This window comes from Aphelocoma coerulescens, unplaced genomic scaffold (genome assembly GCF_041296385.1).
Source record: "Aphelocoma coerulescens isolate FSJ_1873_10779 unplaced genomic scaffold, UR_Acoe_1.0 HiC_scaffold_452, whole genome shotgun sequence".
NCBI classification, from domain to species: Eukaryota; Metazoa; Chordata; class Aves; order Passeriformes; family Corvidae; genus Aphelocoma; species Aphelocoma coerulescens.
Genome location: NW_027183796.1, coordinates 1 through 62820, shown reverse-complemented (window position 1 = coordinate 62820; position 62820 = coordinate 1). Strand labels below are relative to the sequence as shown.

General features: G+C 62.7%; 2 protein-coding genes across 4 annotated transcripts; both read left to right on the top strand.

Annotated features, from left to right (window-relative positions):
- Window positions 1–27361: 27361 nt before the first annotated feature.
- Window positions 27362–49350, top strand: TDRKH (tudor and KH domain containing). Of its 3 annotated transcripts, XM_068999502.1 has the most exons (12): window positions 27362–27481; window positions 27738–27864; window positions 29168–29274; window positions 29366–29570; window positions 32721–32863; window positions 32948–33503; window positions 37782–37945; window positions 41489–41661; window positions 41749–41813; window positions 44497–44648; window positions 47148–47216; window positions 48823–49350. In XM_068999502.1, the coding sequence occupies exons 2-12, from the start codon at window positions 27744–27746 to the stop codon at window positions 48946–48948; spliced, it is 1881 nt and encodes a 626-aa protein (XP_068855603.1). In that variant the 5' UTR covers window positions 27362–27481; window positions 27738–27743; the 3' UTR covers window positions 48949–49350. The 3 variants fall into 3 exon arrangements, with proteins under 3 accessions (XP_068855603.1, XP_068855601.1, XP_068855600.1); XM_068999500.1 differs by having other exon boundaries at window positions 32951–33503; window positions 41489–41813; XM_068999499.1 differs by having other exon boundaries at window positions 41489–41813.
- A 139-nt stretch (window positions 49351–49489) lies between these two features.
- On the top strand, window positions 49490–58800 carry MRPL9 (mitochondrial ribosomal protein L9; the record flags this gene model as incomplete). The annotated part of the gene is made up of 3 exons (XM_068999503.1): window positions 49490–49619; window positions 51672–51831; window positions 58685–58800. Coding segments are annotated over exons 1-3 (339 nt in total), but the record flags the coding sequence as incomplete, so codon positions are not given.
- Between the last annotated feature and the right edge of the window lie 4020 nt (window positions 58801–62820).

The following is a 62820-nucleotide window of genomic DNA, read 5'->3' as shown; positions in this document are numbered from 1 at the left end:
CCCTTTTGGGGTCCCCTTTGCGTCCCTTTTGGGGTTCCCGTCCCTCTGGGGTCCCTTTTGGGGTCCCCTTTGGGGTCCCTGTCCCCTTTGGGACCCTTTTGGGGTCCCTTAGGATCCCTTTTGGGGTCCCCTTGGGTCCCTTTTGGGTCCCTCTGTCCCTTTTGGGGTCCCCTTGGGTCCCTTTTGGGGTTCCTGTCCCTCTTAGGATCCCTTTTGGGGTCCCTCTGTCCCTTTTGGGGTCCCTTTTGGGGTCCCTCTGTCCCCTTTGGGTCCCTTTTGGGGTCCTCCTGTCCCTTTTGGGGTCCCTTTGGGTCCCTTTTGGGGTCCCTCTGTCCCTTTTGGGGTCCCTTTTGGGGTCCGTTTTGGGGTCCTCCTGTCCCTTTTGGGTCCCTTTTGGGGTCCCTGTCCCTTTTGGGGTCCCCTTTGCGTCCCTTTTGGGGTTCCCGTCCCTCTGGGGTCCCTTTTGGGGTCCCCTTTGGGGTCCCTGTCCCCTTTGGGACCCTTTTGGGGTCCCCTTGGGTCCCTTTTGGGGTCCCTTAGGATCCCTTTTGGGGTCCCCTTGGGTCCCTTTTGGGGTCCTCCTGTCCCTTTTGGGTCCCTTTTGGGGTCCCTTTTGGGGTCCCTTTTGGGGTCCCCTTTGCGTCCCTTTTGGGGTTCCCGTCCCTCTGGGGTCCCTTTTGGGGTCCCTTTTGGGGTCCCTGTCCCCTTTGTCCCTTTTGGGGTCCCTGTCCCTTTTGGGGTCCCCTTGGGTCCCTTTTGGGGTCCCTCTGTCCCTTTTGGGGTCCCTTTGGGTCCCTTTTGGGGTCCCTTGTCCCTTTGGGGTCCCCTTTGGGGTCCCCTTTGGGGTCCCTCAGCCCCTTTTGGGGTCCCTCTGGGGGACCTTTGGGGTCCCCTTGGGGTCCGTCTTGGGGTCCTCCTGTCCCTTTTGGGGTCCCTTTTGGGGTCCCCTTTGAGTCCCTTTTGGGGTCCCTTTGGGTCCATAGGGCCCCATAGGTGTCCATAGGGTCCCATGGGGTCCCATAGGTATCTATAGGGTCCCATAGGTGTCTATAGGGGTCCATAGGGTCCCATAAGGATCTATAGGGTCCCATGGGGTCCCACAGGTGTCCATAGGTGTCTATAGGGTCCCATAGGGATCTATAGGGTCCCACAGGTGTCCATAGGTGTCTATAGGGCCCCATAGGGTCCCATGGGGCCCCATAGGTGTCCATAGGGTCCCATAGGTGTCTATAGGGTCCCATGGGGTCCCACAGGTGTCCATAGGGATCTATAGGGTCCCACAGGTGTCCATAAGGATCTATAGGGTCCCATGGGGTCCCACAGGTGTCCATAGGGATCTATAGGGTCCCATAGGGATCTATAGGGTCCCACAGGTGTCCATAAGGATCTATAGGGTCCCATGGGGTCCCACAGGTGTCCATAGGGATCTATAGGGTCCCACAGGTGTCCATAAGGATCTATAGGGTCCCATGGGGTCCCACAGGTGTCCATAGGGATCTATAGGGTCCCATAGGGTCCCACAGGTTTCCATGGGGTCCGCTGCGCTCCCTCGGGCCCCGCCCCCGGAAGCGGGGAGCTCCGGAAGCCCGGTGACGTCACGGCGGTGGGCGGGGCCTCGGCGCGCGCGGGTCCGGGCGGGGGTGTGTGACGTCATCGGGCACCCGGGGGCGCGATGTGACGTCACCAATGACGTCACCGGGCATCGTGTGATGTCATCGACCATGCGGGGCCCGCTCGGTGTCCCCCAAATGTCCCCCAATGTCCCCAAATGTCCCCTGGTGTCCCCCAAATGTCCCCAAATGTCCCCCGGTGTCCCCCAGTGTCCCCCTGGTCCCCCCAATGTCCCCCAATGTCCCCCCAATGTCCCCCCAATGTCCCCCCAATGTCCCCCAATGTCCCCAAATGTCCCCAAATGTCCCCCAGTGTCCCCCAGTGTCCCCCCAATGTCCCCCAGTGTCCCCAAATATCCCCCAATGTCCCCCAGAGTCCCCCAGAGTCCCCCAGAGTCCCCCAGTGCCCCCCAATGTCCCCAGTGTCCCCAAATGTCCCCTGGTGTCCCCCAGTGTCCCCCAGTGTCCCCAAATATCCCCCAATGTCCCCCAGAGTCCCCCAGAGTCCCCCAGTGTCCCCCAGTGTCCCCCAATGTCCCCCAATGTCCCCAAATGTCCCCCAAATGTCCCCCAAATGTCCCCCAGTGTCCCCAATGTCCCCAAATATCCCCCAATGTCCCCCAGTGTCCCCCAGTGTCCCCGGTGTCCCTCTGATGTCCCCTCATGTCCCCGATGTCCCCCCCCCAAGGTCAGGGGGTGTCCCCAGGGTGGGCAGGGTGACCCCAAGGGGGGCAGGGTGTCCCCAGGGGGTCAGCGGGTGACCCCAAGAGTGGAGGGTGACCCCAAGGAGGTCAGGGTGTCCCCAGGGGTCAGAGGGTGACCCCAGGGTGGGGAGGGTGTCCCCAAGGTCAGGGGGTGTCCCCAAGGTCAGAGGGTGACCCCAAGGTCAGGGGGTGTCCCCAGGGTCAGGGGGGTGTCCCCAAGGGTCAGGGGGTGTCCCCAGGGGTCAGGGGGTGTCCCCAAGGTCAGGGGGTGTCCCCAAGGGGGGCAGGGTGTCCCAAGGGTGGGCAGGGTGACCCCAGGGGTCAGGGGGGTGTCCCCAGGGGTCAGGGGGTGACCCCAGGGTCAGAGGGTGACCCCAAGGTCAGGGGGGGTCCCCAGGGTCAGGGGGTGACCCCAGGGGTCAGGGGGTGACCCCAGGGTCAGAGGGTGACCCCAAGGTCAGGGGGTGTCCCCAGGGTCAGGGGGTGACCCCAAGGGTCAGGGTGACCCCAAGGTCAGGGGGTGTCCCCAGGGTCAGGGGGGTGACCCCAGGGGTCGGGGGGTGTCCCCAAGGTCAGGGGGTGTCCCCAAGGGGTCAGGGGGTGACCCCAAGGTCAGGGTGACCCCAAGGGGGGCAGGGTGTGGCCGGGCTGGGGGGGGGGGGACACAAGAGGGACGTGGGGGTGACCGGGGGGACCCTGGGGTGACTGAGGGGGGCACGAGGGGGGACCCTGGGGTGACCGAGGGGGGGGCACGAGGGGGGACCCTGGGGTGACCGAGGGGGGCACGAGGGGGGACCCTGGGGTGACCGAGGGGGGCACGGCGGGGCCATGGCAGGGACCGGGCACCGATGTCCCCGATGTCCCCGATGTCACCTGGGGACGGTGCTGCTGCTGGGGGTGCCAGGGGGGGCACGGGGGTGCCAGGGGGGTGGCAGGGGTGACACGGGGGTGCCATGGCAGTGACAGGGGGGGCATGGGGGTGACACGGGGGTGCCATGGTGGTGGCAGGGGTGACACGGGGGTGACACGGGGGGCTGTGGCAATGACATGGGGGGTGCCATGGTGGTGGCAGGGGTGACACGGGGGTGCATGGGGGTGCCAGGGGGGGGCACGGGGGTGCCATGGTGGTGGCAGGGGTGACACGGGGGTGACACGGAGGTGACACGGGGGGCTGTGGCAGTGACAGGGGTGCCATGGCGGTGGCAGGGGTGACACAGGGGTGCCATGGGGGGCATGGGGGTGCCAGGGGGTGCCCAGGGGTGCCATGGTGGTGGCAGGGGTGACACGGGGGTGACAGGGGGGCCATGGGGGTGACACAGGAGTGGCACAGGGGTGACACAGGGGTGACATGGGGGTGGCGGGGGTGCCATGGCAGTGACAGGGGGGGCATGGGGGTGACACGGGGGTGCCATGGTGGTGGCAGGGGGGGGTGACAGAGGTGCCATGGGGGTGCCATGGTGGTGGCAGGGGTGACACGGGGGTGCCATGGCGGTGACACAGGGGTGACACGGGGGTGGCAGGGGGGTGACGGGGGGGCAGTGGCAGTGACAGGGGTGCCAGGGGGGTGACACGGGGGTGCCATGGCGGTGACAGAGGTGACACGGAGGTGACACGGGGGGCTGTGGCAGTGACATGGGGGGTGCCATGGCGGTGCCAGGGGTGACACGGGGGTGCCATGGCGGTGACACAGGGGTGACACAGGGGTGCATGGGGGTGCCAGGGGGGGCACAGGGGTGAGAGGGGGGCCATGGGGGTGACACGGGGGTGACACGGGGGTGACGGGGGGGCAGTGGCAGTGACAGGGGTGCCAGGGGGGTGACACGGGGGTGACAGGGGGGCCATGGGGGTGACACAGGAGTGGCACAGGGGTGACACAGGGGTGACATGGGGGTGGCAGGGGGGTGCATGGTGGTACCAGGGGTGACACAGGGGGCAGTGGCAGTGACATGGGGGTGCCATGGCGGTGGCAGGGGTGACACGGGGATGCCATGGGGTGCATGGGGGTACCAGGGGGGCCATGGGGGTGACAGGGGTGACACGGGGGGCTGTGGCAGTGACAGGGGTGCCATGGCGGTGGCAGGGGTGACACGGGGGTGCCAGGGGGGGCATGGGGGTGCCAGGGGGTGCCCAGGGGTGCCATGGAGGTGACAGGGGTGACACGGGGGTGCCATGGGGTGCATGGGGGTGCCATGGGGGGCACGAGGGTGCCGGGGGGGCACAGGTGTGCCATGGTGGTGGCAGGGGTGACACGGGGGTGACACGGGGGTGGCACAGGGGTGCCATGGTGGTGCCAGGGGTGCCGTGGTGGTGACAGGGGTGACACGGGGGTGACACGAGGGTGACACGGGGGTGACACGGGGGTGACACGGGGGTGCCATGGTGGTGCCAGGGGTGACACGGGGGTGACACGGAGGTGGCACAGGGGTGACACGGGGGTGCCATGGCGGTGAGCCCGGAGGAGAATTTGGGGTCCTGCACCCCAAAACTGGGAATTTTGGGGGGTCCCTGCACCCCAAAAATGGAAACTTTGGAGGGTCTCTGTACCCTGTACCCCAAACTGGGAATTTTGGCGTCCCTGTAGCCAAAATTGGGAATTTTGGGGTCCCTGCACCCCAAAATTGAGCCCGGCAGGGTGCCAGGGGTCCCATGGGGGGCACCCCAAAAACGAGGCCCCTGCGGGGGGGTCCCCGCACCCCAAAACCGAGCCCGGGAGGGGCCAGGAGGTCCCCGCACCCCAAAACCGAGCCCGTTGCGGTGTTGAGAGGTCGCTGAACCCCCAAAATCGATGCCGGGAGGTGTCGGGGGGGGGGGGGTCTCTGAACCCCAAAATTGACCCCACGGGGTTTCAGGGGGTCCCCGCACCCCCAAACCGAGGCCGGGGAGGGTCTGGGGATTCTCCGCACCCCAAAATTGGCCCCATTTGGGTTCGGGGGGGTTCCCGCACCCCAAAATTGGCCCAATTTGGGTTCGGGGGGGGTCCCCGCACCCCAAAATTGGCCCCATTTGGGTTCGGGGGGGTCCCCGCACCCCAAAATTGGCCCAATTTGGGTTCGGGGGGGTCCCCGCACCCCAAAACTTCCCCAACCGGGGCTTCCCTTCCCCCACCCCCACCCTCCCCAAATTTCGGGACCCTTCAGCCCCTCCCCCATTTCCTCCCCTTTCGGGGGTCCCGGGGGGGGGGGGTTTCCCCCTCCCCCACCCCCTCCCCTTTTTTGGGGGGAGTCCGGGAGGATTTGGGGTCACCCCCTCCCCCCCCCCCCCCGTGCCTCAGTTTCCCTGCGGGGAAATTCGGAACTTTCCAGCGGTTTGGGGGGGGGGGGGAGGGGGGGCAGGATGCCGGGGGGGGGAGGGGCGAGGGGGGGGAGGGGCGGGGTGGGGGAGGGGCGAGGGGGGGGGCGGGGGGGGGGGCTCCCCGCGCCCTTAAAGGGCCCCGCCCGGGCTGGGGCTGGAGGGACCCGGAGCCATGAGAGGTGCGGGGGGGGGGCGGGGGGGGCACGCGCGTGTGCAAAGGGGGGGGTGGGGGTGTAAGGGGGGGGTGGGGGTGCAAAGGAGGGGTGGGGGTGTAAAGAGGGGGGTGGGGGTGTAAAGAGGGGGGGTCCCAGTGGGTGCTGGTGGATACTGGGGAGCACTGGTGGGTGCTGGTGGGGTGGGGCACGGGGACGGTGGGGGGTGGGTGTGTAAGAAGGAGGGGTGGGTGTGCAAGGGGGTGGTGAGGGTGAGTGTGCAAGGATGGGGGTGGGGTGGGTGTGCAAGGGGGTGCTGGGGGTGGGTGTGCAAGGGGATGGCGAGGATGAGTGTGCAAGGATGAGGTGGGGGTGTGCAAAAGGGTGCTGGGGTGGGTGTGCAAGGGGATGGCGAGGATGAGTGTGCAAGGATGGGGTCGGGGGTGTGCAAAGGGGTGCTGGGGTGGGTGTGCACGAGCGCGGGGTGGGTGAGTGTGCAAGGAGAGGGGTGGGGGTGCAAGGAGAGGGGTGGATGGGTGCGCAAGGGGATGGCGAGGATGAGTGTGCAAGGATGGGGTCGGGGGTGTGCAAAAGGGTGCTGGGGTGGGTGTGCAGGAGCGCGGGGTGGGTGAGCGTGCAAGGGGAGGGGTGGGTGGGTGTGCAAGGGGGTGCTGGGGGTGGGTGTGCAAGGGGATGGCGAGGATGGGCGTGCAAGGATGGGGGTGGGGGTGCAAGGAGAGAGGTGGGTGGGTGTGCAAAGGGATGGTGAAGGTGAGCGTGCAAGGATGGGGGTGGTTGGGTGTGCAGGAGCGCGGGGTGGGTGTGCAAGGGGGTGTTGGGGGTGGGTGTGCAGGGGGTGGCGAGGATGAGTGTGCAAGGATCGGGGTGGGGTGGGGGTACAAAGGGGTGCTGGGATGGGTGTGCAAGGATAAGGGTGGGTGGGTGCGCAAGGGGGTGCTGGGGTGGGTGTGCAAGGGGATGGCGAGGATGGGCGTGCAAGGATAGGGGTGGGGTGGGGGGTGTGCAAAGGGGTGCTGGGGTGGGTGTGCAGGAGCGCGGGGTGGGTGAGTGTGCAAGGAGAGGGGTGGGTGTGCAAGGAGAGGAGTGGGTGGGTGTGCAAGGAGAGGAGTGGGTGGGTGTGCAAGGGGATGCTGGGGGTGGGTGTGCAAGGGGGTGGTGAGGATGAGTGTGCAAGGAGGGGTTGGGTGGGTGTGCACGAGCGCGGGGTGGGTGTGTAAGGAGGGGATGGGGGTACAAAGGGGTGCTGGGGTGGGTGTGCAAGGGGGTGGTGAGGAGTGTGGTGAGGGGGTGGGTGAGTGTGCAAGGAGGGGGTGGCTGTACAAGGATGGGGGTGAGTGTGCAAGGTGCGGGTGGGTGTGCAGGGGGATGGTGAGGATGCGTGTGCAAGGAGAGGGGTGGGTGGGTGTGCGAGGCCAGGGCTGGGTGTGCAAGGCCAGGGCTGGGTGTGCAAGGAGGGGCTGGGTGAGTGTGCAAAGACAGGGCTGGGTGTGCAAGGAGGGGCTGAGTGTGCAAGGCCAGGGCTGGGTGAGTGTGCAAGGAGAGGGGTGGGTGAGTGTGCAAAGACAGGGCTGGGTGTGCAAGGCCAGGGCTGGGTGTGCAAGGAGGGGCTGGGTGTGCAAGGATGGGGGTGAGTGTGCAAGGCCAGGGCTGGGTGTGCAAGGAGGGGCTGGGTGTGCAAGGATGGGGGTGGGTGTGCAAGGCCAGGGCTGGGTGTGCAAGGAGGGGCTGGGTGTGCAAGGATGGGGGTGGGTGTGCAAGGCCAGGGCGGGGTGAGTGTGCAAGGAGGGGGTGGGTGAGTGTGCAAAGACAGGGCTGGGTGTGCGAGGCCAGGGCTGGGTGTGCAAGGAGGGGCTGGGTGTGCAAGGAGGGGCTGGGTGAGTGTGCAAGGCCAGGGCTGGGTGAGTGTGCAAGGCGCGGGCTCTGCGTGTGTTGCACGCGCGGGCCGGGGACGCCCCGGGCGTGTCCCGGGTCCCACCCGGCTCCCCTCCCCCTCCCCTCCCCTCCCCCTCCCCCCCCAGGTGTCACCCCCGCCCCTCCCCCCCCCGGAGCACCTGCGGCTCCCGCCTTTGATGTGGGGGGTGGGGGAGGGGAGGGGGTGACACCTGGGGGGGTGGGGGAGGGGAGGGGGGTGACACCCGCGCCACCCCCCCCTTCCCCCCCCCCCCCGAGTGAGGCGGGGGCACCCTTGGGTGCTGGGGACCCCCCCGGGTCCCCTCCGGGTCGGGGCGGGTTTTGCCGGGTACTGGTGGGTACTGGTGGTTACTGGTGGTACTGGTGGGATGGAAATGGAGGGTCCCAGTGCATTACTGGTGTGGGTCGGTGCGTCCCAGTGCGTTACTGGTGTGTCCTGGTGTGTCCCAGTGCGTTACTGGTGTGTCCTGGTGCGTCCCAGTGCGTTACTGGTGTGTACTGGTGTGTCCCAGTGCGTTACTGGTGTGTCCTGGTGCGTCCCAGTGCGTTACTGGTGTGTCCCAGTGCATTACTGGTGTGTCCCAGTGCCTTACTGGTGTGTCCTGGTGCGTCCCAGTGCGTTACTGGTGTGGGTCGGTGTGTCCCAGTGCGTTACTGGTGCGTCCCAGTGCGTTACTGGTGTGGGTCGGTGTGTCCCAGTGCGTTACTGGTGTGTCCCAGTGCGTTACTGGTGTGTCCCAGTCTGTTACTGGTGTGGGTCGCTGTGTCCCAGTCTGTTACTGGTGTGTCCCAGTGCGTTACTGGTGTGTCCCAGTGCATTACTGGTGTGGGTCGGTGTGTCCCAGTGCGTTACTGGTGTGTCCCAGTGCGTTACTGGTGTGTCCCAGTCTGTTACTGGTGTGGGTCGGTGTGTCCCAGTGCGTTACTGGTGTGGGTCGCTGTGCCCCAGTCTGTTACTGGTGTGTCCCAGTGCCTTACTGTTGTGGGTTGGTGTGTCCCAGTCTGTAACTGGTGTGTCCCAGTCTGTTACTGGTGTGGGTCGGTGTGTCCCAGTGCGTTACTGGTGTGTCCCAGTGCGTTACTGGTGTGTCCCAGTCTGTTACTGGTGTGGGTCGGTGTGTCCCAGTGCGTTACTGGTGTGTCCCAGTGCGTTACTGGTGTGTCCCAGTGCATTACTGGTGTGGGTCGGTGTGTCCCAGTTCGTTTCCAGCGCATTACTGGTGTGTCCCAGGGCGTCCCAGTGCGTTACTGGTGTTTCCTGGTGTGTCCCACTTCATTCCCAGTGCGTTACTGGTGTGTCCCAGCGTGTCCCAGCGTGTCCCAGTGTGTCCCAGTGCGCTACTGGTGTGGGTCGGTGTGTCCCAGTTTGTTCCCAGTGCCTTACTGGTGTGTCCCAGTTTGTTCCAGTGCCTTACTGGTGTATCCCGGCTCTGTCCCGGCTCTATCCCGGCTCTGTCCCGGCTCTATCCCGGCTCTGTCCCGGCTCTGTCCCGGCTCTATCCCGGCTCTATCCCGGCTCTGTCCCGGTTCTATCCCGGCTCTATCCCGGCTCTGTCCCGGCTCTATCCCGGCTCTATCCCGGTTCTATCCCGGCTCTATCCCGGCTCTATCCCGGCTCTATCCCGGCTCTATCCCGGCTCTATCCCAGTTCTATCCCGGTTCTATCCCGGTTCTATCCCGGCTCTGTCCCGGTTCTATCCCGGCTCTATCCCGGCTCTATCCCGGCTCTATCCCGGCTCTATCCCGGTTCTATCCCGGCTCTATCCCGGCTCTATCCCGGCTCTATCCCGGCTCTATCCCGGTTCTATCCCGGCTCTGTCCCGGCTCTATCCCGGCTCTGTCCCGGCTCTATCCCGGCTCTATCCCGGCTCTGTCCCGGCTCTATCCCGGCTCTGTCCCGGCTCTGTCCCGGCTCTATCCCGGTTCTATCCCGGCTCTGTCCCGGCTCTGTCCCGGTTCTATCCCGGTTCTATCCCGGCTCTATCCCGGTTCTATCCCGGCTCTATCCCGGTTCTATCCCGGCTCTCTCCCGGTTCTATCCCGGCTCTATCCCGGCTCTGTCCCGGCTCTATCCCGGCTCTATCCCGGCTCTATCCCGGCTCTGTCCCGGCTCTGTCCCGGTTCTGTCCCGGCTCTATCCCGGCTCTATCCCGGCTCTATCCCGGCTCTGTCCCGGCTCTATCCCGGCTCTGTCCCGGCTCTGTCCCGGCTCTATCCCGGCTCTATCCCGGCTCTGTCCCGGCTCTGTCCCGGTTCTGTCCCGGCTCTATCCCGGCTCTGTCCCGGCTCTGTCCCGGCTCTGTCCCGGCTCTGTCCCGGCTCTATCCCGGTTCTATCCCGGCTCTATCCCGGCTCTATCCCGGTTCTATCCCGGCTCTCTCCCGGTTCTATCCCGGCTCTGTCCCGGCTCTGTCCCGGCTCTGTCCCGGCTCTGTCCCGGCTCTATCCCGGCTCTATCCCGGCTCTGTCCCGGTTCTATCCCGGCTCTATCCCGGCTCTATCCCGGCTCTGTCCCGGCTCTGTCCCGGCTCTGTCCCGGCTCTATCCCGGTTCTATCCCGGCTCTATCCCGGCTCTATCCCGGTTCTATCCCGGCTCTCTCCCGGTTCTATCCCGGCTCTATCCCGGCTCTGTCCCGGCTCTGTCCCGGCTCTATCCCGGCTCTATCCCGGCTCTGTCCCGGCTCTGTCCCGGTTCTGTCCCGGCTCTATCCCGGCTCTATCCCGGCTCTATCCCGGCTCTGTCCCGGCTCTGTCCCGGTTCTGTCCCGGCTCTATCCCGGCTCTATCCCGGCTCTATCCCGGCTCTGTCCCGGCTCTGTCCCGGCTCTGTCCCGGCTCTATCCCGGCTCTGTCCCGGCTCTGTCCCGGCTCTGTCCCGGTTCTGTCCCGGCTCTATCCCGGCTCTGTCCCGGCTCTGTCCCGGCTCTGTCCCGGCTCTATCCCGGCTCTATCCCGGTTCTGTCCCGGCTCTGTCCCGGTTCTATCCCGGTTCTATCCCGGCTCTGTCCCGGCTCTGTCCCGGCTCTGTCCCGGCTCTATCCCGGTTCTATCCCGGCTCTATCCCGGCTCTGTCCCGGCTCTATCCCGGTTCTATCCCGGCTCTATCCCGGCTCTATCCCGGTTCTATCCCGGCTCTATCCCGGTTCTATCCCGGCTCTGTCCCGGCTCTGTCCCGGTTCTATCCCGGTTCTATCCCGGCTCTATCCCGGTTCTATCCCGGCTCTATCCCGGTTCTATCCCGGCTCTCTCCCGGTTCTATCCCGGCTCTATCCCGGCTCTGTCCCGGCTCTATCCCGGCTCTATCCCGGCTCTGTCCCGGCTCTGTCCCGGCTCTGTCCCGGCTCTATCCCGGTTCTATCCCGGCTCTATCCCGGCTCTGTCCCGGCTCTATCCCGGTTCTGTCCCGGCTCTGTCCCGGCTCTGTCCCGGTTCTATCCCGGTTCTATCCCGGCTCTATCCCGGTTCTATCCCGGTTCTATCCCGGCTCTATCCCGGCTCTATCCCGGCTCTGTCCCGGCTCTATCCCGGCTCTATCCCGGTTCTATCCCGGCTCTGTCCCGGTTCTGTCCCGGCTCTATCCCGGCTCTATCCCGGCTCTATCCCGGCTCTGTCCCGGCTCTATCCCGGCTCTGTCCCGGCTCTGTCCCGGCTCTATCCCGGCTCTATCCCGGCTCTGTCCCGGCTCTGTCCTGGTTCTGTCCCGGCTCTATCCCGGCTCTATCCCGGCTCTATCCCGGCTCTATCCCGGCTCTGTCCCGGCTCTATCCCGGCTCTATCCCGGTTCTGTCCCGGCTCTGTCCCGGTTCTATCCCGGTTCTATCCCGGCTCTGTCCCGGCTCTGTCCCGGCTCTGTCCCGGCTCTATCCCGGTTCTATCCCGGCTCTATCCCGGCTCTGTCCCGGCTCTATCCCGGTTCTGTCCCGGCTCTGTCCCGGCTCTGTCCCGGTTCTATCCCGGTTCTATCCCGGCTCTATCCCGGTTCTATCCCGGTTCTATCCCGGCTCTATCCCGGCTCTATCCCGGCTCTGTCCCGGTTCTATCCCGGCTCTATCCCGGTTCTATCCCGGTTCTATCCCGGCTCTGTCCCGGCTCTATCCCGGCTCTATCCCGGCTCTGTCCCGGTTCTATCCCGGCTCTGTCCCGGCTCTGTCCCGGTTCTATCCCGGCTCTATCCCGGCTCTATCCCGGCTCTATCCCGGCTCTATCCCGGTTCTATCCCGGCTCTGTCCCGGCTCTATCCCGGCTCTGTCCCGGTTCTATCCCGGCTCTGTCCCGGCTCTGTCCCGGTTCTATCCCGGCTCTATCCCGGCTCTGTCCCGGTTCTATCCCGGTTCTATCCCGGTTCTATCCCGGCTCTATCCCGGCTCTATCCCGGCTCTATCCCGGCTCTGTCCCGGCTCTATCCCGGCTCTGTCCCGGCTCTATCCCGGTTCTATCCCGGCTCTATCCCGGCTCTATCCCGGCTCTATCCCGGCTCTGTCCCGGCTCTGTCCCGGTTCTATCCCGGTTCTATCCCGGCTCTATCCCGGCTCTGTCCCGGCTCTATCCCGGCTCTGTCCCGGTTCTATCCCGGTTCTATCCCGGCTCTGTCCCGGCTCTGTCCCGGCTCTATCCCGGCTCTATCCCGGCTCTATCCCGGCTCTGTCCCGGCTCTATCCCGGCTCTATCCCGGTTCTATCCCGGCTCTATCCCGGGATATCCCGGTTCTATCCCGGCACTCACTGGCACCGCTGGGTGATGCCCCCGTTCCCGGCAGCCCCCGGTGCCCCCCGTGCTGTGGCTGTGCCCAGTATCCCCAGTGCTCCCAGTGCTCCCAGTCCCCGCGGGTGCCCCCGGTACCCCCAGTGCCCCCGCTGCCCCCGGTGCCCGCAGTTCTCCCAGTCCCCCCAGTCCCCCCAGTACCCCCAGTTCTCCCAGTACCCCCAGTGCCCCCAGTACTCCCACTACCCCCAGTGCCCCCAGTCCCCCCGGTGCCCTCGGTGCCCGCAATTCCCCAAGTTCCCCCAGTCCTTGCAGGTGCCCCCAGTCCCCCCAGTTCTCCCAGTCCCTCCAGTCCCCCCGCTGCCCCCGGTGCCCGCAATTCCCCAAGTTCCCCCAGTCCCCCCGGTGCCCGCAGTACCCCCATTCCCCCAGTGCCCCCATTCCCCCAGTCCCCCCGGTGCCCCCAGTGCCCCCGTTCCCCCAGTCCCCCCACTTCTCCCGGTACCCCCGGTGCCCCCAGTCCCCCCCATTCCCCCGGTCCCCCCACTTCTCCCAGTGCCCCCGGTTCCCCCAGTGCCCCCAGTTCCCCCGGTCCCCGCGGGTGCCCCCAGTTCCCCCAGTGCTCCCAGTGCCCCCGGTGCCCCCATTCCCCCAGTTCCCCCAGTCCCCGCGGGTGTCCCCCCGGTGCCCCCAGTGCCCCCGCTGCCCCCAGTCCCCCCCATTCCCTCGGTCCCCCCACTTCTCCCGTTCCCCCAGTTCCCCCAGTGCCCCCGGTGCCCCCAGTGCCCCCAGTGCTCCCGGTGCCCCCGGTGCCCCCCGCCCGCCGCTTCCCGGCAGCAGCGGCCCCGCGCGGCTTTTCCCGGCACGGGCTGAGTAATTCGGGGCTCGGGGCTGACTCAGCCCCCCCCGGGGGTCCCGGTGCCCCCACCCCAACCCCCACCCCGGGCCGGATGCGCGGGCGGCGGCGGCGGCCCCAAAAAACTGGGGCGGGAGGAAAAGGGGGGCGGGGGGGGCTGGAACACGTGGGGGGGGGTCACACGTGTGGGGGGGGTCACACGTGTGGGGGTGTCACACGTGTCCGGGGGGGTCACACGTGTCCGGGGGTGTCACACGTGTCCGGGGGGGTCACACGCGTGTCTGTGTCACACCCCAGGCGAAGGAGCCGCTGTGGGGGTGTCACGGGTGGGTGAGAGCAGAGCCGGGGGGTGTTGGGGGGGGCACAGGAGCGTGCAAGGGCGGGCACGAGCATCCCTGAGTGTGCAAGGGCGGGCATGAGCACTGGTGAGTGTGCAAGGGCGCGTGGGAGCATCCCTGAGTGTGCAAGGGCACGCAGGAGCATCCCTGAGTGTGCAAGGGTGTGTGGGAACATCCCTGAGTGTGCAAGGGTGCATGGGGAGCATCCCTGAGTGTGCAAGGGTGTGCTGGAGCATCCCTGAGTGTGCAAGGGTGCGTGGGAGCATCCCTGAGTGTGCAAGGGCGTGCTGGAGCATCCCTGAGTGTGCAAGGGCGCGTGGGAGCATCTCTGAGTGTGCAAGGGTGTGTGGGAACATCCCTGAGTGTGCAAGGGCACACAGGAGCATCCCTGAGTGTGCAAGGGCACGCAGGAGCATCCCTGAGTGTGCAAGGGTGTGTGGGAGCATCCCTGAGTGTGCAAGGATGTGTGGGAACATCCCTGAGTGTGCAAGGGCGCGTGGGAGCATCCCTGAGTGTGCAAGGATGTGTGGGAACATCCCTGAGTGTGCAAGGGCGTGCTGGAGCATCCCTGAGTGTGCAAGGGCACACAGGAGCATCCCTGAGTGTGCAAGGATGTGCTGGAACATCCCTGAGTGTGCAAGGATGTGCTGGAACATCCCTGAGTGTGCAAGGGCACATGGGAACATCCCTGAGTGTGCAAGGCCATGCACGACCACGAATGGGTGTGCAAGGGCCTTGCCCACCGTGCCAGGGCCGTACCAGCACCACACCAGTCCTGGACTGGGATCTCACCAGTGCCGTACTGGGGCTGTACTGGGGCTGTACTGGGAGCTCCCGGTGCCATACTGGGGCTGTACTGGGGCCATACTGGGAGCTGCCGGTGCTGCACTGTATGGGGCTGTACTGGGGCCGTACTGGGACCGTACTGGGGCTGTACTGGGGCCATACTGGGAGCTGCTGGTGCTGCACTGTATGGGGCTGTACTGGGGCCGTACTGGGACCATACTGGGGCTGTACTGGGGCCATACTGGGAGCTCCTGGTGCTGCACTGTATGGGGCCATACTGGGGCCATACTGGGAGCTCCCAGTGCCGCACTGGGGCCGTACTGGGGCCGGGCCCCGCGCGTTTCCTGCCGCGGGGCCGTGTCCCAGTTGTGGCTTTGTGGCTCCGGCAGCCGCCGGCACAGGGCGATGGGGGGCACCGGGGGCACCGGGGGCACTGCGGGGGCTCAGGGGGCACCGGGGGCACCGGGGACTTTGGGGACACTGCAGGAGCTCAGGGGGCACCGGAGACACTGCGGGGGCACCGGGGGCACCGGGGGCTCAGGGGACACTGCGGGGGCTCAAGGGGCACAAGGGACACCGGGGGCACCGGGGGCACTGCGGGGGCTCAGGGGGCACAGGGGACACTGCAGGGACACCGGTGGCACCGGGGACTTTGGGGACACTGCGGAAGCTCAGGGGGCACCGGAGACACTGCGGGGGCACCAGGGACACCAGGGGCACCGGGGACTTTGGGGACACTGCGGGGGCTCAAGGGGCACCGGGGGCACTGCGGGGGCACCGGGGACTTTGGGGACACCACGGGGGCTCAGGGGGCACCAGGGACACCGGGGGCACCAGGGGCACTGCGGGGGCTCAGGGGGCACCGGGGGCACCGGGGACTTTGGGGACACTGCGGGGGCTCAAGGGGCACAAGGGATACCGGGGGCACCGGGGGCACCACGGGGGCTCAGGGGGCACAGGGGACAGCGGGGGCTCTGCGGGGGCTCAGGGGGCACAGGGGACACCGGGGGCTCAGGGGGCACAGGGGACACCGGGGACACCGGGGGCACTGCGGGGGCTCAAGGGGCACGGGAGACATCGGGGGCACCGGGGGCACTGCCGGGGCACAGGAGGCACCGGGGGCACTGCGGGGACACCGGTGGCACAGGGGACTTTGGGGACACTGCGGGAGCTCAGGGGGGACCGGGGGCACCGGGGGCACTGCGGGGGCTCAGGGGACACCAGGGGCACCGGGGACACCACGGGGGCTCAGGGGACACCAGGGGCACCGGGGACACCATGGGGGCTCAGGGGGCACAGGGGACTTTGGGGACACCACGGGGGCTCAGGGGACACTGCGGGGGGACACCCCAGCCCAAGGGTGGCACCAGAGCCCCCTGGGGACACCGGGAGCGGAGGGGACACGGTGGGTGGCACGCAGGTGGCACCGGTGCCACGGGGGGATGTGCGCACCCATGGTGACGTCAACGCGGAGGGGACACGGGGGTGGCACAGCGGCCACGTGGGACCGTGGGGTGACACGGGAGGGCACGGGGGGCACCCGGTCCCACGGGGGACACACGAACCCACGGGTGACACAGAAAGGCACGGGTGGCACCCGGTCCCACGGGTGGCACCTGGTCCCACGGGGGACACCCGGCCCCACAAGGGACGCACGAGCCCGTGGGTGCCATCTGAAGCAGGACAGAGCACGGGAGGACACGGGTGGTGGCACCGCGGGTCCCACGGGTGCCCGGGGACAGGGACCCCGTGCCAGGTGTCCCGTGGGTCCCACGGGTGCCCGGGGACAGGGACCCCGTGCCAGCGTCCCCGTGTCCCCCCAGCCCACATCGAGGTGATTCCCTGCAAGATCTGCGGGGACAAATCCTCCGGGATCCACTACGGGGTCATCACCTGCGAGGGCTGCAAGGTGACGGGGGGGACATTGGGGGGACATTGGGGGGACAGGGGGACATGGGGGGACAGGGGGACATTGGGGGACATGGGGGACATGGGGGGACAGGGAGACATTGGGGGGACATTGGGGGGACATTGGGGGACATTGGGGACATTTGGGGGACACAAGGACACGGGGACATGGGGACATTGGGGGAACATTGGGGGGACATTGGGGGGACATTGGGGACACGGGGACATTGGGGGACGGGGACATTGGGGGACAGGGGACATTGGGGACATTGGGGGACATTGGGGACATTGGGGGACATTGGGGGGACATTGGGGACATTGGGGGACATTGGGGACATTTGGGGACATGGGGGACACGGGGGACATTGGGGGGACATCGGGGGACAGGGGGACATCGGGGGACATTGGGGACATGGAGGACATTGAGGGACAGGGGGAACATTGGGGGACATTGGGGACACGGGGGACATTGGGGGGACATTGGGGGGACATTGGGGGGACATTGGGGACAGGGGGACATCGGGGGACAGGGGGACATTGGGGACATTGGGACATTGGGGGGACACAGGGACACGAGGGACATGGGGGACATTGGGGAACGGGGGACATGGGGGGACAGGGGGACACTGGGGACATTGGGGGGACATGGGGGGACATGGGGGGACGGGGGGACACTGGGGACATTGGGGACATGGGAGGACACTGGGGACATTGGGGGCATTGGGGACATTGGGGGGACATGGGGGGACATTGGGGACACGGGGACAAGGGCAGTAACGGGGGACAGGGGGATCTGGGCACACGGTGTGACCTCGGGGGTACCGTGAGGTGCCACGGGGGTGCCGGGAGGTGCCACGGGTGCCAGAGCGGTGCCAGAGCGGTGGCAGAGCGGTGGCACACGGGTGACACGGTGCCACACGGGTGCCAGGTGCCACACGGGTGCCAGGACGGTGGCACACGGGTGACACGGTGCCACACGGGTGCCAGAGCGGTGGCACACGGGTGACACGGTGCCACACGGGTGACACGGTGCCACACGGGTGCCAGGACGGTGGCACACGAGTGCCAGGTGCCACACGGGTGCCAGGACGGTGGCACACGGGTGACACGGTGGCACCCGCAGGGCTTTTTCCGGCGCAGCGAGCGGCGCGGGCCGAGCCTGGCGTGCAGCCGCGGGCAGCGCTGCGACATCGACCGCGCCACCCGCACCCGCTGCCAGCACTGCCGCCTGCAGAAGTGCCTGCGCCTCGGCATGTCCCGCGACGGTGCGTGCGACAGCGGGCACCGAGCCGGGGACAGCGGGCAGCGAGCCGGGGACAGCGGGCACCGAGCCGGGGATAGCGGGCATCGAGCCTGGGGACACCGGGGCTGAGCCTGGGGACAGCGGGCACCGAGCCGGGGACAGCGGGCACCGAGCGTGGGGACAACGGGGCTGAGCCTGGGGACACTGGGGCTGAGCCTGGGACAGCGGGCACCGAGCCTGGGGACAGCGGGCAGCGAGCCTGGGGACAGCTGTGCCCACGGGGACAGCGGGGGCTGAGGCTGGGGACAGCGGGCACCGAGCCTGGGGACACCGGGCCGTGCCCCTGGGGACAGCTGTACCCGTGGGGACAGCAGGCACCGAGCCTGGAGACAGCTGTACCCGTGGGGACACCACCCTGTGCCCCTGGGGACACCGGGCACCGAGCCTGGGGACACCGGGCTGTGCCCCTGGGGACACCGGGCCGTGCCCCTGGGGACACCGGGCCGTGCCCCTGGGGACAGCTGTACCCGTGGGGACACCACCCTGTGCCCCTGGGGATATCTGTCCCCGCGTCTGGCGACACCTGTGCCGTGCCCGGCGACACCTGTGGCCACCCTGGGGACACCTGTGGCCACCCTGGGGACAGCCCGAGGTGGCCGTGAGGAAGGGCCGGGCGCTGCCGGGCAGTGTCGCGGCTCGGTGACAGCGCCGTGTCCCCCGCTGGCCCCTCTGTCTCCGCAGCCGTCAAGTTCGGCCGCATGTCCAAGAAGCAGCGGGACCGGCTCCAGGCCGAGGTGCTGGAACAGCTGGGAAGGAAAAATGGGGAAAATGGGGAAAATCGGGAAAATCGGGAAGAGCCGGAGCGGCGGGAACAGCCGGAACCACGGGGAAACCGGGAAAAACGGGAAAAATGGGAAAACCGCGAGCAGCGCGAACGGGAACGGGCGGCTCAGGGGCCACCGGAGCTCCCCCCGGCCGGGCGCTGTCCCCCGGTGTCCCCCGGTGTCCCCGCGGCGTGTCCCAGCGGGGCGTGGCCCGCGGAGGAGGCGACAAAGCGGGGACAGGACGGGGACAGGGAGGCGACGGCGCCGTCCCCTCATCCCGGTACCGGCGGCGTCCCGGAGTCACCGGCGGGCCTGGAGATCGGTGAGTGCGCGGTGGCCGCGGGCGACTGGCACCCGAGGGGCCGGCGGTGTCACCCGAGGGGCTGGCGGTGTCACCTGCGGGGACGGGGCGCGGAGGGACAGGGCGCTGGCAGCTGTGGGTGGTGGCACCTCCGGATGTCACCTGTGGGTGCTCCGTGGTGGTGGCACCTGGCTCTGTCACCCATGGGTGCTCCGTGGTGGTGGCACCTGGCTCTGTCACCTGTGGGTGGTGACACCCGCCTCTCCCACCCACGGATGCTCCTCCACGCTGGTGGCCCCAGAGCCCTCGTGTCCCACTGTGCCACCTCTGTGTGTGCCCAGAGTGTCCTCGTGTCCCACCGTGCCACCTCTGTGTGTCCCCAGAGTGTCCTCTCCTGTCCCACAGTGCCACCTCTGTGTCCCCAGAGCTCCTGTCCCACTGTGCCACCTCTCTGTGTCCCCAGAGCTCCTGACCCAGAGTGTCCTCCTGACCCACCGTGTCACCTCTGTGTGCCCAGAGCTCCTCACCCACTGTCCCCTCCTGTCCCACCGTGCCACCTCTGTGCCCCCCCAGAGCTCCTGTCCCACCGTGCCACCTCTGTGCCCCCCCAGAGCTCTTGACCCACTGTCCCCTCCTGTCCCACCGTGCCACCCCTGTGTGCCCCCAGAGCTCCTGACCCACTGTCCCCTCCTGTCCCACCGTGCCACCTCTGTGTGTGCCCTCCTGACCCACCGTGCCACCTCTGTGTCCCCAGAGTCCTCCTGTCCCACCGTGCCACCTCTGTGCCCCCCCAGAGCTCCTGACCCAGAGTGTCCTCCTGTCCCACCGTGCCACCTCTGTGCCCCCCCAGAGCTCCAGACCCAGAGTGTCCTCCTGTCCCACCGTGCCACCTCTGTGTGTGCCCAGAGTGTCCTCCTGTCCCACTGTGCCACCTCTGTGTGTGCCCAGAGCTCCTGACCCAGAGTGTCCTCCTGTCCCACCGTGCCACCTCTGTGTGTGCCCAGAGCTCCTGTCCCACCGTGCCACCTCTGTGTGTGCCCAGTGTCCTCCTGTCCCACCGTGCCACCTCTGTGCCCCCCCAGAGCTCCTGACCCAGAGTGTCCTCCTGTCCCACCGTGCCACGTGCCACCCCCGTGCCGAGGAGCTGCAGGGCCGCCGCTGGGACAGCTTCACCCGCGAGGAGATCTGCGCCTACCAGAGCCAGGTGAGGGCCGGGCAGGGGACACGGCTGTCCCCAAGGGTGGCAGGGGGTGACGGCCGCTCCCGTAGCCCACGGCGGAGATGTGGCAGCGCTGTGCCCGCCGTGTCACCGAGGCCATCGAGAGCGTGGTGGAGTTCGCCAAGCGCCTGCGCGGCTTCCTGGAGCTCAGCCAGCACGACCAGATCGTCCTGCTCAAGGCGGGTACGCGGCCACCGCGTCCCCGTGTCATTGTCACCACCCCGGCGACACCCCGGCCCTTTGTCACCACCCTGGGGACGGCTCGGTGCCTTCTCCCCAGACCTGTGGCCACCTCATCCTCTTGTCCCCAGACCGATGGACACCCTGTCCCCTTGTCCCCAGCTCTAGGGCACCCTGTCCCCTTGTCCCGGGTCCCAGGGACACTCTGTCCCCTTGTCACCACCCCAGGGACACCCTGTCCCCTTGTCCCCAGACCGATGGACACCCTGTCCCCTTCTCACCACCCCAGGGACACCCTGTCCCCTTGTCACCACCCCAGGGACACCTCGTCCCCTTGTCCCCAGCTCTAGGACACCCTGTCCCCTTGTCCCCAGACCGATGGACACCCTGTCCCCTTGTTCCCGGTCCCAGGGACACCCTGTCCCCTTGTCCCCAGCCCTAGGGCACCCTGTCCCCTTGTCCCGGGTCCCAGGGACACTCTGTCCCCTTGTCACCACCCTGGGGACAGCTCGTTGCCTTCTCCCCAGACCTGTGGCCACCTCATCCTCTTGTCCCCAGACCGATGGACACCCTGTCCCCTTGTCCCCAGCTCTAGGGCACCCTGTCCCCTTGTTCCCGGTCCCAGGGACACCCTGTCCCCTTGTCACCACCCCAGGGACACCCTGTCCCCTTGTCCCCAGCCCCAGGGCCACCTCGTCCCCTTGTCCCCAGCTCTAGGGCACCCTGTCCCCTTGTCCCGGGTCCCAGGGACACTCTGTCCCCTTGTCACCACCCTGGGGACAGCTCGGTGCCTTCTCCCCAGACCTGTGGCCACCTCATCCTCTTGTCCCCAGACCGATGGACACCCTGTCCCCTTGTCCCCAGCTCTAGGGCACCCTGTCCCCTTGTTCCCGGTCCCAGGGACACCCTGTCCCCTTGTCACCACCCCAGGGACACCCTGTCCCCTTGTCCCCAGCCCCAGGGCCACCTCGTCCCCTTGTCCCCAGCTCTAGGGCACCCTGTCCCCTTGTCCCGGGTCCCAGGGACACTCTGTCCCCTTGTCACCACCCTGGGGACGGCTCGGTGCCTTCTCCCCAGACCTGTGGCCACCTCATCCTCTTGTCCCCAGACCGATGGACACCCTGTCCCCTTGTCCCCAGCTCTAGGGCACCCTGTCCCCTTGTCACCACCCCAGGGACACCCTGTCCCCTTGTCCCCAGCCCCAGGGCTACCCCATCTCCTTGCCGCCAGCTCTGGGGCCACCCTGTTCCCCTTGTGACAATCCCATGAGCCCCACGACGAGGTGACAACCCCCAAAGTCCCCTCCATCCTCCCTGAGGAGGTGACAATCCCACGGTCCTAGGGGGAGGTGACAACCCCCAAAGTCCCCTCCATCCTCCTTGGCGAGGTGACAATCCCAGGGGTCCCACGGCGAGGTGACAACCCCCAAAGTCCCCTCCATCCTCCCTGGCGAGATGACAATCCCACAAGCCCCACGGCGAGGTGACAACCCCCAAAGTCCCCTCCATCCTCCTTGGCGAGGTGACAATCCCACGAGCCCCCCGGGGAGGTGACAACCCCCAAAGTCCCCTCCATCCTCCCTGGCGAGGTGACAATCCCACGAACCCCATGGCGAGGTGACAACCCCCAAAGTCCCCTCCCTCCTCCCTGGCGAGGTGACAATCCCACGAACCCCACGGCGAGGTGACAACCCCCAAAGTCCCCTCCATCCTCCCTGAGGAGGTGACAATCCCACGGTCCTAGGGGGAGGTGACAACCCCCAAAGTCCCCTCCCTCCTCCCTGGCGAGGTGACAATCCCACGGTCCTAGGGGGAGGTGACAACCCCCAAAGTCCCCTCCCTCCTCCCTGGCGAGGTGACAATCCCACGAACCCCACGGCGAGGTGACAGTCCCCCCAAAGCCCCCTCCCTCCTCCCTGGCGAGGTGACACCACCCCGGGCCACCACGGCGGGGTTCCGGGCCCATCCCCTCGGGCCGGTGGCGGTGTCCCCGGTGCCAGCAGCGCTGTCACCGCCCCGGGGGTGACAGGTGCCATGGAGGTTGTCCTGGTCCGGATGTGTCGCGCCTTCGACGCCGCCACCCGCTCCGTCCTCTTCGAGGGCAAACTCGCGGGGCCCGAACTCTTCCGCTCGCTGGGTGAGGCCGGCGACACCGGCGAGGGGGGACACGCGTGGGGGGGGGAGGGCAGCGGGGGGGTGGGGACAGCCGCGGGGACAAGGCGGTGACACGGGGCTGTCCCCAGGGTGCCCCGAGCTCGTCGCGTCCATCTTCGACTTGGCGCAGAGCCTGAGCGCGCTGCGCTGCTCCGAGAGCGAGCTGGCGCTGCTCAGCGCCCTGGTGCTCGTCAACGCCGGTCAGCGACCCGCCGTGTCCCCTCCGTGTCCCCTCGGTGTCCCCTCAGCGTCCCCGCCCCCCTGTCCCCGCCGTGTCCCCTCCGTGTCCCCGCCGTGTCCCCTCCGTGTCCGCTCGGGGCCCCCTCGGGGTCTCCTCCGTGTCCCCTCAGCGTCCCCGCCCCCCTGTCCCACCCCGTGTCCCCTCCGTGTCCCCTCGGTGTCCCCTCAGAGTCCCCGCCCCCCTGTCCCACCCCGTGTCCCCTCCGTGTCCCCTCGGTGTCCTCTCAGCGTCCCCGCCCCCCTGTCCCACCCCGTGTCCCCTCCGTGTCCCCTCGGTGTCCCCTCAGCGTCCCCGCCCCCCTGTCCCACCCCGTGTCCCCGCCGTGTCCCCGCCGTGTCCCCGCCGTGTCCCCTCGGTGTCCCCTCTGTGTCCCCGCCGTGTCCCTGCCGTGTCCCCTCCGTGTCCCCTCCGTGTCCGCTCGGTGTCCCCGCCGTGTCCCTGCCGTGTCCCCTCCGTGTCCGCTCGGGGTCCCCTCGGTGTCCCCTCAGAGTCCCCTCCCCCCTGTCCCACCCCGTGTCCCCTCCGTGTCCCGTCCGTGTCCCCTCCGTGTCCGCTCGGGGCCCCCTCGGGGTCTCCTCCGTGTCCCCGCCGTGTCCCCTCGTGTCCCCTCGGGGTCCCGTCCGTGTCCCCTCCGTGTCCCCTCCGTGTCCCCTCCGTGTCCCTTCGGTGTCCCCTCCGTGTCCCCTCCGTGTCCGCTCGGTGTCCCCGCCGTGTCCCCTCGGTGTCCCCTCCGTGTCCCCGCCGTGTCCCCTCCGTGTCTCCGCCGTGTCCGCTCGGGGTCCCCTCGGTGTCCCCTCAGCGTCCCCGCCCCCCCGTCTCACCCCGTGTCCCCTCCGTGTCCCCGCCGTGTCCCCTCGTGTCCCCTCGGGGTCCCGTCCGTGTCCCCTCCGTGTCTCTGCCGTGCCCCCTCGGGGTCCCCTCGGTGTCCCCTCAGCGTCCCCGCCCCCCTGTCCCACCCCGTGTCCCCGCCGTGTCCCTGCCGTGTCCCCTCCGTGTCCCCTCCGTGTCCGCTCGGTGTCCCCTCCGTGTCCCCGCCGTGTCCCCTCCGTGTCCCCTCCGTGTCCGCTCGGTGTCCCCGCCGTGTCCCCGCCGTGTCCCCTCCGTGTCCGCTCGGGGTCCCCTCGGTGTCCCCTCAGCGTCCCCGCCCCCCTGTCCCACCCCGTGTCCCCTCCGTGTCCCGTCCGTGTCCCCGCCGTGTCCGCTCGGGGCCCCCTCGGGGTCTCCTCCGTGTCCCCTCAGCGTCCCCGCCCCCCTGTCCCACCCCGTGTCCCCTCGGTGTCCCCTCAGCGTCCCCGCCCCCCCGTCTCACCCCGTGTTCCCTCCGTGTCCCCGCCGTGTCCCCTCCGTGTCTCTGCCGTGCCCCCTCGGGGTCCCCGCCGTGTCCCCTCAGCGTCCCCGCCCCCCTGTCCCACCCCGTGTCCCCGCCGTGTCCCCTCCGTGTCCCCTCGGGGTCCCCGCCGTGTCCCCTCTGTGTCCCCTCCGTGTCCCCTCGGGGTCCCGTCCGTGTCCCAGCCCATGTCCCCAGCCCGGCTCTCCAGGGAGGGTTTGTCCCAAATCCGCGGGGTTTGTCCTAAAGTGGGATGGGGGGGGGGGATGGGTATCCTCAATGTGTCCCCCACAGTGTCCCCACGTGTCCCCACAGTGTCCCCACAGTGTCCCCAAGGTGTCCCCACCCTGTTGCTTGTTCCGCTCTCTCTCCCAGAGAGTTCCTCTTCCCAACCCTGTCCCGTGCCCGTGTCCGTGTCTCCACACCCGTGTCCCGGTCCCTGTCCCGTGTCCCGTGTCCGTGTCCCCACACCCGTGTCCCTGTCCCGTGTCCCGTGTCCGTGTCCCCACACCCGTGTCCGTGTCCCTGTCCCGTGTCCGTGTCCCTGTCCTGTGTCCCTGTCCCGTGTCCCATGTCCGTGTCCCCACACCCGTGTCCCGTGTCCCCACACCCGTGTCCGTGTCCCTGTCCCCTGTCCCGTGTCCGTGTCCCCTGTCCATGTCCCCACACCCGTGTCCCGTGTCCGTGTCCATGTCCCGTGTCCCTGTCCCTGTCCCGTGTCCCTGTCCGTGTCCGTGTCCGTGCCCCCTGTCCGTGTCTCCACATCCGTGTCCCTGTCCCATGTCCCTGTCCCTGTCCCGTGTCCGTGTCCCCACACCCGTGTCCCTGTCCCGTGTCCGTGTCCCCTGTCCATGTCCCCACACCCGTGTCCCGTGTCCGTGTCCATGTCCCGTGTCCCTGTCCCGTGTCCGTGTCCGTGTCCCTGTCCCTGTCCCGTGTCCGTGTCCCTGTCCCGTGTCCGTGTCCCTGTCCCTGTCCCTGTCCCTGTCCCGTGTCCCGTGTCTGTGTCCGTGTCCGTGTCCCTGTCCCGTGTCCCGTGTCCGTGTCCCCACACCCGTGTCCCTGTCCCGTGTCCGTGTCCCTGTCCCGTCTCCCCACACCCGTGTCCAAGTCCCCACACCCGTGTCCGTGTCCCGTGTCCCCACACCCGTGTCCGTGTCCCGTGTCCCATCTCCCCACACCCGTGTCCCTGTCCCGTGTCCGTGTCCCGTGTCCCGTCTCCCCACACCCGTGTCCGTGTCCCCAGGCCGGCCGTGCCTGCAGGACCGCCCACGGGTGGCCCGGCTCCAGGGACATTTGGACGTCGCCTTCCGGCTCCTGCTGCGCCGGACCCGCCGCGAGGGGCTCCTGGCCAGGGTGGGGACACCGCGGGGACACCGCGGGGACACCGCCGGGACACGCGTGGGGCTGCGGGAGCAACGGGGAAGGGCGCGAGGGGGGCAGCGTGGGGGTGTGGGGACATTGAGGGGGACAGGGTGGGGGTCCGTGGGCAGGGGGTGACGCTGGGTTGGGTGTGCCACGCGTGTCCCCCTCCCCGCGCGTGTCCCCGTGGGTGGCAGCCGTGTCCCCGTGGGTGACAACCGTGTCCCGGTGGGTGACAGCCGTGTCCCGGTGGGTGACAGCCGTGTCCCCGCGTGTCCCGGTGGGTGACAGCCGTGTCCCCGTGGGTGGCAGCCGTGACCCCGCGTGTCCCAGTGGGTGACAGCCGTGTCCCCACGCGTGTCCCCCCCCAGCTGCCCACCCCGGGCCGGCTCCGCGCTCTCTGCTCGCAGCACCTGGAGCAGGTCCAGGCTTTCCGCCGCCTCCACCCCGGCGGGATCTCGGCCGCCTTCCCCCCGCTCTACCGGGAGCTCTTCGCCCCCGACCCCGCCGATCCCCCCGCGGGGACCCGCTGAGCGCCACCCCGGGACCGCCGGGACCGCCGGGACCACCGGGACCAGCCCTGATCCCGCTGAGCCCGACCCCGGAACCGCCGGGATCACCGGGACCAGCCCTGATCCCGCTGAGCCTGACCTCAGGACCGTCGGGACCACCCGGGATCACCGGGATCACCGGGACCACCGGGACCAGCCCTGATCCCGCTGAGCCCGACCCCGGGACCGCCGGGATCACCCGGGATCACCGGGATCACCGGGACCACCGGGACCAGCCCTGGCCCCGCTGAGCCCGACCCCGGGACCGCCGGGACCACCGGGACCATCCCTGATCCCGCTGAGCCCGACCCCGGGACCGGCGGGACCACCGAGACCAGCCCTGAACCTGCTGAGAGCGATCCCGAGACCACCGGCACCTCCGGGACCACCCCTGACCCCGCTGAGCCTGACCTCGGGACCGCCGGGATCACCGGGACCACCGGGACCAGCCCGAAACCTGCTGAGCGCGACCCTGGGACCGCCGGGACCGCCGGGACCGCCGGGATCACCGGGATCACCGGGACCAGCCCTGACCCCGCTGAGCCTGACCTCGGGACCGCCGGGACCACCGAGACCAGCCCTGAACCTGCTGAGCGCGACCCCGGGATCATCGGGACCACCGGGATCACCGGGATCACCGGGACCAGCCCTGACCCCGCTGAGCCCGACCCCGGGATCACCGGGACCACCGGGACCAGCCCTGACCCCGCTGAGCCCGACCCCGGGATCACCGGGACCACCGGGACCACCGGGACCAGCCCTGACCCCGCTGAGCCCAACCCCGGCACCGCCGGGATCACCGGGACCAGCCCTGACCCCGCTGAGCCCGACCCCGGGATCACCGGGACCACCGGGACCACCGGGATCACCGGGACCAGCCCTGACCCCGCTGAGCCCGACCCCGGGATCACCGGGATCACCGGGACCAGCCCTGACCCCGCTGAGCCCGACCCCGGGATCACCGGGACCACCGGGACCACCGGGACCAGCCCTGACCCCGCTGAGCCCGACCCCGGCACCGCCGGGATCACCGGGACCGCCCCTGTACCTGGCGACACCCGGGGCTGCTCCCACCGAGGCAGCTGCCGGGAATGCGGCACCTGGAGGGAATCCGGTACCCACCGGGTCACCCGGCGAAGCTCCGTCACCCGTGGGTGCCCTGTCACCCGTGGGTGCCCACTGTCCCTGTCACCCGTGGGCGCTCCCCGGGCTGTCCCACGGCCACGGCCCCTCCACGGGGTGCCGGGGGGTCAGTGGCGGAGTGGCCGCGGGGCGATTGAGCGGAATAAAGGCGATTTTGGGGACCGCGTGTCCGTGGGCTCCGTCACGGGGGACACGCGGGGACACCGGGAGCGACGCTAAAGCCCCGCCCCGCGTAGCGCGCCGAGCCGCTATAGGTTCTCGCGCCTGTCACTCAAACTTGGAGGCGGGCCCCAACTGGATTTCCGCTCTCTGATTGGTTCATTCCTCCGCTGCTCGCGGCTGATTGGCTGCTTTATTCCCGTTCTTTCCCGCCCCCGCCTGTGGGAGGCCTGGCGGGGATTGGCCGCTGCTCCGCGGGCGGTGATTGGACAGGACCGGCGCGGGGCTGCGCTGTGATTGGTTGGGCGGGGAGGAGCCGCGCTGTGATTGGTGAAGACCGGGAGGGGGCGTGGCCAGCGGCGGCGCGCGGGAGGCGGTGGCGGCACCGGGGCCGCGCCGGGCCCGAACCGGGGCCGGGCCCGAACCGGGACCTTTCGGGGCCGAACCGAACCGAACCCAGGCCGGTTCCGGGGCCGGGGGGCAGCCCCGGCACCTGCAGGTACAGCGAAACCACCCGAGGGGCGCGGCGGAGGTGGCTGCGGATGCTCAGCTGCCGCTGCACCGGGCCCGGGGCCTGCACCGGCGGGCGCGGAGCCGAGCCCTCCGTGAGGGTACGGGCGGGGGGAGCCGAGCGGGAGCGGCTGGGGGTGCCCCGGGCTGGAGGGCGCAGAGCGGCCGGGCCGCTCCGGGAGCTGCCGGTGACCGTCCGGTGTGGCCCCGGTAACCCGCCGGTAATCTCCGCCGGTAACCCGCAGCCGGCCATGGCGGGACGCGGCTCCGTGCACAGCCTGAGCAGCCTGCAGAAAACCGCCTTGCTCCTGGGCGTCCCGGCCGCGGCCACCGTGCTGTACATCCTGTACCGGCGCTACCGGGAGAGCAGAGGTGGGTGCGGGGCCCGCACCGGGGCCGGACCCCCGGGAGACCCCCCCCCGGGAAACCCCCCCCGGGACGTTCCGTGAGGAGGGAGGGGCTGTGGGAGTCGCTTTTCCCGGTGGGAATTGCCGGGGGGGGGGGGTTCGTATCCCCCCCCCCCGTGGGGAGGGTCCCGCTGGGGCACCCTGGGGACACCCTGGGGATCCTTTGGGGACACCCTGGGGACACCCTGGGGACACCCTGGGGGCACCTTGGGGACACCCTGGGGATCCTTTGGGGACACCTTGGGGCCACCTTGGGGACATTGGGGACACCCTGGGGGCACCTTTGGGGACACCCTGGGGACACCTTGGGGACATTGGGGACACCCTGGGGGCACCTTTGGGGACACCCTGGGGACACCTTGGGGACATTGGGGACACCCTGGGGACACCTTTGGGGACACCCTGGGGACACCCTGGGGACACCCTTTGTGGACCCTTTGTGGACACGCCGGGGACACCCTGGGGATGCTTTGGGGACACCCTGGGGACACCCTTGGGTCACTCTGGGGATCCCTTGGGGACACCCTGGGGACACCTTGGGGGCACCTTGGGGACACCTTGCGGACACCCTTTGGGGACCCTTTGGGGACACCTTGGGGGCACCTTTGGGGACACCCTTGGGTCACTCTGGGGATCCTTTGGGGACACCTTGGGGACACCTTGGGGACACCCTTTGGGGACACCTTGGGGACACCCTGGGGGCACCTTGGGGACACCTTGGGGACACCTTGGGGACACCCTGGGGGCACCTTGGGGACACCCTGGGGATCCTTTGGGGACACCTTGGGGGCACCTTCGGGGACACCCTGGGAACAACTTGGGGACACCCTGGGGGCACCTTGGGGGCACCTTCGGGGACACCCTGGGGTCACTCTGGGGATCCTTTGGGGACACCCTGGGGACACCCTGGGGGCACCTTGGGGACCCTTTGGGGACACCTTGGGGACACCCTGGGGACACCTTGGGGACACCCTGGGGACCCTTTGAGGACCAGCCGTGAGGAGGGGGAGGCTGTTGGAGTCACTTTTCCCCCGGGGAATTCCCTTGTGACCCCCTCAGGGAGCTCCCTGTCCCTCTGTGACCCTTTGGGGACCCTTTGAGGGCACCCAGAGAATTTGGGGGTGCTCTGGGGGTCACTTTTCCCCCCGGGCATTCCCCGTACCCTGTTTATAACCCCATTTAGGGGGGGGTGGGGAAGGTCCCAACCCCTCCTTGACCCCTGGGGGACCCTTTAGGGCCACCCATCCCCATCCCCTTGCTCCCCTCAGAGGCTCAGGTGACCTTCGTGGCCGACGAGGGGCTGGAAATCGGGGTGAGGGTGCCCCGCACGGCGCTGAAATCCCTGATCGGCCGCCGAGGAGCCACCATCAACCAGGTGGGCGCAGCCAGACACCGGCAACTGGGAGCACTGGGAGCACTGGGAATGCTGGAATCGCCCTTTTTCCCTCCCCTCCCCCTCCCCCCAGCTGAGGCAGGAGACGGGCGCTCGGATCGACGTGGAGGAAGAGGAGGAGGAGGAGGAGGAGGAAGGGGGGCAGTCGCTGGTGCAGATCTCGGGCTCGCCGGGCCAGGTGTGCCGGGCCAAGGCGGCCGTGCTGCGAATCGTGGCCGAGAGCGCGCCCGTGGCCGAGCAGCTGCGCGTGCCCCAGCGTGCCGTGGGCAGGATCATCGGTACGGGCACCCCAAAAACCGGGGGGGACCCCAAAAACCAGGGGGAAGCCCAAATCCCAAGGGGAACCCTAAATCCCAAGAGGAATCCCAAATCCCAGGGTGCAGAGCAGCTGCGCGTGCCCCAGCGTGCCGTGGGCAGGATCATCGGTACGGGCACCCCAAAAAACGGGGGGGGGACCCCAAAAACCGGGGGGAAGCCCAAATCCCAAGGGGAACCCTAAATCCCAAGAGGAATCCCAAATCCCAGGGTGCGGAGCAGCTGCGCGTGCCCCAGCGTGCCGTGGGCAGGATCATCGGTACGGGCACCCCAAAAAACGGGGGGGGGGGACCCTAAAAACCAGGGGGGACCCTAAAAACGGGGGGGAAGCCCAAAATCCGGGGGGAAGCCCAAAAAACAGGGGGAACCCCAAATCCCAGGGTGCAGAGCAGCTGCGCGTGCCCCAGCGTGCCGTGGGCAGGATCATCGGTACGGGCACCCCAAAAAACGGGGGGGGGGACCCCAAAAACCGGGGGGGACCCTAAAAACCAGGGGGAAGCCCAAATTCCAAGGGGAACCCCAAATCCCAGGGTGCAGAGCAGCTGCGCGTGCCCCAGCGTGCCGTGGGCAGGATCATCGGTACGGGCACCCCAAAAAACGGGGGGGACCCCAAAAACTGGGGGGAACCCCAAATCCCAGGGCTTTTTCCACCCCCTTTCCCCCAAATTCCAGGCGTTTCCCACCCCTTTCCCCCAAATCCCAGGGGTTTTCCCACCCCTTTTCCCCAAATTCTGGGGGTTTTCCCTCCCCCTTTCCCCCCCCAAATCCCAGAGCTTTTCCCACCCCTTTACTCCCAAATTCAGGGGGGCCCTTCCACCCCTTTTCCCCCAAATTCTGGGGGGCCCTTCCACCCCCTCTCCCCCAAATCCCAGAGCTTTTCCCACCCCTTTCCCCCAAATCCCAGGGGTTTTCCCACCCCTTTTCCCCAAATTCTGGGGGTTTTCCCTCCCCCTTTCCCCCCCCCCAAATCCCAGCGCTTTTCCCACCCCTTTCCCCCCCACATCCCAGGGATTTTTCCACCCCTTCCCCCCAAATTCTGGTGGGCCCTTCCACCCCTTTTCCCCCAAATCCCAGAGCTTTTCCCACCCCTTTTTCCCCAAAACCGAGGGCTTTTTCCACCCCTTTACTCCCAAATTCCAGGGGTTTTTCCACCCCTTTTCCCCCAAATTCTGGGGGGGCCCTTCCACCCCTTCCCCTCCCCCCCAAATTCCAGGCGTTTTTCCACCCCCCCAAATCCCAGAGCTTTTCCCACCCCTTTACTCCCAAATTCAGGGGGGCCCTTCCACCCCTTTTCCCCCAAATCCCAGAGCTTTTCCCACCCCTTTACTCCCAAATTCCAGGTGTTTTTCCACCCCTTTTCCCCCAAATCCCAGAGCTTTTTCCACTCCTTTCCCCCAAATCCCAGAGCTTTTCCCACCCCTTTACTCCCAAATTCCAGGGGTTTTTCCACCCCTTTCCCCCAAATTCAGGGGGGCCCTTCCACCCCTTTTCCCCCAAATCCCAAGGCTTTTCCCACCTCTTTCCCCCCCAAACCCCAGGGCTTTTCCCACCTCTTTCCCCCCCAAACCCCAGCGCTTTCCCCACCCCTTCCCCCCCAAACCCCAGCGCTTTTCCCACCCTTTTCTCCCTATTCCTCTGAGAGAATTCCTTTCCCCCCCAATCCCAGGGGGGGGCTTTTCCCCTCAAATCCCACCCCACCTTCCCCCAACACCACCACCACCACCACCCCCAAACCCCCAAATATCCCCAAATATCCCCAAATATCCCCAAATATCCCCGAATATCCCCGAATATCCCCGAATATCCCTGAATATCCCCAAATATCCCCAAATATCCCCAAATATCCCCGAATATCCCCGAATATCCCCAACTATCCCCAAATATCCCCAAATATCCCCAACTATCCCCGAATATCCCCGAATATCCCCGAATATCCCCAACTATCCCCGAATATCCCCGAATATCCCCAACTATCCCCAAATATCCCCAAATATCCCCGACTATCCCCAACTATCCCCGAATATCCCCAAATATCCCCAACTATCCCCGAATATCCCCGACTATCCCCGAATATCCCCGAATATCCCCAAATATCCCCGAATATCCCCGAATATCCCCAACTATCCCCAAATATCCCCAACTATCCCCGAATATCCCCGAATATCCCCAACTATCCCCAACTATCCCCAAATATCCCCGAATATCCCCGAATATCCCCAAATATCCCCGAATATCCCTGAATATCCCCAAATATCCCCAAATATCCCCAACTATCCCCAACTATCCCCAAATATCCCCAAATATCCCCGACTATCCCCAACTATCCCCAAATATCCCCGAATATCCCCGAATATCCCCGAATATCCCCGAATATCCCCGACTATCCCCGAATATCCCCAAATATCCCCAACTATCCCCAACTATCCCCAAATATCCCCAAATATCCCCGACTATCCCCAACTATCCCCAAATATCCCCAACTATCCCCGAATATCCCCAAATATCCCCGAATATCCCCGAATATCCCCAACTATCCCCGAATATCCCCGAATATCCCCGAATATCCCCAAATATCCCCGAATATCCCCGAATATCCCCAAATATCCCCAAATATCCCCGAATATCCCCAAATATCCCCGAATATCCCCAAATATCCCCAACTATCCCCGAATATCCCCAAATATCCCCAACTATCCCCGAATATCCCCAAATATCCCCGAATATCCCCAAATATCCCCAACTATCCCCGAATATCCCCAAATATCCCCGAATATCCCCAACTATCCCCGAATATCCCCAAATATCCCCGAATATCCCTGAATATCCCCAAATATCCCCAAATATCCCCGAATATCCCCAACTATCCCCAAATATCCCCGAATATCCCCGACTATCCCCGAATATCCCCAAATATCCCCGAATATCCCTGAATATCCCCAAATATCCCCAAATATCCCCGAATATCCCCGAATATCCGCAAATATCCCCGAATATCCCCAAATATCCCCAAATATCCCCAAATATCCCCGAATATCCCCAAATATCCCCGAATATCCCCAACTATCCCCAAATATCCCCAAATATCCCCGAATATCCCCAAATATCCCCGGCAGGCCGAGGCGGCGAGACGGTGCGGGCCATCTGCCGGAGCTCGGGGGCACGCGTGGAGTGCGGTGGCCACGAGCCCGAGGCCGGGCTGGCCCCGCTGCGCCTCATCCGCCTGCTGGGGACGCGCAAAGAGGTGGAGACGGCCAAGGTGGGCGGGGAGGCGAGCGCGGCTTTCCCGAGGGATGCTCTGCACCCTCCTCATCCTCCTCCTCCTCCTCCTCGTGCTTGCCAGAAGCTGATCCTGGAGAAGCTGTCGGAGGACAAAGCGTTCCGCCGGGAGCTGGCACGGGCGGCGGCCGCTCGGTGCCCGCGGAAGCAGCCCCTGGGCAACCGCCGGGAGCCTCCGGAGCGGCCGCTGCCCCTTCCCGGTCACGGCAGCGCCGAGGGTTGGGAGGAGCTTTGGGATGTGGAGTGGGCAGCGGAGGCGAGGCCGGGGAGTGAGCCCGGCTTGGCGGCACCGCTGGGGAGGGAGGGGACCGGGAATGAGGAGGTGGAGACCGGGAATGAAGAGGTGGAGACCGGGAATGAAGAGGTGGGCACCGGCAATGAGGAGGTGGGCACCGGGAATGAGGAGGTGGAGACCGGGAATGAGGAGGTGGAGACTGGGAATGAAGAGGTGGAGACCGGGAATGAAGAGGTGGGCACCGGGAATGAGGAGCTGGGCACCGGGAATGAGCTGAACACCGAGAATGAGGAGCTGGGCACCGGGAATGAGCTGAACACCGGGAATGAGGAGCTGGACGCCGGGAATGAGGAGCCCCGGGAGCCGCCGGTGCCGAAGTTTGAGGGTGAGGGCGGTGTTGGCGGCGTTCCCGGTGGGAATTGAGGGCGGGATGGGTTTCCCGGGATCTGCGGCAGGTGGGGAGGGGTTCTTTGCATGGCACGGTGCTTCCCGTGCCTTTCCCGGAGGGATTTTGGGGGGTTCTTTCTATCCTGTGCCTTTCCCGGAGGGATTTTGGGGGTTCCCTCCATCCTGTGCCTTTCCCGGAGGGATTTTGGGGGGTTTCCTTCTCTCCCGTGCCTTTCCCAGTGGGATTTTGGGAGGATTTTGGGGATTCTCTCCATCCCGTGCTTCTCCCAGTGGGATTTTGGGGGGTTCCCTCCATCCTGTGCCTTTCCCCGAGGGATTTTGGGGGGTTTCCTTCTCTCCCGTGCCTTTCCTGGAGGGATTTTGGGGGGTTCTTTCTATCCTGTGCCTTTCCCAGGGGGATTTTGGGGGGTTCCCTCCATCCTGTGCATTTCCCAGCAGGATTTTGGGGTGTTTCCTTCTCTCCCGTGCCTCTCCTGGTGGGATTTTGGGGGGGTTCATTCGATCCTGTGCCTTTCCTGAAGGGATTTTGGGGGGTTCCCTCCATCCCGTGCCTCTCCCAGCAGGATTTGGGGAGGATTTTGGGGGGTTCCCTCCATCCCATGCCTCTCCCAGTGGGATTTTGGGGGGTTTCCTTCTCTCCTGTGCCTCTCCTGGAGGGATTTTGGGGGTTCCCTCCATCCCATGCCTCTCCCAGTGGGATTTTGGGGGAGGATTTTGGGGTTTCCCTCTCTCCCGTGCCTTTCCTGGTGGGATTTTGGGGGTTCCCTCCATCCTGTGCCTTTCCTGGAGGGATTTTGGGGGGTTCCCTCCATCCTGTGCCTTTCCTGGAGGGATTTTGGGGGGTTCACCTCCATCCTGTGCCTTTCCTGGTGGGATTTTGGGGGGTTCCCTCCGTCCTGTGCCTTTCCCAGAGGGATTTTGGGGGGGTTTCCTTCTCTCCCGTGCCTTTCCTGGTGGGATTTTGGGAGGATTTTGGGGATTCTCTCCATCCCGTGCTTCTCCCAGTGGGATTTTGGGGGGTTCCCTCCATCCTGTGCCTTTCCCCGAGGGATTTTGGGGGGTTTCCTTCTCTCCCGTGCCTTTCCTGGTGGGATTTTGGGGGTTCCCTCCATCCTGTGCCTCTCCTGGAGGGATTTTGGGGGGTTCCCTCCATCCCGTGCCTTTCCCAGAGGGATTTTGGGGGGTTTCCTTCTCTCCTGTGCCTTTCCCAGTGGGATTTTGGGAGGATTTTGGGGATTCTCTCCATCCCGTGCTTCTCCCAGTGGGATTTTGGGGGGTTCCCTCCATCCTGTGCCTTTCCCCGAGGGATTTTGGGGGGTTTCCTTCTCTCCCGTGCCTTTCCCGGAGGGATTTTGGGGAGTTCCCTCCATCCTGTGCCTTTCCTGGAGGGATTTTGGGGGGTTCCCTCCATCCCGTGCCTTTCCCAGAGGGATTTTGGGGGGTTTCCTTCTCTCCTGTGCCTTTCCCAGTGGGATTTTGGGAGGATTTTGGGGATTCTCTCCATCCCGTGCTTCTCCCAGTGGGATTTTGGGGGGTTCCCTCCATCCTGTGCCTTTCCCCGAGGGATTTTGGGGGGTTTCCTTCTCTCCCGTGCCTTTCCCGGAGGGATTTTGGGGAGTTCCCTCCATCCTGTGCCTTTCCCAGCGGGATTTTGGGGTGTTTCCTTCTCTCCTGGAAGGATTTTGGGGGATTTCCTCCATCCCATGCCTCTCCCAGCAGGATTTTAATGAGATTTTGCGGGGTTTTTTTGGGATTCCCTCCATCCCATGCCCCTCCAGCAGGATTTTAATGAGATTTTGTGGGTTTTTTTTGGGATTCCCTCCATCCCGTGCCTCTCCCAGCAGGGTTTGGGGAGGATTTTGGGGTTTCCCTCCATCCTATGCCCCTCCAGCAGGATTTTAATGAGATTTTGTGAGGTTTTTTTGGGATTCCCTCCATCCCGTGCCTCTCCCAGCAGGATTTGGGGAGGATTTTGGGGTTTTTCCCCATCCCATGCCCCTCCAGCAAGATTTTAACGAGATTTTGCGAGGTTTTTTTGGGATTCCCTCCATCCCGTGCCCCTCCCAGCAGGATTTTGGGAGGATTTGGGGAGGATTTTGGGGTTTCCCTCCATCCCATGCCCCTCCAGCAGGATTTTAATGAGATTTTGTGAGGTTTTTTTGGGTTTCCCTCCATCCCGTGCCCCTCCAGCAGGATTTTAATGAGATTTTGTGAGGTTTTTTTGGGATTCCCTCCATCCTATGCCTCTCCCAGCAGGATTTTGGGAGGATTTGGGGAGGATTTTGGGGTTTCCCTCCATCCTATGCCCCTCCAGCAGGATTTTAATGAGATTTTGTGAGGTTTTTTTGGGATTCCCTCCATCCCGTGCCCCTCCCAGCAGGGTTTGGGGAGGATTTTGGGGTTTTTCCCCATCCCATGCCCCTCCAGCAGGATTTTAATGAGATTTTGCGAGGTTTTTTTGGGATTCCCTCCATCCCGTGCCCCTCCCAGCAGGATTTTGGGGTGGATTTTGGGGAGGATTTTGGGGTTTCTCTCCATCCCGTGCCCCTCCCAGCAGGATCTTAACGAGATTTTGTGGGGTTTTTGTGGGATTCCCTCCATCCCATGCCCCTCCCAGCAGGATGTGGGGAGGACTTTGGGGTTTCCCTCCATCCCGTGCCTCTCCCAGCAGGATTTTGGGAGGATTTGGGGAGGATTTTGGGGTTTCCCTCCATCCCATGCCCTTCCAGCAGGATTTTAATGAGATTTTGCGAGGTTTTTTTTTGGGATTCCCTCCATCCCGTGCCTCTCCCAGCAGGGTTTGGGGAGGATTTTGGGGAGGATTTTGTGGTTTTTCCCCATCCCATGCCCCTCCAGCAGGATTTTAACGAGATTTTGCGAGGTTTTTGTGGGATTCCCTCCATCCCGTGCCTCTCCCAGCAGGATGTGGGGAGGACTTTGGGGTTTCCCTCCATCCCGTGCCTCTCCCACCAGGATTTTGGGAGGATTTGGGGAGGATTTTGGGGTTTCCCTCCATCCCATGCCCTTCCAGCAGGATTTTAATGAGATTTTGTGAGGTTTTTTTGGGATTCCCTCCATCCCGTGCCCCTCCAGCAGGATTTTAATGAGATTTTGCGAGGTTTTTGTGGGATTCCCTCCATCCCGTGCCTCTCCCAGCAGGGTTTGGGGAGGATTTTGGGGTTTCCCTCCATCCTATGCCCCTCCAGCAAGATTTTAACGAGATTTTGCGAGGTTTTTTTGGGATTCCCTCCATCCCGTGCCCCTCCCAGCAGGATTTTGGGGTGGATTTTGGGGAGGATTTTGGGGTTTCTCTCCATCCCGTGCCCCTCCCAGCAGGATCTTAACGAGATTTTGTGGGGTTTTTGTGGGATTCCCTCCATCCCATGCCCCTCCAGCAGGATGTGGGGAGGACTTTGGGGTTTCCCTCCATCCCGTGCCTCTCCCAGCAGGATTTTGGGAGGATTTGGGGAGGATTTTGGGGTTTCCCTCCATCCCATGCCCCTCCAGCAGGATTTTAATGAGATTTTGTGAGGTTTTTTTGGGATTCCCTCCATCCCGTGCCCCTCCAGCAAGATTTTAATGAAATTTTGCGGGGTTTTTGTGGGATTCCCTCCATCCCATGCCTCTCCCAGCAGGATTTGGGGAGGACTTTGGGGTTTCCCTCCATCCTGTGCCTCTCCCAGCAGGATTTTGGGAGGATTTGGGGAGGATTTTGGGGTTTCCCTCCATCCCATGCCCCTCCAGCAGGATTTTAACGAGATTTTGTGGGGTTTTTGTGGGATTCCCTCCATTTCATGCCCCTCCAGCAAGATTTTAATGAGATTTTGTGGGGTTTTTTTGGGATTCCCTCCATCCCGTGCCTCTCCCAGCAGGATTTGGGGAGGACTTTGGGGTTTCCCTCCATCCCATGCCTCTCCCAGCAGGATTTGGGGAGGACTTTGGGGTTTCTCTCCATCCTGTGCCTCTCCCAGCAGGATTTTAATGAGATTTTGCGAGGTTTTTGTGGGATTCCCTCCATCCCGTGCCCCTCCAGCAGGATTTTAATGAGATTTTGAGAGGTTTTTTTGGGATTCCCTCCATTTCATGCCCCTCCAGCAAGATTTTAACGAGATTTTGTGGGGTTTTTGTGGGATTCCCTCCATCCCGTGCCCCTCCAGCAAGATTTTAATGAAATTTTGCGGGGTTTTTTTGGGATTGCCACCATCCCGTGCCTCTCCCAGCCACATTTTGGGGGGATTTGCTGGGATTCCCGCAGTGCCCAGCCCGGATTTCAGCTTCTCTGCGGACGAGCACCTGGACGTTTACGTGTCGGCCGCCGAGAGCCCCGGGCACTTCTGGATCCAGATCCTGGGCAGCCGCAGCCTGCAGCTCGACAAGCTCACGGCCGAGATGGGCCACTTCTACCAGAGCAGCCCCCCCGTGAGTCCCTCTGGGCCACCTCTGTGCCCCCTGGGCCACCTCAGTCCCCTCTGGGTCACCTCTGTCCCCCCTGGGCCACCTCAGTCCCCCTTGGGTCACCTCAGTCCCCCCTGGGTCACCTCTGTCCTCTCTGGGTCACCTCAGTCCCCTCTGGGTCACCTCAGTCCCCCCTGGGCCACCTCTGTCCCCCCTGGGTCACCTCAGTCCCCTCTGGGTCACCTCTGTCCCCCCTGGGCCACCTCAGTCCCCCCTGGGCCACCTCAGTCCCCCTTGGGTCACCTCAGTCCCCTCTGGGCCACCTCTGTCCCCCCTGGGTCACCTCTGTCCCCCCTGGGCCACCACTGTCCCCCCTGGGTCACCTCTGTCCCCTCTGGGCCACCTCAGTCCCCTCTGGGTCACCTCAGTCCCCTCTGGGCCACCTCAGTCCCCCTTGGGTCACCTCAGTCCCCCCTGGGTCACCTCTGTCCTCTCTGGGTCACCTCAGTCCCCTCTGGGTCACCTCAGTCCCCCCTGGGCCACCTCTGTCCCCCCTGGGTCACCTCAGTCCCCTCTGGGCCACCTCTGTGCCCCCTGGGCCACCTCAGTCCCCCCTGGGTCACCTCAGTCCCCCCTGGGCCACCTCAGTCCCCCCTGGGTCACCTCAGTCCCCCCTGGGTCACCTCTGTCCCCCATGGGCCACCTCAGTCCCCCCTGGGCCACCTCAGTCCCCCTGGGTCACCTCTGTCCTCTCAGTGTCACCTCAGGGTCACCTCTGTTCCCCCTGGGTCACCTCTGTCCCTTCTGGGCCACCTCTGTCCTCTCAGTGTCACCTCTGTCCCTCTGTCCCTCCTGGGTCACCTCAGTGTTCCCTCTGTCCCCTCTGGGCCACCTCTGTCCACCCTGGGCCACCTCAGTCCCCTCTGGGTCACCTCAGTCCCCCCTGGGCCACCTCAGTCCTCTCTGGGTCACCTCTGTCCCCCCTGGACCACCTCAGTCCCCTCTGGGCCACCTCAGTCCCCTCTGGGCCACCTCTGTGCCCCCTGGGCCACCTCAGTCCCCCCTGGGCCACCTCAGTCCCCTCTGGGCCACCTCTGTGCCCCCTGGGCCACCTCAGTCCCCTCTGGGTCACCTCAGTCCCCCTTGGGTCACCTCAGTCCCCCCTGGGCCACCTCAGTCCCCCCTGGGTCACCTCTGTCCCCTCTGGGCCACCTCTGTCCCCCCTGGGCCACCTCTGTCCCCCATGGGCCACCTCAGTCCCCTCTGGGTCACCTCAGTCCCCCCTGGGCCACCTCAGTCCCCCTTGGGTCACCTCAGTCCCCCCTGGGTCACCTCTGTCCCCTCTGGGTCACCTCTGTCCCCCCTGGGCCACCTCTGTCCCCTCTGGGCCACCTCTGTCCCCTCTGGGTCACCTCTGTCCCCCCTGGGCCACCTCAGTCCCCTCTGGGTCACCTCTGTCCTCTCTGGGTCACCTCAGTCCCCCCTGGGCCACCTCAGTCCCCTCTGGGTCACCTCAGTCCCCTCTGGGCCACCTCAGTCCCCTCTGGGTCACCTCTGTCCTCTCTGGGTCACCTCAGTGTCCCCTCAGTCCTCTCTGGGTCACCTCTGTCCCCCCTGGACCACCTCAGTCCCCTCTGGGCCACCTCAGTCCCCTCTGGACCACCTCAGTCCCCTCTGGGCCACCTCAGTCCCCTCTGGGCCACCTCTGTGCCCCCTGGGCCACCTCAGTCCCCCCTGGGCCACCTCAGTCCCCTCTGGGCCACCTCTGTGCCCCCTGGGCCACCTCAGTCCCCTCTGGGTCACCTCAGTCCCCCTTGGGTCACCTCAGTCCCCCCTGGGCCACCTCAGTCCCCCCTGGGTCACCTCTGTCCCCTCTGGGCCACCTCAGTCCCCCTTGGGTCACCTCAGTCCCCCCTGGGCCACCTCAGTCCCCTCTGGGTCACCTCTGTCCCCCCTGGGCCACCTCTGTCCCCTCTGGGCCACCTCTGTCCCCCCTGGGCCACCTCAGTCCCCTCTGGGTCACCTCTGTCCTCTCTGGGTCACCTCAGTCCCCCCTGGGTCACCTCAGTCCCCCTTGGGTCACCTCAGTCCCCCCTGGGCCACCTCAGTCCCCTCTGGGTCACCTCTGTCCCCCCTGGGCCACCTCTGTCCCCTCTGGGCCACCTCTGTCCCCCCTGGGCCACCTCAGTCCCCTCTGGGTCACCTCTGTCCTCTCTGGGTCACCTCAGTCCCCCCTGGGTCACCTCAGTCCCCCTTGGGTCACCTCAGTCCCCCCTGGGCCACCTCAGTCCCCCCGGGTCATCTCTGTCCTCTCAGTGTCACCTCAGGGTCACCTCTGTCTCCTCTGGGCCACCTCAGGGTCCCCTCAGTCCCCCCTGGGTCACCTCTGTCCTCTCTGGGTCACCTCAGTGTCACCTCAGTCCCCCCCGGGCCACCTCAGTCCCCTCTGGGCCACCTCTGTCCCCCCTGTGTCACCTCTGTCCCCCCTGGGCCACCTCTGTCCCCTCGGGTCACTTCTGTCCCCTCTGGGTCCCCTCAGTGTCATCTGTGTCCCCCCCATGTCCCTCACTGTGTCTCCCATCCCGTGTCTCCTCTGTCCCTTCTGTGTCCCCATCCCGTGTCCCCTTGTCCCCATCCCATGTCCCCCCATCCCCCCTGACTGTCCCCATGTCCCCCCCATCCCCCTGACTGTCCCCATGTCCCCTTGTCCCCCCTGACTGTCCCCTTGTCCCCCCTGACTGTCCCCGTGTCCCCCCATCCCCCCTGACTGTCCCCTTGTCCCCCGACTGTCCCCGTGTCCCCCCATCCCCCCTGACTGTCCCCTTGTCCCCGTGTCCCCTCTGTCCCCGTGTCCCCCCATCCCTGACTGTCCCCGCCATCCCCGACTGTCCCCCCCGTCCCCCCGACTGTCCCCATGTCCCCCCCATCCCCCCTGACTGTCCCCTTGTCCCCATCCCGTGTCCCCCCATCCCCCCTGACTGTCCCCATGTCCCCCCCATCCCCCCTGACTGTCCCCTTGTCCCCATCTCTGTCCCCATCCCATGTCCCCCCATCCCCCTGTCTGTCCCCTTGTCCCTGTGTCCCCTCTGTCCCCGTGTCCCCCCATCCCCCTTGACTGTTCCCCCATCTCCCTGACTGTCCCCATGTCCCCCCCATCCCCCCTGACTGTCCCCGTGTCCCCCCATCCCCCTGACTGTCCCCTTGTCCCCATCCCGTGTCCCCCCATCCCCCTGACTGTCCCCTTGTCCCCATCTCTGTCCCCATCCCGTGTCCCCCATCCCCCCGACTGTCCCCCTGTCCCCCCCATCCCCCCTGACTGTCCCCTTGTCCCCATCCCGTGTCCCCCCATCCCCCCGACTGTCCCCTTGTCCCCATCTCTGTCCCCATCCCGTGTCCCCCATCCCCCCTGACTGTCCCCATGTCCCCCAATCCCCCTGACTGTCCCCTTGTCCCCATCCCGTGTCCCCCATCCCCCCTGACTGTCCCCATGTCCCCCCACCCCCCCGACCGTCCCCTTGTCCCCATCCCGTGTCCCCCCACCCCCCCTGACCGTCCCCTTGTCCCCAGCTCCCTCCCCCGTCCGTCCATCCCGGGGCCATCGTGGCCGCTCCGTACCTGGACGACGGCGAGTGGTACCGGGCGCGCGTGCTGGGCACGCTGGCCAACGGCCACCTGGACCTCTACTACGTGGACTTTGGCGACAACGGCGAGGCCCCGCCGGAAGCTCTGCGAGCCCTCAGGTGGGCCACGGACGGGGCGAGCTCCCGGGCCGGCGTCCCCGCCGTGCCACCGGCCACCGGCCACCGGCCCCTCCCGTGTCCTTGCAGGAGCGACTTCCTGAGCCTGCCCTTCCAGGCCATCGAGTGCAGCCTGGCCGGGATCGTCCCCAACGGTGAGCGCGGCGGGCGCGGCCCCGGTGCCACCGGTGCCACCGGCACGGTGCCACCCACCCCTGGTGCCCCCGGTGCCACCGACCCCTGGTGCCCCCGGTGCCACCAGCACGGTGCCACCGACCCCTGGTGCCCCCGGTGCCACCGACCCCCGGTGCCACCAACATGGTGCCACCGACCCCTGGTGCCCCTGGTGCCACCAGCACGGTGCCACCGACCCCCGGTGCCCCTGGTGCCACCACATCCCAGTGCCACCACCTCCCAGTGCCACCGACCCCTGGTGCCCCTGGTGCCACCACATCCCAGTGCCACCACCTCCCAGTGCCACCGACCCCTGGTGCCCCCGGTGCCACCAGCACAGTGCCACCGACCCCTGGTGCCCCTGGTGCCACCACATCCCAGTGCCACCACCTCCCAGTGCCACCGACCCCCGGTGCCACCAGCACGGTGCCACCCACCCCTGGTGCCCCTGGTGCCACCACCTCCCAGTGCCACCACCTCCCAGTGCCACCGACCCCCAGTGCCACCGATCCCTGGTGCCACCAGCCCAGTGCCACTGACCCCTGGTGCAGCCGCCCCCCAGTGCCACCAACCCCCGGTTCAGCTGCCCCCCAGTGCCCCCAGTGCCACCACCTCCCAGTGCCACCACCCCCCAGTGCCACCACCTCCCGGTGCCACCACCCCCTGGTGCCGCCGCCTCCCGGTGCCACCACCTCCCAGTGCCACCACCTCCCAGTGCAGCCACCTCCCGCTGCCCCCCAGTGCCACCAACCCCCGGTGCCACTGCTGCCCCCCAGTGCCACCACCACCCCCCCGTGCCCCTGGTGCCACCACCTCCCAGTGCCACCACCACCTCCCGGTGCCCCCGGTGCCACCACCACCCCCTGGTGCCGCTGCCCCCCGGTGCCACCACCCCCCAGTGTCCCCGGTGCCACCACCACCTCCCGGTGTCCCCGGTGCCACCACCACCCCCCGGTGCCGCTGCCCCCCAGTGCCACCACCCCCCAGTGTCCCCGGTGCCACCACCACCTCCCGGTGCCCCCGGTGCCACCACCACCCCCCGGTGCCGCTGCCCCCCGGTGCCACCATTCCCCAAGTGCCCCTGGTGCCACCACCACCCCTCGGTGCCCCCAGTGCCACCACCACCCTCCGGTGCCGCTGCCCCCCGGTGCCACCACTCCCCAAGTGCCCCTGGTGCCACCATTCCCCAAGTGCCCCCCAGTGCCACCATTCCCCAAGTGCCCCTGGTGCCACCATTCCCCAAGTGTCCCTGGTGCCACCACCACCCCCCAGTCTCCCCGGTGCCACCGCCACTCCCCGGTGTCCCCGGTGCCACCGCCACCCCCCGGTGCCGCTGCCCCCCAGTGCCACCACCCCCCAGTGTCCCCGGTGCCACCACCACCTCCCGGTGCCCCCGGTGCCACCACCACCCCCCGGTGCCGCTGCCCCCCGGTGCCACCATTCCCCAAGTGCCCCCGGTGCCACCACCACCCCCCGCTGTCCCCGGTGCCACCGCCACCCCCCGGTGCCGCTGCCCCCCGGTGCCACCATTCCCCAACTGTCCCTGGTGCCACCACCACCCCCCAGTGTCCCCGGTGCCACCGCCACCCCCCGCTGTCCCCGGTGCCACCATTCCCCAAGTGTCCCTGGTTCCACCGCCACCCCCCGCTGTCCCCGGTGCCACCGCCACTCCCCGGTGCCGCTGCCCCCCGGTGCCACCATTCCCCAAGTGCCCCTGGTGCCACCATTCCCCAAGTGTCCCTGGTGCCACCACCACCCCCCAGTGTCCCCGGTGCCACCGCCACTCCCCGGTGCCCCCGGTGCCACCACCACCCCCCGGTGCCGCTGCCCCCCGGTGCCACCACCCCCCAGTGTCCCCGGTGCCACCACCACCCCCCGGTGTCCCCGGTGCCACCACCACCCTCCGGTGCCGCTGTCCCCTGGTGCCACCATTCCCCAAGTGCCCCTGGTGCCACCACCACCCCCTGGTGTCCCCAGTGCCACCGCCACTCCCCGGTGTCCCCGGTGCCACCATTCCCCAAGTGCCCCCGGTGCCACCACCACCCCCCGGTGTCCCCGATGCAACCGCCACCCCCCGGTGCCCCCCGGTGCCACCACCACCCCCCGGTGCCGCTGCCCCCCGGTGCCACCATTCCCCAAGTGCCCCCCAGTGCCACCACTCCCCAAGTGCCCCTGGTTCCACCATTCCCCAAGTGCCCCCGGTGCCACCACCACCCCCCGGTGCCCCCGGTGCCACCGCCACCCCCCGGTGCCGCTGCCCCCCGGTGCCACCACTCCCCAAGTGCCCCCGGTGCCACCGCCACCCCCTGGTGCCGCTGCCCCCCAGTGCCACCATTCCCCAAGTGCCCCCGGTGCCACCACTCCCCAAGTGCCCCTGGTGCCACCATTCCCCAAGTGCCCCCCGGTGCCACCACTCCCCAAGTGCCCCTGGTGCCACCATTCCCCAAGTGCCCCCGGTGCCACCACCACCCCCCGGTGCCCCCGGTGCCACCACCACCCCCCGGTGCCCCCGGTGCCACCGCCACCCCCCGGTGCCGCTGCCCCCCGGTGCCACCACTCCCCAAGTGCCCCTGGTTCCACCATTCCCCAAGTGCCCCCGGTGCCACCACCACCCCCCGGTGCCCCCGGTGCCCCCGCCACCCCCGGTGCCCCCCGGTCCCGCAGGCGGCGCGTGGGCCGAGGCGGCTCTGGAGGCGTTTGAGCGGCTCACGCACTGTGCCCAGTGGAGGCCGCTGCTTGCCCGCATCTCCAGTTACTGCCAGTCCGGCCTCTGCCCCCAGCCCAGCGTCCGGCTCTTCACCGAGCTCCACGGGCAGGTGCGTCCCCGGTGTCCTGGGGTCCCGTGCCCGGTGTTTCCTGGCCCCCATTCCCGGTGTTCCCTGTGTCCCCATTCCCACCATTCCCCATCCCCCATTCCCAGTGTCCCCCATTCCCGGTGTCCCCTGTCCCCCATTCCCAGTGTCCCGGTGTCCCCTGTCCCCCATTCCCGGTGTCCCGTTGTCCCCCATTCCTGGTGTCCCCCATTCCCGGTGTCCCGGTGTCCCCATTCCCAGTGTCCCATCCCCATTCCCAGTGTCCCATCCCCATTCCCAGTGTCCCCTGTCCCCCTCGTTTTCCCCTGTCCCCCATTCCCGGTGTCCCCTGTCCCCATTCCCGGTGTCCCCTGTCCCCATTCCCGGTGTCCCCATTCCCGGTGTCTCCTATCCCCATTCCCGGTGTCCCAGTGTCCCCCATTCCCAGTGTCCCCTGTCCCCCATTCCCCCATTCCCAGTGTCCCCCATTCCCGGTGTCCCCTGTCCCCCATTCCCGGTGCCCCCATTCCCGGTGTCCCCTGTCCCCCATTCCTGGTGTCCCCCATTCCCGGTGTCCCATCCCCATTCCCGGTGTCCCCTGTCCCCCTCGTTTTCCCCTGTCCCCCATTCCCGGTGTCTCCTATCCCCATTCCCGGTGTCCCAGTGTCCCCCATTCCCAGTGTCCCCTGGCCCCCATTCCCCCATTCCCAGTGTCCCCCATTCCCGGTGTTCCCTGTGTCCCCATTCCCGCCATTCCCGGTGTCCCCATTCCCGGTGTCCCCTGTCCCCCTCGTTTTCCCCTGTCCCCCATTCCCAGTGTCCCCTGTCCCCATTCCCGGTGTCCCCATTCCCGGTGTCTCCTATCCCCATTCCCGGTGTCCCGTCCCCCATTCCCGCCGTCCCCTGTCCCCCATTCCCAGTATCCCCCATTCCCAGTATCCCCCATTCCCGGTGTCCCCTGTCCCCCATTCCCAGTATCTCCCATTCCCGGTATCCCCCATTCCCAGTATCCCCATTCCCAGTATCCCCATTCCCGGTATCTCCCATTCCCAGTATCCCCATTCCTAGTATCTCCCATTCCCGGTATCTCCCATTCCCAGTATCCCCATTCCCAGTATCTCCCATTCCCGGTATCCCCATTCTCGGTATCTCCCATTCCCAGTATCCCCATTCCCAGTATCTCCCATTCCTGGTGTCCCCATTCCCAGTATCCCCCATTCCCAGTATCCCCCATTCCTGGTGTCCCCTGTCCCCCATTCCCAGTATCCCCCATTCCCAGTATCCCCATTCCCAGTATCTCCCATTCCTGGTATCCCCCATTCCCAGTATCTCCCATTCCCAGTATCCCCCATTCCCGGTATCCCCATTCCCAGTATCCCCATTCCCGGTGTCCCCCATTCCCAGTATCTCCCATTCCCAGTTATCTCCCATTCCCAGTATCCCCATTCCCAGTATCCCCATTCCCGGTGTCCCCCATTCCCAGTATCCCCCATTCCCAGTATCCCCATTCCCGGTGTCCCCTGTCCCCCATTCCCAGTATCCCCATTCCCGGTGTCCCCCATTCCCAGTATCCCCCATTCCCAGTATCCCCCATTCCCAGTATCCCCATTCCCGGTGTCCCCTGTCCCCCATTCCCACCATTCCCCATCCCCCATTCCCAGTATCCCCATTCCCGGTGTCCCCTGTCCCCCATTCCCAGTATCTCCCATTCCCGGTATCCCCCATTCCCAGTATCCCCATTCCCAGTATCCCCATTCCCGGTATCTCCCATTCCCAGTATCCCCATTCCCAGTATCTCCCATTCCCGGTATCTCCCATTCCCAGTATCCCCATTCCCAGTATCCCCATTCCCGGTATCTCCCATTCCCAGTATCCCCCATTCCCAGTATCCCCATTCTCGGTATCTCCCATTCCCAGTATCCCCATTCCCAGTATCTCCCATTCCCGGTGTCCCCATTCCCAGTATCCCCCATTCCCAGTATCCCCCATTCCTGGTGTCCCCTGTCCCCCATTCCTAGTATCCCCATTCCCAGTATCTCCCATTCCCGGTGTCCCCATTCCCAGTATCCCCCATTCCCAGTATCCCCCATTCCCAGTATCTCCCATTCCCAGTATCCCCCATTCCCAGTATCCCCCATTCCCGGTGTCCCCATTCCCGGTGTCCCCATTCCCAGTATCTCCCATTCCCAGTATCCCCCATTCCCGGTGTCCCCTGTCCCCCATTCCCAGTATCTCCCATTCTCGGTATCCCCCATTCCCAGTATCCCCCATTCCCAGTATCCCCCATTCCCGGTGTCCCCTGTCCCCCATTCCCAGTATCCCCCATTCCCAGTATCCCCCATTCCCGGTGTCCCCTGTCCCCCATTCCCAGTATCCCCCATTCCCGGTGTCCCCTGTCCCCCATTCCCAGTATCTCCCATTCCCAGTATCCCCCATTCCCGGTGTCCCCTGTCCCCCATTCCCAGTATCTCCCATTCTCGGTATCCCCCATTCCCAGTATCCCCATTCCCGGTGTCCCCGCAGAGCCTGGACGTTGGAGCGGAGTTGGTGCGTTTGGGCTACGCCGTGCCCGGGCCCCCCGAGGAGCCCCCGGTGAGCTGCTCCCGGTGTCCCGGTGCCCCGGTGCCACCCTCCCGGCCCTGTCCCGGTGCCACCCTCCCACACCCTGTCCCGGTGTCCCGGTGCCACCCTCCCGTGCCATGGCCCTGTCCCGGTGTCCCGGTGCCACCCTCCCGTGCCATGGCCCTGTCCCGGTGTCCCGGTGCCACCCTCCCACACCCTGTCCCGGTGTCCCAGTGCCACCCTCCCGTGCCATGACCCTGTCCCGGTGTCCCCCTGCCACCCTCCCAGGCCCTGTCCCGGTGTCCTGGTGCCACCCTCCCGTGCCATGGCCCTGTCCCGGTGTCCCAGTGCCACCCTCCCACACCCTGTCCCGGTGTCCTGGTGCCATCCTCCAGGGCCCTGTCCCGGTATCCCCAGTGTCCCAGTGCCACCCTCCTGGGCCCCGTCCCGGTGTCCCGGTGCCACCCTCCTGGGCCGTGTCCCTGTCCCGGTGTCCCGGTGCCACCCTCCTGGGCCCTGTCCCGGTGTCCCTGTGTCCCAGTGCCACCCTCCTGTGCCATGGCCCTGTCCCGGTGCCACCCTCCCGTGCCCCCATCCCAGTGTCCCGGTGCCACCCTCCCGGGCCGTGTCCTTGCCCTGGTGTCCCGGTGCCACCCTCCCGTGCCATGACCCTGTCCCGGTGTCCCCCTGCCACCCTCCCGGGCCCTGTCCCGTCGTCCCGGTGCCACCCTCCAGGGCCCTGTCCCGGTATCCCCGGTGTCCCAGTGCCACCCTCCTGGGCCCCGTCCCGGTGTCCCGGTGCCACCCTCCCGTGCCGTGTCCCTGCCCCGGTGTCCCGGTGCCACCCTCCCGTGCCATGGCCCTGTCCCGGTGCCACCCTCCCGGGCCCTGTCCCGGTGTCCCTGTGTCCCAGTGCCACCCTCCTGTGCCATGGCCCTGTCCCGGTGCCACCCTCCCGTGCCCCCATCCCAATGTCCCGGTGCCACCCTCCCGGGCCGTGTCCTTGCCCTGGTGTCCCGGTGCCACCCTCCCGTGCCATGGCCCTGTCCCGGTGTCCCGGTGCCACCCTCCAGGGCCGTACCCCCATCCCAGTGTCCCGGTGCCACCCTCCCGGGCCGTGTCCTTGCCCTGGTGTCCTGGTGCCACCCTCCCGTGCCATGGCCCTGTCCCGGTGTCCCGGTGCCACCCTCCAGGGCCCTGTCCCGGTATCCCCAGTGTCCCAGTGCCACCCTCCTGGGCCCCGTCCCGGTGTCCCAGTGCCACCCTCCCGTGCCGTGTCCCTGCCCCGGTGCCACCCTCCCACACCCTGTCCCGGTGTCCCGGTGCCACCCTCCTGGGCTGTGGCCCTGTCCCGGTGTCCCGGTGCCACCCTCCTGGTCCTGTCCTGGTATCCCGGTATCCCCAGTGCCACCCTCCTGGGCCCCATCCCGGTGTCCCGGTGCCACCCTCCTGGGCCCCGTCCCGGTGCCCCAGTATCCCTGGTATCCCAGTGCCACCCTCCCGTGCCACGTCCCTGCCCCGGTGTCCCGGTGCCACCCTCCCGTGCCCCATCCCGGTATCCCCAGTGCCACCCTCCCGTGCCACGTCCCGGTGCCCCGGTATCCCCGGGAGGGCTCATCCCGCTTTTCCCGGTCAGGAGAACCTCGGCTGTGCCTCCATCCAGGAGCCCGGGACCCCGCAGAGCCCCGGGGCCACCCCCGGGGCCACCCCCGGGACCCCGCCCCGCCTCAGCCTGCCCGGTGAGCCCGGGATGTCCCGGTGACACCGTTCCCGGTGAGCCCCGGGATGTCCCGGTGACCGCGGTGACACCGTGCAGGTGACCGGGAGCTGCTCCCGGTGCCACCCTTGAGGGTGAGCCGGGTGTCAGCCGCTCCCGGTGATCCCGGTGACACCGTCACGGTGACACGGAGCAGCTCCCGGTACCGGTACCGGTGCCGCCGCCGCCGCCGCCACCACCACCACGTGCAATCCCCCTCTCCGGAGACCTCCGGGAGGCCGCACCGACAAATCTCCGCTTGTGCCTCTTGTCGGGACACCACACGCCGGGCCCGAGAACCGGCGGTGCCCCTTCCGTTTACTGGGAGTTCCCGGTTCCCTGGCCTTGTTTTGTTGTTCCGTTGCACTATTTGTGGTTCTCGGTTCATAAAGTTTAAAGTTTCTCAGCGCTCCGTCTCCGCTACGGCGACTCCCGGCGGGAACCGGGCGCAGGCGCGCCGCGGGCAGCCCCCGGTGGGGTCCTTACGCGCCGCCGTCCGTCCCGGTGCGCGCGTTCCGCGCAGGCGCGCGCAGGGGCAGCCCGGCGTGGGCTCTGCGCAGGCGCCGTGCGGGCACCGCGGGGTCCTCGAGCGCCGTGAGGGGAGCGGGGCCGCCATGTTGGCCCCGGGAGCGGCGGGACGGGTGCTGAGCCGGGCCCTGAGCCTCAGCCACGGCCTGGTGAGGGCGGCGGCTGCCGGGGGGACCGGGGAGACCGGCGGGGAGGGCTGAGGGGCGCCGGGGGGTCGGTAACGGGCGGCGGGAGGGGCCCTGAGCGTGAAGAGGGTGAGGGCGGAGAGACCCCGGGGATGGAGGGTTGGGCCCGAGGGGCGGTACCGGGAGGCGGCGGGACGGGGCCGGAGTGGGAGCCGGGCCCAAAACCCCCCCAACGGAGCCCTGGGGAGCCCGTAAGGGTCCATGGGAGCCCCCGGACCCTGTAGGCCCCCATAGCCCCCGTTATGGCCCACACACCCCATAGCCCCCAGACCCCATAGCCCCCGTTAGAGCCCCACACACCCCATAGCCCCCCGTTAGAGCCCCACACACCCCATAGCCCCCAGAACCCAAAGCCCCCAGACCCCATAGACCCCTATAGCCCCACACCCCATAGCCCCCAGACCCCATAGCCCCCCGTTAGAGCCCCACACACCCCAACCCCCAGAGCCCAAAGCCCCCAGACCCCATAGACCCCTATAGCCCCACACCCCAGAGCCCCCAGACCCCCTAGCCCCCCGTTAGAGCCCCACACAAACCCCATAGCCCCCAGGCCCCATAGCCCCCTGTTGCAGCCTCACACACCCCATAGCCCCCAGACCCTATAGACCCCTATAGTCTCCAGACCCCATAGCCCCCAGACCCCATAGCCCCCTGTTAGAGCCCCACACACCCCATAGCCCCCAGACCCCATAGCCCCCCGTTATAACCCCCCGTTATAAGCCCCCGTTATAGCCCCCAGACCCCATAGCCCCCAGACCCTATAGACCCCGTTAGAGCCCCACACACCCCATAGCCCCCGTTATAGCCCCACACACCCCATAGCCCCCAGACCCCATAGCCCCCCGTTAGAGCCCCACACACCCCATAGCCCCCAGACCCTATAGACCCCTATAGCCCCCAGACCCCATAACGCCAAGACCCCATAGCCCCCGTGGCCGCCTTGCCCTTGTTGCCCTCGTTGCCCACCTTGCCCTCTTTGCCCTCCTTGCCCGCATTACCCACCTTGCCCTCCTTGCCCTCCTTGCCCTCCTTGCCCCCGTTGCCCCCGTTGCCCCCGTTGCCCCTGTTGCCCCTGTTGCCCTCCTTGCCCTCCTTGCCCACCTTGCCCTCGTTGCCCTCCTTGCTCACCTTGCTCACCTTGCCCTCGTTGCCCTCGCTACCCCCATTGCCCTCCTTGCCCTCGTTGCCCTCCTTGCCCTCGTTGCCCTCCTTGCCCTCGTTGCCAACCTTGCCCTCTTTGCCCCCTTGCCCTCCTTGCCCTCGTTGCCCTCCTTGCCCTCGTTGCCAACCTTGCCCTCTTTGCCCCCTTGCCCTCGTTGCCCCCGTTGCCCTCCTTGCCCCCGTTGCCCCCATTACCCCTGTTGCCTTCCTTGCCCACCTTGCCCTCCTTGCCCACCTTGCCCCCATTGCCCTCGTTGCCCCCATTTCCCCTGTTACCCTCGTTGCCCCCGTTGCCCGCCTTGCCCTCGTTGCCCCCGTTGCCCCCATTGCCCTCGTTGCCCCCATTGCCCTCGTTGCCCCCATTGCCCTCCTTGCCCTCCTTGCCCTCCTTGCTCACCTTGCCCTCGTTGCCCTCGTTGCCCCTTGCCCCCCTTGCCCCCGTTGCCCTCCTTGCCCCCGTTGCCCTCCTTGCCCCCGTTGCCCTCCTTGCCCACCTTGCCCACCTTGCCCTCATTTCCCACCTTGCCCTCCCTGCCCTCCCTGCCCTCCTTGCTCTCCTTGCCCTCGTGCCCTCCTTGCCCACCTTGCCCTCCTTGCCGCCGTTGCCCCCATTACCCCCGTTGCCTTCCTTGCCCACCTTGCCCTCGTTGCCCACCTTGCCCTCCTTGCCTTGCTTGCCCCCGTTTCCCCCGTTACCCTCCCTGCCCTCGTTGCCCGCCTTGCCCTCGTTGCCTTCCTTACCCTCATTGCCCTCGTTGCCCTCCTTGCCCCCATTGCCCCTGTTGCCCCCATTGCCCCCGCTGCCCCCGTTGCCCTCCTTGCCCGCGGTGCCAGTGTCCGTGTGCGGCCCCGCAGGGCTCGGTGCAGCTGGAGCGCTGCTGGCCGGTGCCGCTGGCCCGGGCCGGGGCCGCCCCCCGGCTGCACCCGCGGCGCCACCGCGTCTTCCGCCTGCTCCGGGACGGCAAACACGAGCCCCGGGGAACCCTGGAGCTGCTGCTGAGCCGCGCCGTGCCCGGTGAGTGCCCTGCCCGGGAGCCATTCCTGGCATTCCCACCCTGCCCGGGAGCCGTTCCCGGCATTCCCACCCTGCCCAGGAGCCATTCCCGGCATTCCCACCCTGCCCGGGAGCCATTCCTGGCATTCCCATCCTGCCCCGGGAGCCATTCCTGGCATTCCCATCCTGCCCCGGGAGCCATTCCTGGCATTCCCACCCTGCCCGGGAGCTGTTCCCGGCATTCCCACCCTGCCCGGGAGCCGTTCCTGGCATTCCCATCCTGCCCCGGGAGCCATTCCCGGCATGCCCAGCCCTGCCCGGGAGCCCCGGGGGATTCCCAGCCCTGCCCGGGAGCCCCGGGGGATTCCCAGCCCTGCCCGGGAGCCATTCCCGGCATTCCCACCCTGCCCAGGAGCCGTTCCTGGCATTCCCACCCTGCTCAGGGAGCCCTGGGGGATTCCCATCCTGCCCAGGAGCCATTCCCGGCATTCCCACCCTGCCCAGGAGCCATTCCCGGCATTCCCACCCTGCCCAGGAGCCATTCCCGGCATTCCCACCCTGCCCGGGAGCCGTTCCCGGCATTCCCACCCTGCCCAGGAGCCGTTCCTGGCATTCCCACCCTGCTCAGGGAGCCCTGGGGGATTCCCATCCTGCCCAGGAGCCATTCCTGGCATTCCCACCCTGCCCAGGAGCCATTCCCGGCATTCCCACCCTGCCCGGGAGCCGTTCCTGGCATTCCCACCCTGCCCCGGGAGCCATTCCCGGCATTCCCACCCTGCCCGGGAGCCGTTCCTGGCATTCCCACCCTGCCCAGGAGCCGTTCCCGGCATTCCCACCCTGCCCGGGAGCCGTTCCTGGCATTCCCACCCTGCCCGGGAGCCATTCCTGGCATTCCCACCCTGCCCGGGAGCCATTCCTGGCATTCCCATCCTGCCCCGGGAGCCATTCCTGGCATTCCCACCCTGCCCGGGAGCCATTCCTGGCATTCCCACCCTGCCCGGGAGCCGTTCCTGGCATTCCCAGCCCTGCCCAGGGAGCTCCTGGGGGGGATTCCCAGCCCTGCCCAGGAGCTCTGGGCCATTCCCGGCATTCCCAGAGCCCCGGGCCATTCCCGGCATTCCCAGCCCTGCCCAGGGAGCCCCAGGCCATTCCCGGGATTCCCAGCCCTTCCCAGGAGCTCTGGGCCATTCCTGGCATTCCCAGAGCCCCGGGCCATTCCTGGCATTCCCAGCCCTGCCCAGGGAGCCCCAGGCCATTCCTGGCATTCCCAGCCCTGCCCAGGGAGCTCCCGGGGGGGATTCCCAGCCCTTCCCAGGAGCTCTGGGCCATTCCTGGCATTCCCAGAGCCCCGGGCCATTCCTGGCATTCCCAGCCCTGCCCAGGGAGCCCTGGGCCATTCCCGGGATTCTCAGCCCTGCCCGGGGAGTTCCAGGGAGCCCCAGGCCATTCCCAGCATTCCCAGCCCTTCCCGGGATTCCCAGCCCTTCCCGGGGATCCCACATTCCCGGGGAGCCCGCATTCCCGGAGATCCCCTGTTCCCGGTCCCTTCCCAGGATTCCCAGCCCTTCCCGGGGATCCCTTCATTCCCAGCCCTTTCCCAAGGATCCCTGCATTCCCAGCCCCTTCCTGGAATTCCCAGCCCTTTCCAGGGATCCCTTCATTCCCAGCCCTTTCCCAGGGATCCCTGCATTCCCAGCCCCTTCCTGGAATTCCCAGCCCTTTCCAGGGATCCCTTCATTCCCAGCCCTTCCCGGGGATCCCTTCATTCCCAGCCCTTTCCCAAGGATCCCTGCATTCCCAGCCCCTTCCTGGAATTCCCAGCCCTTTCCAGGGATCCCTTCATTCCCAGTCCTTCCCGGGGCCTTCCCAAGGATCCCTGCATTCCCAGCCCCTTCCCGGGATTCCCAGCCCTTCCCGGGGATCCCTTTGTTCCCAGCCCCTTCCTGGAATTCCCAGCCCTTCCCAGGGATTCCACATTCCCAGCCCTTCCTGGGGATTCCACATTCCCGGCCCCTTCCCGGAATTCCCAGCCCTTCCCAGGGATCCCTTTGTTCCCGCCCCTTCCTGGAATTCCCAGCCCTTCCCGTCCCCTTCCCGGGGATCTCTGCATTCCCAGCCCTTCCTGGGAATCTTTTCATTCCCAGCCCCTTCCCAGGCATCCCTTCATTCCCGGCCCTTCCTGGAATTCCCAGCCCCTTCCTGGAAATCCTTTCATTCCCAACCCTTTCCCAGGAATTCTCACATTCCCAGCCCATTTCCAGCTCTTTTCATCCCATTTTATCCCGGAAATCCCTTCATTCCCAGCCCCTTTCCCAGGAATTCCCACATTCCCAGCCCCTTCCTGGAAATCCCTTCATTCCCAGCCCCTTTCCCAGGAATTCCCACATTCCCAGCCCTTCCTGGAAATCCCTTCATTCCCAACCCTTTCCCAGGAATTCCCCCATTCCCAGCCCTTCCTGGAAATCCCTTCATTCCCAACCCTTTCCCAGGAATTCTCACGTTCCCAGCCCATTTCCAGCTCTTTTCATCCCATTTTATCCTGGAAATCCTTTCATTCCCAGCCCTTTTCCAAGGAATTCCCACATTCCCAGCCCCTTCCTGGAAATCCCTTCATTCCCAGCCCCTTTCCCAAGGAATTCCCACATTCCCAGCCCATTTCCAGCTCTTTTCATCCCATTTTATCCTGGAAATCCCTTCATTCCCAACCCTTTCCCAGGAATTCCCCCATTCCCAGCCCTTCCTGGAAATCCCTTCATTCCCAACCCTTTCCCAGGAATTCCCACATTCCCAGCCCTTCCTGGAAATCCCTTCATTCCCAGCCCTTTCCCAGGAATTCCCCCATTCCCAGCCCTTCCTGGAAATCCCTTCATTCCCAGCCCCTTTCCCAGGAATTCCCACATTCCCAGCCCCTTCCCAGGAATCCCTTCATTCCCAACCTTTTCCCGGGAATTCCCACATTTCCAGATCATTTCCAGCTCTTTTCATCCCATTTTGTCCGAGAATTCCATGGAATTTCTGCCCAATTTCGTGGAATTCCTTTATAATTTCCATGGAATTCCCTTATAATTTCTGTGGAATTCCTTTATAATTTTTTGGAATTTTGGTTCAATCCGTGGAATTCCTTTATAATTCCACAGAATTCAATCCACGGAATTTCTCTTCAGTTTCCATGGAATTCCTGTCCAATTTTATGGAATTCCTTTATAATTGCATGGAATTCCTGCTCAATCCATGGAACTCAACCCCTTTGGGATTTTCCCACCATTCCCAGCTGATTTTGGACCTCCCAAACCCAAAAACTCCATGGAATTCCTGTCCAATTTCATGGAATTCCTTTATAATTTCCATAGAATTCCTGTTTAATCCATGGAATTCGTTTCTAATTTCTTGGAATTCTTGTCTTATTCCATGGAATTTCTCTTTAATTTCCATGGAATTCTTGTTCAATTTTATGGAATTCCTTTGTATTTTCCATGGAATTCTTGTTTAATGCATGGAATTCCTTTATAATTTCCTGGAATTCTTGTTCAATTCCATGGAATTCCTTTATAATTCCCATGGAATTCCTGTTCAATCCATGGAATTCGATTCTAATTTCCATGGAATTCCTTTATAATTTTCTGGAATTCTTGTCCCGTTCCATGGAATTTCTTTTTAGTTCCCATGGAATTCCTGTCAATTTTCATGGATTCCTTTATAATTCCCATGGAATTCCTGTCCAATTCCATGGAATTCCTTTATAATTCCATAGAATTCCTGTTCAATTCCATGGAATTCCTTTATAATTTCTCGGAATTCCTTTATAATTTCCTGGAATTCCTGTCCAATTTTATGAAATTTCTCTTTAATTCCCATTGAATTTTTGTCCAATCCATGGAATTCCTTTATAATTTCCTGGAATTCCTTTCCAATTCCATGGAATTTCTCTTTAATTTCCATGGAATTCCTGTTCAATCCATGGAATTTCTCTTTAATTCCCATGGAATTCCTGTCAATTTTCATGGAATTCCTTTATAATTCCATGGAATTCCAGCTCAATCCATGGAATTCCTTTATAATCCCACAGAATTCACCCTTTGGGATTTTCCCACCATTCCCAGCTGATTTTGAACCTCCCAATTCCAACAATTCCATGGAATTCCTGTCCAATTTCATAGAATTTCTCTTTTAATTTTCATGGAATTCTTGTTCAATCTATGGAATTCCTTTATAATTTCCTGGAATTTTTGTTCAATTCCATGGAATTCCTTTATAATTCCCATGGAATTCCTGTTCAATCCATGGAATTCGATTCTAATTTCCATGGAATTCCTTTATAATTTTCTGGAATTCTTGTCCCGTTCCATGGAATTTCTCTTTAATTCTCATGGAATTCCTGTCAATTTTCATGGATTCCTTTATAATTCCCATAGAATTCCTGTCCAATTCCATGGAATTCCTTTATAATTTCTCGGAATTCCTTTATAATTTCCTGGAATTCCTGTCCAATTTTATGAAATTTCTCTTTAATTCCCATTGAATTTTTGTCCAATCCATGGAATTCCTTTATAATTTCCTGGAATTCCTTTCCAATTCCATGGAATTTCTCTTTAATTTCCATGGAATTCCTGTTCAATCCATGGAATTTCTCTTTAATTCCCATGGAATTCCTGTCAATTTTCATGGAATTCCTTTATAATTCCATGGAATTCCAGCTCAATCCATGGAATTCCTTTATAATCCCCCAGAATTCACCCTTTGGGATTTTCCCACCATTCCCAGCTGAGTCTGGACCTCCCAATTCCAACAATTCCATGGAATTCCTGTCCAATTTCATAGAATTTCTCTTTTAATTTTCATGGAATTCTTGTTCAATTTCATGGAATTCCTTTGTATTTTCCATGGAATTCCTGTCCAATCCATGGAATTTCTTTATAATTTCCTGGAATTCTTTTCGAATTCCATGGAATTTCTCTTTAATTCCTGTGGAATTCCTTTATAATTTGCTGGAATTCCTGTCCAATATTATGAAATTTCTTTTTAATTTCCATGGAATTCCTGTCAATTCCCATGGAATTCCTTTATATTTTCCATGGAATTCCTGTCCAATTCCACAGAATTCCTTTATAATTTCTGTGGAATTCCTGTTCAATCCATGGAATTTCTCTTTAATTCCCATGGAATTCCTGTCAATTTTCATGGAATTCCTTTATAATTCCATGGAATTCCTGTTCAATCCATGGAATTCCTTTATAATCCCACAGAATTCACCCTTTGGGATTTTCCCACCATTCCCAGCTGATTTTGGACCTCCCAATTCCAACAATTCCATGGAATTTCTCTTTAATTTCCATGGAATTCCTGTCAATTTCCATGGAATTCCTTTATATTTTCCATGGAATTCCTGTCCAATCCGTGGAATTCGATTCTAATTTCCATGGAATTTTTTTATAATTTCCTGGAATTCATTTCCAATTCCATGGAATTTCTCTATAATTCCCATAGAATTCCTGTCCAATTTCATGGAATTCCTTTATAATTCCCACGGAATTCCTGTTCAGTCCATGGAATTCGATTCTAATTTCCATGGAATTTTTTTATAATTTTCGGGAATTCTTTTCCAATTCCATGGAATTTCTCTTTAATTCCCATGGAATTCCTGTCAATTTTCATGGAATTCCTTTATAATTCCCATGGAATTTCTGCTCAATCCATGGAATTCCTTTATAATTCCCATGGAACTCCTGTTCAATCCATGGAATTCGATTCTAATTTCCATGGAATTCCTTTATAATTTTCTGGAATTCTTGTCTCGTTCCACGGAATTTCTTTTTAGTTCCCATGGAATTCCTGTCAATTTTCATGGAATTCCTTTATAATTCCATGGAATTCCTGTTCAATCCATGGAATTCCTTTATAATCCCACAGAATTCACCCTTTGGGATTTTCCCACCATTCCCAGCTGATTTTGGACCTCCCAATTCCAACAATTCCATGGAATTTCTCTTTAATTTCCATGGAATTCTTGTCCAATCCATGGAATTCCTTTATAATTTCCTGGAATTCCTGTCCAATTCCATGGAATTCCTTTATAATTCCATGGAATTCCTGCTCAATCCATGGAACTCAACCCCTTTGGGATTTTCCCACCATTCCCAGCTGATTTTGGACCTCCCAAACCCAAAAACTCCATGGAATTCCTGTCCAATTTCATGGAATTCCTTTATAATTTCCATAGAATTCCTGTTTAATCCATGGAATTCGTTTCTAATTTCTTGGAATTCTTGTCTTATTCCATGGAATTTCTCTTTAATTTCCATGGAATTCTTGTTCAATTTTATGGAATTCCTTTGTATTTTCCATGGAATTCTTGTTTAATGCATGGAATTCCTTTATAATTTCCTGGAATTCTTGTTCAATTCCATGGAATTCCTTTATAATTCCCATGGAATTCCTGTTCAATCCATGGAATTCGATTCTAATTTCCATGGAATTTTTTTATAATTTTCGGGAATTCTTTTCCAATTCCATGGAATTTCTCTTTAATTCCCATGGAATTCCTGTCCAATTCCATGGAATTCCTGCTCAATCCATGGAATTCCTTTATAATTCCCATGGAATTCCTTTCCAATTCCCAAGAATTCCTTTCCAATTCCCCAGAATTCCTTTCCAATTCCCAAGAATTCCTTTCCAATTCCCAAGAATTCCTTTCCAATTCCCAAGAATTCCTTTCCAATTCCCAAGAATTCCCGCCCGATTTTACGAAATCTCTCCATAATTCCCACAAAATTCCTTCACCCCCCCCCCCCGCCCCCAATTCCCATCCCCCACACCCCCCCCCCTCCCCTTTATGCCCCCCCCGCCCTTCCCAGCTGATTTTTGGGATCGTTCCCAGGTTTGGGGAATCGCGGGGACCTCGTGAGGGTCCCGAAGCACCGGGGCCGGAACCGGCTGCTGCCGCAGGGGGCGGCCCTCTACCCATCCCCCACCAACCTCCGGGAGCACAGCGAGGTCAGCAGGGCCCATAGGGGGGGTTGGGGGGTTTTGGGGTTTTTGGGGTTTTTTAGGTTTTTTTTTTAGGGTTTTTAGGGATTTTTTTTGGATTTTTTGGGGATTTTTTTGAGGTTTTTTGGGATTTTTTGGGGATTTTTTTGGGTTTTTTTGTGGTTTTTGGGGTTTTTTTTTAGGGATTTTTAGGGGTTTTTTTGGATTTTTTTGACGGTTTTCTGGGATTTTTTTGTGGATTTTTAGGGTTTTTTTAGGGTTTTTTTAGGGTTTTTTTAGTGTTTTTTTGAGGTTTTTTGGGGGTTTTTTGGGGATTTTTTGGAGGTTTTTTGTGGATTTTTAGGGGTTTTTTAGGGTTTTTTAGGGTTTTTTTGGGGTTTTTTTTGAGTTTTTTTTGGTTTTTCTTAGGATTTTTGGGGGGTTTTTTGTAGATTTTTTGGTTTTTTTTGGGGATTTTTTTGTGGTTTTTTAGGGATTTTTTGTGGTTTTTTGGGGATTTTTTGGGGATTTTTTTGAGTTTTTTTAGGGATTTTTTGGGGTTTTTTTGGGATTTTTTGGTGGTTTTTTGAGGGTTTTTTTGTTTTTTTTGTTTTTTTGTTTTGTTTTGTTTTGTTTTTTTGAGGTTTTTTGGGTTTTTTTTCCCTCTACCCATCCCCCACCAACCTCCGGGAGCACAGCGAGGTCAGCAGGGCCCCTAGGGGGGGTTGGGGGGTTTTGGGGGGTTTTGGGGTTTTTTTGGGGGTTTTTGGGTTTTTTTTCGGATTTTTTTGGGATTTTTTTGAGGTTTTTTTGGGTTTTTTTGGGATTTTTTGGGTTTTTTTAGGGTTTTTTTTGAGGGTTTTTTGGGGTTTTTTTGTGGATTTTTTGAGGTTCTTTTGGGATTTTTAGGGGGTTTTTTGGGGTTTTTTTTGTGGATTTTTGTGGTTTTTTTAGGGTTTTTTTGAGGTTTTTTTAGGATTTTTGGGGGTTTTTAAGGGTTTTTTTGGGGGTTTTTTTTTTGTTTTTTGGGGTCTTTTTGGGGTTTTTTGAGGTTTTTGGGGTTTTTTTTAGGATTTTTTTGGGGTTTTTTGGGGTTTTTTTGGTGGATTTTTTGGTTTTTTTTGGGGTCTTTTTGGGGTTTTTTAGGGTTTTTTTGGGTTTTTTTGGGATTTTTTTGTGGTTTTTTAGGGATTTTTTGTGGTTTTTTGGGGATTTTTTGGGGATTTTTTTGAGGTTTTTTAGGGATTTTTTGGGGTTTTTTTAGGATTTTTTGGGAGTTTTTAAGGTTTTTTTTTGGTTTTTTTTTGGTTTTTTTGGGGTTTTTTTGAGGTTTTCTAGGGTTTTTTGTTTTTTTTTTCCCTCTACCCATCCCCCACCAACCTCCGGGAGCACAGCGAGGTCAGCAGGGCCCCATAGGGGGGGTTGGGGGGTTTGGGGTTTTTTTGGGGTTTTTGGGGTTTTTTAGGGTTTTTTTTGAGGGTTTTTAGGGATTTTTTTTTGATTTTTTGGGGATTTTTTTGAGGTTTTTTAGGGTTTTTTTGGGGTTTTTTAGGGTTTTTTTTGGGGTTTTTTTGGATTTTTTTGAGGGTTTTCTGGGATTTTTTTGTGGATTTTTAGGGTTTTTTTAGGTTTTTTTTAGGGTTTTTTTGAGGTTTTTTGGGGGTTTTTTTGTGGATTTTTAGGGGTTTTTTTAGGGTTTTTTTGGGGTTTTTTTTGGTGGTTTTTTGAGGCTTTTTTGGGTTTTTTTAGGATTTTTTGGGGTTTTTTGAGGTTTTTTTGGGTTTTTTTAGGATTTTTTGGGGTTTTTTTTGTGGGTTTTTAGGGTTTTTTTGGGGATTTTTTTGAGGTTTTTTAGGGATTTTTTGTGGTTTTTTTGGGGTTTTTTGTGGATTTTTAGGGTTTTTTTAGGGTTTTTTTGGTGGTTTTTTGTGGTTTTTTTGGGATTTTTTGGGGGGTTTTTTTGTGGATTTTTAGGGTTTTTTTGGGATTTTTTTGAGGTTTTTTAGGGATTTTTTGTGGGTTTTTTGGGTTTTTTTGTGGATTTTTAGGGTTTTTTTGGGGGTTTTTTGGGGGGTTTTTTTGTGTTTTTTTGAGGTTTTTTTGGGTTTTTTTAGGATTTTTTGGGGTTTTTTTTGTGGATTTTTAGGGGGTTTTTTGGATTTTTTTGAGGTTTTTTAGGGATTTTTTGGGGTTTTTTGGGGGGTTTTTTTTGGGTCTTTTAGGGGTTTTTTTTGAGGTTTTTTGGGTTTTTTTTTTAGGATTTTTTGGGGGGTTTTAAGGGGTTTTTTTTCGTTTTTTTTTGGGTTTTTTGGGTTTTTTTTGAGGTTTTCTAGGGTTTTTTGGGTTTTTTTTTCCCTCTACCCATCCCCCACCAACCTCCGGGAGCACAGCGAGGTCAGCAGGGCCCCATAGGGGGGGTTGGGGGGTTTGGGGTTTTTTTGGGGTTTTGGGGTTTTTTAGGGTTTTTTTTGAGGGTTTTTAGGGATTTTTTTTGGATTTTTTGGGGATTTTTTTGAGGTTTTTTAGGGTTTTTTTGGGGTTTTTTAGGGTTTTTTTTGGGGTTTTTTTGGATTTTTTTGAGGGTTTTCTGGGATTTTTTTGTGGATTTTTAGGGTTTTTTTTAGGGTTTTTTTAGGGTTTTTTTTGAGGTTTTTTGGGGGTTTTTTTGGATTTTTAGGGTTTTTTGGGGATTTTTTTGAGGTTTTTTGGGGGTTTTTTTGTGGATTTTTAGGGGTTTTTTTAGGGTTTTTTTGGGTTTTTTTGGTGGTTTTTTGAGGCTTTTTTGGTTTTTTTAGGATTTTTTGGGGTTTTTTGAGGTTTTTTTGGGTTTTTTTAGGATTTTTTGGGGTTTTTTTTGTGGATTGTAGGGTTTTTTTGGGGATTTTTTTGAGGTTTTTTAGGGATTTTTGTGGTTTTTTTGGGTTTTTTTGTGGATTTTTAGGGTTTTTTTAGGGTTTTTTGGTGGTTTTTTGTGGTTTTTTTGGGATTTTTTTGGGGGGGGGGGTTTTTGGTGGATTTTTAGGGTTTTTTTGGGATTTTTTTTGAGGTTTTTTAGGGATTTTTTGTGGTTTTTTGGGTTTTTTTGTGGATTTGTAGGGTTTTGTGGGGGGTTTTTGGGGGGGTTGTGTTGTTTTGTGAGGTTTTTTTGGGTTTTTTTAGGATTTTTTGGGGTTTTTTTGTGGATTTTTAGGGGTTTTTTTTGGATTTTTTTGAGGTTTTTTAGGGATTTTTTGGGGTTTTTTGGGGGGGGTTTTTTTGGGTCTTTTAGGGGTTTTTTTGAGGTTTTTTGGTTTTTTTTTTTAGGATTTTTTGGGGGTTTTTAAGGGTTTTTTTTCGTTTTTTTTTTTTTTTTTTGGGGTTTTTTTGAGGTTTTCTAGGGTTTTTTGGGTTTTTTTTCCCTCTACCCATCCCCCACCAACCTCCGGGAGCACAGCGAGGTCAGCAGGGCCCATAGGGGGGGTTGGGGGGTTTTGGGGTTTTTTTGGGGTTTTTGGGGTTTTTTTGGTTTTTTGGGGGGTTTTTTTTGAGGGTTTTTTGGGTTTTTTTTGTGGATTTTTAGGTGTTTTTTTGAGATTTTTTTGAGGTTTTTTTGGGATTTTTAGGGGTTTTTTGGGTTTTTTTTGGTGGATTTTTAGGGTTTTTTGGGTTTTTTTGGTGGATTTTTAGGGTTTTTTTAGGGGTTTTTTGGTTTTTTTTGGTTTTTTTGGGGTTTTTTGGGGGTTTTTTTGAGGTTTTTTTGGGTTTTTTTTAGGATTTGTTGGGGTTTTTTTTGTAGATTTTTTGGTTTTTTTGGGGGATTTTTTTGTGGTTTTTTAGGGATTTTTTGTGGTTTTTTGGGGATTTTTTGGGGATTTTTTTGAGGTTTTTTAGGGATTTTTGGGGTTTTTTTGGGATTTTTTGGTGGTTTTTTGAGGGTTTTTTTGTTTTTTGTTTTTTTGTTTTTTTTGTTTTGTTTTGTTTTTTGAGGTTTTTTGGGGTTTTTTTCCCTTTACCCATCCCCCACCAACCTCCGGAGCACAGCGAGGTCAGCAGGGCCCCAAAGGGGGG

Excerpts from the sequence above, each read along its gene's own strand:
- TDRKH (XM_068999499.1), top strand. The coding sequence starts at position 27,744 with ATGGCGGGACGCGGCTCCGTGCACAGCCTGAGCAGCCTGCAGAAAACC. Across the intron at positions 32,864-32,947 it reads AAGAGGTGGAGACGGCCAAG|AAGCTGATCCTGGAGAAGCT; the intron begins GTGGGCGGGGAG and ends CGTGCTTGCCAG. Across the intron at positions 47,217-48,822 it reads GGCCCCCCGAGGAGCCCCCG|GAGAACCTCGGCTGTGCCTC; the intron begins GTGAGCTGCTCC and ends TTTCCCGGTCAG.